Here is a 72089-nt window from a genome sequence, read left to right on the forward strand (position 1 = left end):
TAGTCTTTCCCATTCTGTTGTTTTCCTCTATTTCTTTGCATTGATCGCCTTGTCTTAGGTGAGAGTAAATGCTTTTTAGGAAAGATGAATGGGCCCTCAAAAGTGACAGGAGGTGTAATAGTTTGTGACAAACTTTGTCTGGGTGTGGCATTGACTTCTAGTCTCTTTCCCTCTGATAGGATACATCCTCCCTGGTTGATGGAATTCCTAGGGTGGTATCTATGACATCTGAGTTCCTTTAGGAGGATTAGTCTTTAGGTGGATTCAAGGGAATTTCTTGGAATAAAAATACTCCCTGTATTTACTGCTTTTCAAGAGCCCACAGCTTAAAATAATCTATATATCAAAGCAGTATATTTGGGGGTGAAATGTTCTGCTACCCGTCCATAGCCAGCACCTTCTTGCTGTGTCCCCACAAGGTAGAAAGGGACTGGATAGCTTCTGCAGCCACTTTTACAAGGTCACTAATCCTATTCCCAAGGGCTCCACCCTTATGGCCTAATCACCTCCTAAAGACTCTAGCTCCTGAAAACATCAAAGTAGGCTTGATGGCACAGAAGAGATGAAGATTAAAACAAAACACAATTCTCCCTCCTTTAATAAGTAAGAACAGTTAATAGCCAAGATTATTTTTGCCCTATGGACCAGGCACTGTTTTAAACATTTTATATACATGAATATGGTGAATTCTCAGAGCATCTCTGTGCTAAGTACTATTATTATTCCCATTTACAGATGCCAAAAAGGAGGCATAAACAAGTTAGTGCCTTCCTCTAAAATTACACAGCTAGAGCAAGGCAGACCCAAGATCTGAACCCTTTCTGACTCAGCCTGTCCCCTCCACCCCAGGCTTCTCTCTTTCAAGGCTGGCACCCTGATAAAGGAGACAGATGTGTGCCTGAACATCTCTGCTGTAACAGAGAAAGCACTGCATGACAGAAAGGGCAGGTTATGCTGTTGTGGGAGGTTTATTATCTGGGCCTTGAAGGATGAATAGGAATTGGGATCAATGACAGGTAGGTAATGTGATTTCCTTCATAAGCAGATCCCCTGTCTGATGGCTGGGCTCAATGATCATTATTCCTAATATACTTCACAATTTATAAAACATTTTCCAAAATTTTGTAAGGAAGACAGGATGAATAATATTATCCCATTTTAGAGAGTGGGAAGCAGAGGCTCAGTAAAGAGAATAGACTTGCCCAGGGGCACGTACTAGAGTCAGTAGAAGAGTCAGGACTGGAACCCTTAATACTGACCCCATGGTTCCCATCTCTGCCATCTCAAGAAAATTATTTGCTGCACCTGACCTGTTTTGGCCCCAGTGAGTTTCATGCTAGGTGGTAAGGAGGTCACTATTCTTGAATGAAAACAACTCAGGGTTCCCGGAGGTAGCAGAAGCAGCCTGTCCTACCTGTCCTATCTGGAAGAACTAGAGGCTACCCCATCCACAGAACCAGGCAGGTCTGCCCAGAGGCCTGACTTACCTATTTGCAAGGAGGGAGTTGTTGAGATAAACTAAGATAAACTGGTTCTTGTTATCAAAGACCTCTGCATTTGTGCCTGCACTTGGCTCAGAGAATTTATGGCGGATTTCAGAAATTTTGCTTTCATTCCATTCAATCAAACTGGTTTGTGTGGTGAAGCTATAAGCCAAAACAACACCTTCAAAAGAGGAAAATGTAATTCAAAGACCAGGTTGCTTCAGCTCCATAATGCCAAGTGATTGGTTGGAATGATTTTATACCATGAATAGTCTCCCATTCCTCCTCCCAAGAAATTTCTGTTCCAGCCAAGTCGGTCAGTTTCCTAGTCCCTGAATGTGCTGCAAACATTCTCATCACCGTGAGAATTTACTCTTACTTATAATGTTTTCCCATCCTACAGTCAGCCTCTGCTTTTTCCAGGTCAGGCCTTCCTCTGAAATCCCACTCATGGCATCCTGTCTCTGAAGACTTTCTCTCAGTGCCAGCCCTGAGGTCTCTTTCCCTGCCTTGAGTTCCTGCAATTCTTGCAAAGTCATCCCATTTGGTATTTCCTCTCTCTGCCCAGTATGCTTATCATCTATGTCTGTGTCTGCCATCTCTTCATCTATGCAGGAGATGGGGTTCCAGGGAGGAGGAGCTCAAGTCCATGCTTGATGCCTCTGAGAAATGTCACCTCACTCTGGGCTCTCCATCCTGAATGTGGCCAGGGTAGGGAACTGACTGGATATAGTTTGGTTGATCCCTAGCAGGCTTGTTTTTAAATGGCAATGTCTCTAGCTGCCTAGAGTTCCAATAAGTAAAGAGTTGCTCTAGACTCCTGCTTGGAGGCAGCTGGGATTCAGAATTATCAGATCACCACTAGAATAAACCTTATTGGACAGCTTTTCCACTGATTTCTTTCAACTGATGAGGATTTTGTAGCCCAAAGAGGGACAGTATCTTTGTTCGAATTTTCTCAGAAAGTTATTAACTGAGGCCCCAGGACTCCTTGTCTGGGTCCCGGGGCTCTTTTCCCATCACAATACCTAATCCTTATAAGATATCTGGCTTCCTGACATTGTCTAAGGATAGAGACCTTTATTTCTTCTTTAGTTATCCATTCTTTGGTTATCAATCCTCAGTTAAGGTTTTCTTTCTATAGCCCAAAGAAACTCAGCTTCCTATGATTGAAAGAAAATAATACTCATTGTAACCTCATATGCTCATCCTAGTACCAGCCACTGTGGAAAGCCTAAGATATTTTAGATGCAATTTTTACTTATAAAATACATATGGATGAAACTGTTAGCACAGATATAAAGCAGTAAGTGATCAATGTCCTGTCTGCATTAACTGGTCAAACAAATTACAGAAACAGTTCCTCAGAAAGACTTCCTATAGGAGTCAGCCCTGGGTAACTATGGATAAAAGCCAACTTTGGTTGGCAAATGACAAAGCCAGGATCCAAGGTCATTGTGAGTCAAGGGACTTTCATTGAATTTCCCAAGGATAGAGATCTTGGGAGAGGCAGGGGATGTTTCTGGGGACAGCCACCAATGCCAGCTGCTGCCCTCATCACCATGGCATGTAGACAGCCTTGATTTGTGTCCAGGATGTGCCAAATGAGGGGACATCTCTGTCTTCTTCCATAATTCCTTGTGTCCTTTTACTGATGGATGTGGAATGTCGTAGTAACATCCACTGCAAAACTACTATGGCAAATCAGTTTATAGGTTAGTTGAATAGTGTGTGTCTTTAACACACAGTGCTGCTTTAATAAATGTATCTGTTTCCAGTGTGTGATTATTGTTTCTTCATTCTTCCCTTTCCCTAAAAGATCAAGGTTCCATTTTATACCAAAAAGGTAGTCCAGCACACTCATGTTGGAATAAGGTTTGGCTGTCCCCACCAGTTCATGCTGTATCCATCCCCACGCATGTGACATTAAATATGCATTGTCCTTGAAAGCCTTCCATGTGCTATAACAATAGACACATTGGCCCTGTCTATTAAAAGATGCTCATGACATACCAGTTTGACTATGGTTATTATAATTTAAAATGCCTGTTGGGTAAACAGTTTGAAAAAACAAGGTTGAAGAAACCCAACTCTTCAGGACTTGGGATGCATTTCCTTTCTCTTCCCCCTTTTATCAGTATGTATAAAATATGCTAATTACATTAGAAGACTGTTCTCTCAGAGTCTCTAGGGAGTCTGCTCTGCTCTTTCAGGTCAACAAGGATGGCTTCACATGATCTCTGTTACAGTATTTCCAGTGCGGGTCTTTTGGCCCTCCGCATAGATGTGTTTGGTTTAAGATGTAGGTGTGTCTGGCTAGGTTTCCAACAAGGGCCTGTGGCTTACACTTGTAATCTCCCTGCTCCTCCAGCAGGTAGCACAGTTTCTTGCAAACTGCAGAATTAAGAAGACGTGATAATTATTTTATAACTGAAATGCTTTTCTAATTACTTGACATCCTGACCCACGGAAAAGATGACCCAGAGATCAGATTATTCGGGGTTTTATTTTTCTCTGCAAATGAAAATTTAATGATGCAGAATAGCTTTTCAACCTGTGGGCCACTGACCCCTGAGAAGATGGAGGAGTTATTTCAAGGAGATTTCAATATGTACATAAATATTTTCTTCACAAACACATGAGGAAAATACAAATAGTATCATTTGGGCTCTTCCAACTACTCTGCCTTTTTCACAGCATTTATTTTTGTTATTTTTACTTATTTTAGCATATTTATATATTTGTTTATTGGCTCCAAGGCATGCAGGATCTTAGTTCCCCAACCAGGGATCAAACCTATCTCCCTGCAGTGGAAGCATACTCCTAACCATTGGACCACCAGGGAAATCCGTATTTATTTATTTATTAAAATGTTTGGGTGAGTCAATGATTGAACAAATCTTCTGGAAACTGTATTTTATTTTATTATTTTTCATTATTTTTTGGCCGCACTGTGTGGCATGTGGGATCTTAGCTCTCTGACCAAAGATCAAACATTGGAAGGATGGAGTCTCAACCACTGGACTGCCAGGAAAGCGCCCTTCTGCAGCATTTAGCTTATGGCTTTGCAACTTTTTTTGCAAACCTTAGGTGACGGTTGGTCTGCATATTGGGAGGGCGTGATCATTCTTCAGGCAGTAAATGAAAAATCTGTACTTGGTGTTGGGAGCAAAAGAGGAGACAGGGTGCTGAGTGCGGAAGGAAAGAGAATAGCTTCCCTACAGGTGCTACCCCTGGGGGCCCTGAGCTGCAGGCGATACTTCGGATAGGTTCTCAGTGGACTCAGCTGCTGAAGAGGACTCTGAGGCTCCTGAAGTTTTTGGGTAAAGGCTCCTGTTCCTTATTTCATTTAGGAATGTGGATTAGCACACTCATTAGCACACTATCATGGACCAAGGCACGCCCTGTTAGAGAATACATGTGTTTCCTTTCCCTCGGGGAGTCTGTCAGAGACTGAGAGGCAGAAACCACCCCTGGGAGTCATTTCACACACAGTCTTCATGGTCAGATACTTCCCCCCTGACCTGGGACAGGGGCTGGGGAAGGGCTGATCTGCTGGAGACGGAAATGGCTCCAGGGAGGGAGGGAGTGGAGGAGGCCAAAGCATTTCAGGAGCAACAACAAAGTCTGGGTGAGGAGCAGGAAAGAGCGTGGAGGTGGGGAGACAGGATGCAATGGTCAGTGAGCATGAGGTAAGGAAGGTGTCTGAGGTCCCTGCCCCTCCTCAGGGCACTCAAGGCTGAGTCAGGTCAACAGACTATTTAATGTCATCACCGCTTCCCAGCTGAATGTGTTCTTCAAAGGTCACAGAATTTCAAAGTCTAACACTTGGATGTCATCTCATCTGACCACGGGAGGAATCTCTACCTCAAGATTCTAAATAGCCTCGACTTGAATTCGTGCAGTGACTGAGAACCCACTCCTTCCTGAAGCACTTGTTCCTCTGCGGATGCATTTCATTATCAGGGCTTTCTCCCCCTGACTTTCTGATGCTCTCTCTTCTCAAGGTCTCCCCTGTCCATCACAACATTCTCCCTCCAACCAACCATGACCTACCTGACCCCAGAACTTAACACACTTACACCCACTACTTGAAATTTAGAACTCTAAATTAGGCCTGCTTCTCTGCCTAAGTCTCCAGCTTAGGGTTTCTTATTATATTAATTGCTGTGTGTAGCCGAGATGATTTTTTTTTTCCTGCCAGCTTTCCCCTCAGCCTTATTATTGTTCAGAAACCATAAAACTGAAAACTGCATTTTTATGACTCCATGTGACCTTCAGAATTTTAGACCCGGCTAACTCCTGCTTGGCTATAATATTTTGGCTCATTAATTTCAGAGAAGATATTCCGATTTATAATTTTATTAAGTTTCTGAGGATTCTTAATACTGTGTTTCTAAATATGATGAACTTCTCTCTACCAAATTTTAATTAAGGAGCATATTAAATCCTCAATTAATGCTTTCAGTAATGCATATTTAATATCCAATAACATTTGATCAGGATCCTTTCAGCGAGAAAGGGCCTGGGGCTTTCAGGATCCTTGGTTTTCCCTGACCAGTAGGACAGGCGTATCTTCCCTCCAGCCTTTCTGAGCCCATCACGAGGCCCTGGTCATGAACACAATGAACACCTTCATTGCTACAGTAGCTGCCCCACTGGAGTAAGCAAGAGGCACAGTGGATATTTTCTGAACAAACTAGTCCACAGGGCATGGAGGAACTTCTAAAACGATGTACTTTTAAAATATTTTCTTTCTTCTTTTCAACTCTAATCCGATTCCTGATGCATAGAAATGGCATGCATTAGTGCGGGTACCTGCAAACATATCCTGTAAAGGGCCAAGTGCTAAATATTTCAGGTGATGGCGGGCCCTTTAGCCTTTGTCCCAGCGGCTCAGTTCTGCTCTTAGAGCACAAAAGCAGCTGCAGGCAATCCATAGATGGACTGGTGGCTGTGTTCCAACAGAACTTATTGATGGACAAGGAAATTTGAATTTCATATAATTTTAACATGACATGAAGTACTATGTTAATTTTTCAACCATTAAAAAGTGTAAGAACAATTCTTAGCTCGTGATTTGGCCAATGGCCATAGTTTGCTAACACTTTCTTGAGTAGAAATAGTCCAGACCCGAGGTTAAGGGGGCCCAGGGTCTCATTCTAGCTCTGCCACGAGGTTAGTGAGAGACTTGCGGAAAAGCCACTGCACTCTCTTGGGAACAAGATTTCCACTTATGAAATAAATGTTTGGTCTGAATGCCATCTAAGATCTTTTTCTAAGGATATGTGATTTCTTCCACAGCAGGAACTTGCTCATACGCTGTTTCTAGAGGCCCCAAGAGCCATCTGTTCTCATGTTCTTCTTGTTTCTTAAGCTACCCCTCTCTACCACTGGAAGGCTAATCAGAAGGAGAACAAAAGTTACCAGGCCAGATCAGGAATGTCCTAGGCTCATGGTCTGTATTTTGGGAAACAAGAGGTTCCTTCTGGACTTGGTTGCAACAGAAAAGATTTCTCCGTCTGCTTTCTTTGACTCCATTCTCTTGCAAGTTTCAGAATCTTCATCCTGAAAACCCATCCAGGGAGGGCTGACCCTGGGAGAAGTTCGTAAAATCAGAAGCAAACAACCCAACAGTCCTTCCAAGGGCTGAACTTCAGCTATATTCAAGCCCTCAAGAAGACCCAACTTCCTCCAGCTTCCCACTTTGATTCTCTCTCCCTTCCTCAACCAGGTCTGTCCCTTCATAGTCTGATGGTGATGGTGGTTTAGTCACTCAGTCATGTCCAACTCTTGCAACTCCATGGACTGTATCCCACTAGGCTCCTCTGTCCAGGGAATTTTCCAGGTAAGAATACTGGAGTGGGTTGCCATTTCCTACTCCAGGGGATTTTCCCAACCCAGGGATCCAACCACATCTCCTGTGAATCCTGCATTAGCAGGTGGATTCTTTACCACTAGCGCCACCTAGGAAGGCCCTTCATAGTCTACTTCCTGTGAAAGCCTACCCTCAGGATAAGGACATCATTTGATCATTCATGTTGGAATAAGGACAGTTGTTGAAAACTTGTAACATTGGAGAAAGCTGGAAGAGTTGGGCTTTGACCATTATAAAAGCAAATACTTCATGGGGCCTTACTATTTGCTGAGCTCCGTGTGCACATTTGCACATACATATGTATGTGTGTGTTTTCCCACCTAAGATCCCCATTTTGCAGATGAAATAAAGGCTAAAAGAATATTAGTAACTTGGCCAAGAAGATCACCTATTAAATGGCGATCTGAACCCATGTAGTCTGAGTGTAGAGCTGCCATTCTTCCTGGAATGGTAAGATTTGGGGAATCGATAAGTGGAAGAAGAAAAGTATTTGAAAGAGCTTGCATGAACCACTGTATCATACGTGCTGTGTAGCTGCCACACATCTTGTCTCTGGGGAGGTTGTCTCTCCAGTCACGTGTCTTTCTTTCCTCATTCACAGTTTGCCAAGAGGGAGGGTACTCGTGTACTGGAATCTGGGAGGTGATCTTCCTTAGAGCTGTTGGTTCTGCCTCCTTCTCTTCCTCTCAGGTTACCGTGCCATCTCTTGCAGTAGCATTTCATCCAGATGGCCAAATAATAATTTCCTTATAAAAATAATTGGTTAACTAAAGCTAATATTTATGATTTATACTCAGAATTTTTTCCCTAGTTCTGAACATAGCAAAAACATAACACTTTAAAATGCCACTGAGGCCATCTGTTTGTTTCCTATCAGTTCTTGACGTCATTTGAGTGGTTCGGTTATTTTAGGGTTTCTATAACTGTGATCACACAAGAAGGCATTTCAGAGCGTTTCAGGACCACTGAACAGGGACTGACTTGCAAGGCACTTAGAGGTCATGGACTTTACCCTGGCCTGTTCTCCAAGTACTTTTTTCTGACAGGTAGAGTTCAGCATGCATTTTGGAGCTTCCTGATCAAGTGGTTGAGAGATTGTTTTTATTTTTTTAGTAGGAATTTCTTCCTCCTTCCATATGTCAATGAATTTCTCCAACCAGAAACATCTACCCCTGTGTCCAGGTTCTGCCCTCTGGACCTACACAGAATAAGGTGTGTGACATGAGCCGATATTCCAAAATTTTAAAGCCACGATCATGTCATTTTGGAGGCTTCCTTATTCCAGAAGGAACATCCTCTATTCCTTGAAATGCCTCTCCAACAATCTGGCATTGATAATGCACAATTTCCTAACCTTTCTCCCCGCATTGGCCTTCAGGCTCCTCTTAATATGGGTAACCATAATTCTCAGAAGCACTTTAAGAATGTTCATCTCATCTGATTTTCCCAACCACCCTGTGAATAGGGGGGGGCACCATGATTCCCATTGTACAGGTGAGGAGACTGATACCAAGGTGGATGAACCCAGGTGTTCAGCTTCAATCCCTGGGTTCTTTACAGCCCAGTGAGGCATTGCTCCCTGTCCAGTGCTCTTTTCTTTGCAGCCAAGTATCTGCTCATGCAGAGAACCTGGTAATAGAGGTGCTCAGAGCATTTGTTTTTATTTTATTTTTACTTTTTACTCATTTTAAATGAAATACCTCAGACATACATACTAGAAGAATGTAACCAATACCTTAACGTATGGAGATAAAGTTGGCATGTGCTCTGTGTCAGTGCATGTAACAGTAAGACATATGATCATACGGTTCTCTGGAAGGGAACACCCTCCACACTCAAGGAGACTGCGATGGAGCACAGGAAGACCACAGCAGTAGCTCAGAGGGAGTGTAAAAGACTGTTGCTAGAGGTCAAGTCATAGAAATAGAAAGCCAATCTGCTTTGAAGATGTGAGCAGCGAAGTGCCCTGCTGACCTGGGGGTGAAAAAAAGACCTGGGTAAGGATCCGAAGATTTGCCAGTCGGAGAGGATCAGGCAGTTATTTTTTTTTTTTTTATTAGAGTAGCCTTGCTTTACACTGCTGTGTCAATTTCTACGATTTAGCAAAGTGTCTATTTAGCAAATAGACATTTAGCAAAATGTCTATTTAGGAGGTTTCCCTTTTCTCTGCACCCTCTCCTGCATTTATCATTTGTAGATTTTTTGATGGTGGGCATTTTGACTGGAGTGAGGTAATAACTCACTGTAGTTTTGATTCGCATTTCTCAATGTGAAATGATGTTGAGCATCCTCTCATGTGTTTGTTGGCTGCTTGTATGTCTTCTTTTGAGAAATGTCTACTTAGGTCTTCTACCCATGTTTTGATTGGGTTGTAAGTTTTTTCTTTTTCTTTTTTATATTGAGCTTCATGAGTTGTTTACATATTTTTGGAGATTAATTCCTTGTTAGTTGCTTCATTTGCAAATATTTCTACAATTCTAAGGGCTGTCTTTTTTTCCTTCTTATTGGTTTCCTTTGCTGTGCAAAAGCTTTTAAGTTTATTTAGGTCCCAGGAATACTCCCAACCTCATTCTATGTGGCCACCTGGTACCAAAACTAGACAAAGATAGCACAAAAAGAAAATTACAGGCCAATATCACTAATGAATATAGGCCCAAAAATCCTCAACAAAATACTAGCAAACCAAATTCAACAACACATTAAAATAGTCATTTGCTATGATCGGGTGGGATTTATCCCAGGGATGCAAGGATTCTTCAATATATATAAATCTATCAATATGATGTAAGATGCAGAAATAGCTTTTAACAAAAGGCAACAATCATTTATGATAAAAACTGTCCAGAAAGTGGGCACAGAGGGAAACTACCTCAACATAATAAAGGCCAGATACAACAAACCCACAACAAACATAATTCTCAATGGTGAAAAAAATGAAAGCACTTCCTCTAAGATCACGAACAAGACAGGGACCTCCACTCTTGCTGCCATTATTCAGCATAGTTGTGGAAGTCCTGGCCATGGCAGTCAGAGGAGAAAAAGAAGCAAAAGGAATCCAAATTGGAAAAGAGGAATTAAAACTGTCACTGTTTGCAGATGACATGATACTATACTCAGGCAGTTATTAAAGCAGAGGCAGGTCAGCTCTTGCAGGAAGAAGCAAAGAAGATAGTAGAGTCCAGTAGGCTGATTACCAGCAAGTTGACTTGAGGGTTCCATTGAGGAGGCTTATAGGCACATGGAATTCCCTGGTGGTTCAGCTGGTAAAGAATCTGCCTGCCATGCAGGAGACCCAAGTTCGATCCCTGGGTTGGGAAGATGCCCTGGAGGAGGGCACGCAACCCACTCCAGTATCTTGCCTGGAGAATCCCATGGACAGAGGAGCCTGGCAGGCTACCGTCCAAAGAGTCAGGCACGATTGAAGTGACTTAGCATGCAGGCATGCACAGAGAGCTAGGGCAAGAAAAGTGAAAAGCATCATAGGTGTTGGACTTTTTGTTTGTTGTTGTTTAGTTCCTAAGTCATACCTGATTCTTTTGTGACCACATGGAATTAAAAAGTAGAAGTAAATATAGGGTTGAAGGTCCATGGTGGTGAGTAGCAACACCAGAAGTTGAAGTAAAAAGTCAGAACCAATGGTAGGGAACCTCGAGTGCCAAGCAAAGAAGCTGAAACATCACCCAGTAACAGTGTCAGGACACTTACACAATTTGTGATGGTTTAGGCATCACTAACCTAGTTGACTCATTGGAAAAGACTCTGATGCTGGGAGGGATTGGGGACAGGAGGAGAAGGGGACGACAGAGGATGAGATGGCTGGATGGCATCACTGGCTCAATGGACATGAGTCTGAGTGAACTCCAGGTATTGGTGATGGACAGAGAGGCCTGGCATGCTGCGATTTATGGGATGGCAAAGAGTCAGACACGACTGAGTGACTGAACTGAACTGAACCCTAAATACTTTATCTCAATTATCCCCATATTCTTATCTCCATTTTATGGAAGAGGGAACTGGACACAAAGAGGTTAGGAGACTTGCCCCAAATCTTCCAGCAAGTAAGTGGCAGAGTCAGGCTTTGGACCTCAGCAGGATGGCTAGAGTTTCTGGACTCCTAACCACTATGCCATATGGGATCTGGGGATTGCTGAGTAAAGACTAGTGAAAGACTCATAGTTTGTGTTTGTTTGTTTTTTTTCTTTAATCTCAATGCCTGGCCTCACACTGAGCATTCAGATTCCATGCATGTGAATGACTCTGGGTAAATCTGATGTGCACACATCTGGCTGACAGTCACTGCTCTCAGCATTAGGAACCATTAGGATTTTCTGATTAAGCCCAACAACAATCCCAAGGTTGAATGTTTACATGAAGAAGTGTCACAAGCAAAGCAGTATTTTAGCAGAACTGATCTGGCCATTGTGCCTAGCAGAGACTAAGAAAGTCGAGAAAGCTGAGGTGGGGAGAGAGTGGCAGACTGTTCAGAGGCCAAGTCTCAGGAAAGGAGGGATTGGGCCTGAAGAAGGGAACAGAAATGAAATAAGCCACTGATACTGGAGACCAGCTAGGGCTATGTAAAGAGAGTCACGGATGTCTTCAAGTTGGGAATATTTAAGGAGTGGCTAAGTCCTCAAGACACTGAGAGCACCTTAGTGGTTCACAGGTAGGGTCCCATTCCAAGCCCTGCTCCATCTAGTACGTGCCATGTGACCACAGGGAAGCCAACTAATATTTCTGTACTTTGCTTGGTTCATTTGTAAAATGAAAATAAAAAGAGCACCTCCTTTGTTGGGTGAGACATATATTCCCTAGTGGCTCAGACGGTAAACAGTCTACCTGCAATGCAGGAGACCAGGGTTTAATCCCTGGATTGGGAAGAGTCCCTTTAGAAGGAAATGGCAACCCACTCCAGTATTCTTGCCTGGAGAATCCCATGGACAGAGGAGCCTGGCAGTCTGTGGGGTTGAAAAGAGTCAGATACAACTGAGTGACTTCACTTTCACTTTTCACATATACATTTACACATATACTTCACTTTCACTTTTCACATAGTGTTTAGAGGAGTGTTTTGCTCATGGAATGTGCTCAGTAAATACTATCTTTTATTATCTTTATTGGTAGAAGAGGGAGATGGGTCTGTGGGCAGTGTGAGAGACAATAAACTAAGATTTAGAGATTTTGGCCTTAGATGTGTTAAGATCTCTGATCCTACTACAGGCTACCTTCAGACTAGGGAAAAGAAACCCTGCTTTTTTCAAAATAACAGCAGCTTCATTTTCAATGAAAATGATGCTAATTACTGGGTATTGACCCAAGATGAATTTCTCTTTGATGAACTACATACCGCTCTTCAAAAAACCTAGCCAAATCATCTCAAATACCAGGAAGTGTGGGGTAATGCAGTAAATTGGGGGGAAATGTGTATCAGAAGAAATTATTGCTACAAAAATATTTTCAGTAAGTTTGTTCCCTTCATAAATAGTGTGAATGGAATGCCTGAGCAATCAGCTGAAAGCCCGATCTTCTCTGTGGGCTAATTGCTCGTCTGGTTAGTGCAGAATTTAATTTGTGCTATTGTGCAGGCAAGGCTGAGAGCGTGAAATAAACAATGTGTGTTAATTTCACGTTTTCCAGTCTACTTAGCCAAAGAGAAAGCTTGGGCTCCTCTCAGGCCTCACCCCACCCCCTCCCCAGCTTCTCATCCTGGAACCAGCATACCACAGAGGGGAGGGATATTTGCTAACTATAGGTGTGGGATTCTTGCTGCAAGACCAAAGGCTCGGGAAAGCCAGTTGACCTGGGCGGTGAGGCTGGCCAAGAAACACATAGTGCTCCCTCATCCACTCCACACCTAGCGCTGGTGCTTTTTCTTCTGAGATGAATGGGCATCTGCTAGGACCCAGGCAGCTGGCTCTACAGTCTCATGTTCGAGGATGCCTCTGATCTCCTGTGGCGCCGCTTTCATCAGAGCACACAGAGCTACCCAACTGAATGATATCTGTGCTGAATGGATTAACTGGAGGAGATGGAGGATCCTTCTCTACTGAGGGCAGCAGAGGTAGCTTTATGGAGAAGCAGAACAGATGCCCCCTCTAGGCTGAAACTTGAGGAAGCTTAAGCAGGCCTCCCCTGCCCCTTGCCTCCCTCCTACTCCACTCTAAAAATCAGATAAGTCAGAAGAGCTGGGTTTCTTTCCCTGTGACTGAAGGTGTGAGGCGCAGGAGAAGGGACCTGCTCAGAGTCGGGGTGGCAGTCAGTAGTTTGACCAGTCAAGGACGTAAGCAGAGGCTGCCTGAATTCAAATCCTGTTTCTAGCCAGTTGCATGAGTTACTTACCCCTCTCAATTTCCTCATTAATAAAATGAGGATAAAAATAGCACACACTTCGCAACGATATGAGTATCACAATAGTTAATATATGTGAAATGCTTAAAATAGGACCTGGCAGAATGTAAGTGCTCAGTATATGTTAGTTATTATTAGTGTTAGTTTCAAATATTCTAAATTTCTAGCCTGTTTGTACCGTTTGTATTACATGAATGTTTGGGTGTGTGATCAGATATTCCTATCCCCCCCAGAAAGGGGGAGCTTTGTTGTCTTGCCTTCACTTTTTTATCTGTGCTGCTTGTATTATTAAAATCTACAGGAGGAATTCCCGTATTTGGAAATGCTTGAGGTGCTCTTTTAATTGAGAGAAGAGCATAAAAACTAAAGTCATTGATGGAAATCCTCATGAAGGTAGGAAGTTTGCCTTGACTCTGCCTCCCTAGGGACAGCACAGATGGGCACACAGTGCATTTTGGATGCACAGAGAACCACCAGGGGGTCCAATGAGAAAGGCCAGATTGCAAGGCTACAGAGGCCAAAAGACAGAGTGGAAAAAAAATCTTACCCTTCAGGCCTTCCTTAATCATGGGGATGGCTGACATTTCTTTTCAGGAGAAACCTAGGTCAATCTTATTTTAACTCAGTGGCACGAGGAAGAGGCACCCTACCCTGGCCTAAGAGACATCGCTGTATGAGCTCCCCATGGAAACTTGATAAAGGCTCTGCCCCTGCCTTGGACTGGCTACTGTACCATACACTCCAGATACCAAGCTTGTGTCCCCAGGGAGGCTGCAGTCCATCCTGCTCTTTCCTATGCTACACTAGGCCGGCGAAGGATTGAGGGACTCACTCCAGGTCACACAGCTGGGATGTGACTTCAGGTCTCCGGACTTGAGTCCTCTTCTGTCTCCACTATACTGATCTACCGCTCCAAAAAGTAAGGGGTATTTGTCCTAAACAGCCTGTTCTATTGGCTGCCAGTAATGAAAGGAAAAAAAGCCCATTTTATAATAATATAAGCTGGAGCTGTGTAACCTGAAGATGAAAGAACAAAAACACATTCACAGTGTTGCAATTGTGGACTTGGAGTCTCGGAAAAGCAGTATTATCAATAAAGTGGCCAATAACCATGGAGCGCCTAGTGCATGCAAGTCCTTGGGCTGGAGTCATGGAAGGGGTATGGAGGTGAGAAAGAGGCTGTGCCTGCCTTCTGGGGCATCCAGACTCCGGGAGAAGATAAAGTGAGTATCCACGGAAGAAAACTTTATGTTAGCATGTGGCAGCTATTACCGGAGCTGCACGGACCAGATGTGACTTAGACTTTGAGAGGAGGTTAGAGTCTGTTAATGCCAGGAGGGATTTAAACCAGAGATAAGAGAAGCAGTTAAGAAGTGACCCCAGGAAGTACATCACTGGCTGCCTGACAACAAGAAGAGCTGTATCTCGCTGCAGGGAGGAGCCATAAGGGAAAGCTTTCCACAGCAGGGGAAATTAGGGAGGGGCCTCAGGCAGAAAGAATTTGAATCACTGGAGGACTGGAACAGGGAATCCCAAACAGGAGAAATGTCAAGATCAAAGGCACAAGAAAAGGTAGGACTATCACAAATCTGTCCTCAGTTGTAGTCTAATTGGAAAGGTCATTTGGCTCTGAAGACAGACAGACTTTGACATTCACAGACGGAAAAGATGGTTGTTTAAGTGCTTCATGCAGCAGAAGGAGCAGGGTAGAAAGGAAGCAGGATTAGAATGAATACACTGCCGGGACACGTTTCTCCATGACTCCCCTGCCTAGCCAGCACTCACAGATTAGACAATGAACCATGAGTTGAGCTTTATTGGACGGGTAGAACGAGGGACTGGGAACGTCCTTGACTTGATGGGACCTGCGAAGATCCCCTGGTTAACCGTCTCCTCCTAGCTCAGAACCATCCATGGCCTATGTATGCTGTTACTCCTCGCTTGGGACTTAAGGGTTTCCTGAAAGCTGTGTTGGCAGGAAGAAGGAGGGAATGAGGTGAAATCTACAGTAACCCTTCAACCCCCCAACAATCTTCAAGCAGGCATGGGATGAGAGTTTCTGCTCTTCAAGTTTCCCTTGAAGTTCACTTGCAAATACTTTCATCTAGATACAAATACATCAAAGAAGAAGGTAAGAGGCAGAGAAGGAAAAGATAGCACACAGTGCCTCCAGGAAGCCCTATTTCATCATCCACTCGAGTGAGAAGCTGCCCTGTGAGAATGTGAGAAGCCCAGGAGGGGACTCTCATTAACTGCAGTCCATACTCAGGAGTGGTTCACGCTGTCAGACATCTCTTGGTGCCCGCTTCCTGGAAGTAGTCACCTCTAGAAGAAGTAGGAAGTCTACATTCAAAGACTCTGGGAGAAACATGTGCGACCTCCCTCCCCATTCTATTTCTTCTCTGCCTTGGTAGCTGTGGAGAAAAAAAAAAACAAAAACAGAAGGACACAGAAGTGGAGGGCAGGCGAGTACTCAAGGCGACCTCTCTGACCCCACAATTTTTAGCAGGTTGAAGTGGGTTCTGTCTCCAGCTTTCCTTCCTGAGAAAGCCTAAGAAAGATTTACCTGATGTACCAATCCAAAAAGACCCTCTAGTCAGTTAGTTAGTTCAGAGAAGGCAGTGACATCCCACTCCAGTACTCTTGCCTGGAAAATCCCATGGACGGAGGAGCCTGGTAGGCTGCAATCCACGGAGTTGCTAAGATTCAGATACGACTGAATGACTTCACTTTCACTTTTCACTTTCATGCATTGGAGAAGGAAATGGCAACCCACTCCAGTGTTCTTGCCTGGAGAATCCCAGGGTCAGGGGATCCTGGTGGGCTGCCATCTATGGGGTCGTACAGAGTCAGACACGACTGAGCGACTTAGCAGCAGCAGGAGCAGTCAGTTAGTTAGTTCAGTCGCTCAGTCATGTCCAACTCTTTGTTGACCCCATGGACTGCAGCACGCCAGGCCTCCCTGTCCGTCACCAACTCCTGGAGTTTACTCAAACTCATGTCCCTTGAGTCGGTGATGGACCCTCTAAAGTAAAGTAAATGACAGGTGGCAGGAGGCTGCCTACCACTGCCGTGCCCAAGAGGGTAAACAGAGGAAAAGAGAGAAGAGCAGGTCAGAGAAGGAGGAACACAAACCTCAAGGGTCCAACTGGGCAGGTGCAGTGGCTTGCCTAAAAATGGCACAGCTAGTTATTTTGCCAAATGAATCAACCTGCCTGGCATTTGAAAGCTTCTAACATGTAAAATTGGGTTGGTGGTGTACATTGAAAGAAACTGCTTGAACGTGCCTGAGAATCAGGCAAAGATTTCTTTTCCTTGGGGTTCCTAATACCAACAGAGCCTGAATTGTGACTTCTTATGATGCTTGGACCTCCCTGGACTTTTGAACATCTCCAAATGTAGATGCTGATCTCTGAGATGAAGAGACAAGAAGAACATGGCTCTGCCCTGTGAGGTCACCAACTCACACGGGTGACCCGAGTGACTCATTCCTATGCTGAGCCTCTCCGAGTAGAATTGCCAATTCCCAAGACTTTTCTACCCTTCCAGAACCAGCTCAAGGCCTCTGCTCCATGAAGTTAACTTCAAGTAGCCAACACTAATCCATGCATTTTTTTCCCAAAGGCCCTCTAGTGAAAGCTCCCACTTGAGAAGGGTTCCTAGGCCCTGAGTTACTCATGGTTTTCCTCATTTATGTTCACATCTAATCTATGAAGTGAAGCATTTCTCTATTTACTGATTGGAAAACTAAAACTTGAAGATACTAAGGAATCTGAGCTACAGTCAAGCTGATTCCCGGCTTTGAGCTCTGGACCACTGCTCTCGAGTGCCTCTTCCAGTCTTAGCTATGTGCACTGTGGCTTTAGTATTACAACCCTGCCTTGGGTTATATCTGAGATTTCTGGACTGTGTAGGAATATATACACATCCCTTCTTCAGGGAACTTGCAATCTGGATAGACAGATAAAACATTTGAAAAGATCATTGAAACCCAGGGTACACGTACTCACACTGTATCATAATATCAAGCAATATTTATTGAGCATCTAGTATGTCCCAAGTATGACACTGAGCTCCTAAATGTCTCAAAAGATGCCTCTGCCCCAGTGAAGCTTATAATTCACTGAGAGAGTTGGTCCTTAGCGAAGAAGTTTGCAAATGGCTCAGTTCAGTTTAGTTCAGTACCTCAGTTGTGTCTGACTCTTTGCGACCCCATGAATCGCAGCCCACCAGGCCTTCCTGTCCATCACCAACTCCCGGAGTTCACTCAGACTCACGTCCATCAAGTCAGTGATGCCATCCAGCCATCTCATCCTAGGTCGTCCCCTTTTACTCCTGCCCCCAGTCCCTCCCAGCATCAAAGTCTTTTCCAATGAGTCAACTCTTTGCATGAGGTGGCCAAAGTACTGGAGTTTCAGCTTCAGTATCATTCCTTCCAAAGAAATCCCAGGGCTGATCTCCTTCAGAATGGATTGGTTGGATCTCCTTGAAGTCCAAGGGACTATATATTAATAATTTACAGTGTGATTGTTAGGGAGAGAAGAAGCTGTATGCTGTGAGAGAATAGTGGGGGGCCTGATTTAGGTGGAAGGTCAAAGAAGGCCTCCCTTCCAAAGTGTCATTTTAGCTGAGATTTGAAAGATGGGCCAGAGCGGGTGAAATTTAAAAACTTGGGATCTGGAATGGAATAGTTCCTGGTCAGAACCCTCAGACAGAAAGAAACATGGAACTTTGGAGAAACACACCTACGCAAGGCAGCCAGATGTGTGCCTACAGCTTTCCCATCCTTTTCTGGGCCTCTGGAGCCCCTGGGCCTCACACTCTGAATGCTCAGGGCTTAGCAGATGGCTCCCCTTCTGTCTGCACCCCTGCTTTATTTCTATGATGTTATCCACAGCTTCAGTCTGAGCTTGACCTCTTGCCTTGTTCATTTTCTTCTCTCAGTCATGATGGGGGCTTCTGGACCATTGGACAATGGGACTTATGGTTCATCTCTCTAAAGAGGGGGCTACTGGGGCCAACAGAGACCCTCCGGAGAGCTCTGCTTCTGTTTTTGTCTCCCCTTCTCCAGCCTCTGCGGGAGCTAGGACCTGGGAAGACTGTAAACTGTATACATTATTTCCTTTTTGATTAGGTGAATAAATAACTTGATTGAGATGCGCCTCTTTGGAGGACGATGCTGGCAGGCTTCCAGGAGTGGGAGGCAGCTGGCTCTGAGTACAGAGGAGGTGGCAACAAAGACCTGAAGGACAGATACATCAAGGACAGGCTTAGGATCCCGCCTGGCCCTGGGAAGGACCAGCCAGAAACATTTAGGGAAAGAGGTTTGCCCCTGTCCTGCCCTGTGAGGGAAGGTTCAGGTTTGGGTTGCCTTTGCAAGGACTGGGACATCTGTTCCAGCCCACTGCCCTCCTGAGGGACAAGCTTCAGCTGGGAGGAGTGCAGGGACACAGGCTCTGGGCAGCTGACAACAATCGTGCTTCTCAAGTGGGCACACACAGTAGGTCCCTGTAGGAAAGGTCTCCACACACAGTAGGTCCCTGCTCAGTATCTCCATATGTACAGGGCACAGAGACATTAGTACACGGAGTACATTCACCAGCCTTTGAACCATGCTCCTCTGTACTGCTCTCTAAATTTGAAGTGTGAGCCTAAGTTGAGGTCCTCTGTCTTTCTCCGACCCAGGGGACACCATTCACCATCTGCAAGCCTCCCAAAGTGGCCCTGCCCCACCTGAGAGCTATGACAAGCTGGTTCTAACCACCCATGCTGCCCTGCAGCAAGTGGGGAGTGGTGACATGTTAGATGTTGATTCAGGTACAAGTCCCAAGGCAAGTCCTAGCTATGAGACTCACTACTCTGAAGACAGGGGGATGACAGTCCTGAGTTTGGACACTCAGATCTAAGGCATCTGGAACTAGCTTTTCAGTACAAAATTGGGTTTCCTTGCTTGTTACTGATCTACCACTGGATAGCTGTTCCTTGGGATTAAGTCAAAGTGATTCCAGAAATCTTCTGTTAAAACATCCCTAAGATGGAAAACACATTAGTCCAGTTTCAGTCATTAACACCTTAATTGGGTAGAGAATAGCTGACGACTGTCCTTTAGGACAGATCTTCCTGGGTGGCTCAGTGGTAAAGAATCCTGCAACGCAGCAGATGCAGACATGTGGTCATGAGGATCCCCTGGAAGAGGAAATGGAGACATACTCCAGTAATCTTGCCCAGAAAACCCTATGGACAGAGGACCCTGGCTGGCTACAGGCACTGGAATCACAAAAGAGTCATACACAACTGAGCGATTAAACAGCAGCAACAATCCTTTAGGACCAATGAGATATATGAAGACTTAAAATAATTTACTACCATTTACGGAGCCCACTTTCAGCCCAGGGGAGCACTGGGTCCCTCATATATGACTTCCTCTTCAATTCTCAGGATTTGAACCCAGGTTTGTATGGTGCTGACCACTATTCCATTTCCACTATTCCAGCTGCCTCCATCCCCTTGAAGGGGATATTGGAGAAATGACCCTGTTTGAGGGAGATGCTGGCCCTGGAGATCCTCAGAGAGAGCGCCTCTGGGTACCTGGGCACCAAGATGGAAGGGAAGGTAACAGTGTCCTGATTTGACTGTGGTCAGCCTGGGGTCCATGCCTTCCCTTGTGATCCCACACCGTGTACTCCCAGCTCCTGGGCAGGTCCTCCTCACAGTGGATATTGCTCAGTACCAGTCAGCATGCTTGCTTCCAAGAAGGCTTCCTGGAGTCCCAGGAAAAGCTGAGTACACAGCCAGATTTTGAGCCAAACCCAAGCACATCAGGATGAGGACACTGTCTTTTTGGAGAGGAGAACCTGCCTCTGAGTCGAAATATGTGGAGGGGGTGGTCTTGCTATCTCTGTGCCCACTCCTCATTCCTTCCCAGGGAGTCCCATCAGGCTTCCATGTGGGAGACGACCTCTCCCCCATATGATTCTACTCATTTTTGACCCCAACCGCCAATCTCTACAGGTGCTCCAGCTCCACGTTATGACCTCTTTATGGCTCCAATCAGCTGTTTGTGCTTCATAAATTCCTTCCCATGCTTTGAGGTCCAGTTCAAAGATGTTCTTCTTGATGATGCATAGCCCTACATCTCCCCATTCTATGCCAATCTAGAACAGAAGGGTTGCCCCACTCTTATTAAAGTGTTTATTACCCTGTGATGCATATCTATCTGTCTTCCCTTGAAGAGAGAAAGCCTCTTGAAGGCTGTATCTGTTACATTACACTATCTTACATAGTATCTGGCACTTAGTAGCCCTTTGGGGTAGACGTCTCTGGTCTCTTCTCCACCTTCCAGTCTTGGGTGGCGACACTTTCTATGCACCCTCTCATGTATCACTCACACATGTAGCTTGACGGGGACTGTCTGTTTATTTGTGTGCACCATCAGTAGGCCATAGTGCCAGTAAGAGGGCCCATGACCATCTGGTCCTTTGCTGCTGCTGCTAAGTCGCTTCAGTCGTATCCGACTCTGTGCGACCCCAGAGACGGCAGCCCACCAGGCTCCCCTGTCCCTGGGATTCTCCAGGCAAGAACACTGGAGTGGGTTGCCATTTCCTTCTCCAATGCATGAAAGTGAAAAGTGAAAGTCAAGTCGCTCAGTCGTTTCCGACTCTTCGCAACACCATGGACTGCAGCCTACCATGCTCCTCCACCCATGGGATTTTCCAGGCAAGAGTACTGGAGTGGGGTGCCATCGCCTTCTCCTTTAGCCAATCACAAATGCCCAGCATGTTTCTGACATCAAAGACATGTTGGACACCAACATGTCATATATTGGTGTCCAACATATTGGACACCAATAAATATATGTTGAATGAATGAACAAGTCAGTCTGGGCTTCTGAAGACCAGTTTGGTGGTAGGCTTTCCCTGGGTCCGACACCTCATCCCAGGGAGCAACCTTGTTTTCTTAGCCTAGGCTTCCTGAGAGGCACACTTGATTGCAATCATCCAGTCCCCAAATCATTAAACTGCTCTTATCTCAATTACTATGCTAGGGGGAGTAGTCTTAGATAAGGGGGTCCAGTAGAATATTTTATTTTTTTCCCCAAAGTTCCATGTTCTCCTTTGCTATAGTACAAACAGAACATACACAACTAATGACTTTTTCCTACTATGCATGAGGAGAAAAAAAAAAAACAAACTTCATCCTGTGGTCAGTTTTATACTCTGCAAAACTGGGGAATCTGTGATATCTTAGAAAAAGCTTTCTTCCCAAGGGTTAGAAGACTATACTCTACTATTAAATTGCTGTGACACCTCAGGTAAATTTACCCAACACGCCGAGTTTCCTAGTTTCATGTGCTCATTTCATTTTTTTTTTCTAGTCTGTTTCTAGAGTACTCTTCTAGTCTGTTTAATAATTGTTGCAAAAAATATTTAAAATTTCTTCCACAAGTCCAGATTTAAACATTCATGAAGCTTATTTATATGCTTCATCTTTTTTTCCCCCCATGGTAAATAAGGTAGTGAAATCGTTCTTACTATTTTCAATAGTTGGTCTAGGCAATCTCTAATATTTGGTGTAGCTTTCAATTTCCAAGAAGTTTGAATTCAAAGATTTGTACCCTTTGACCCTTGAACAACATCCTTTTCCCAAGGTGGGGACAAGCATTCCCATGTGTCTTGATCACATGATTCACAGAACATAAGCTAATTCACATGCAGCGACAAGAAAGCAAACCCCAAGGGGCTTATTCTCCAAAGACATGACTCCCTGGTGGAGAAATTTCCCACAGTGGTGGTGGTCTGTATTTTTTTGGCTAGAGTATCTTCCTGTTCCACTGTCAGTCACAGACCAGGGCCCCTGATCTCCTGCAGTGCATCAGTTTGCCTTGACTTGCAGTCCAATGACCCTAGCGCTAGATCTTTCAAGCCTGGCAGAAATCATGGGAGGGGTCAAAGCTGAGAAGTTCTGGGCTTGAAGTTTAGTCACAATTAAAGACACAGCGTAAGTATTTGTAGCAGGGTCACGTCAATTACCATTATAAAGTAGGAAAGCGTGGTTTGTTACACTACTTCTGAAATACAAGGCTTAGTGAGGTGCCATGGCTGGCCCGAGTAACCACCAGAATTCAGTGGTCAGGACATATGGCTACACCCCTCACTGTCAGACAGAAAGCTGCCTTCTTATCCAAAAGTGCCTTTGGGGCTTGGACTTCAGCTGTGTCTGCATAAATATTGTGTCACCAGTGTTCATGGGCTTGGAGTGGAAACCATGTAATTTCATACGGAGAGCACTGTGGGTAAGAAGATAGTGAACTAGAGCTCTAGCTGCAGCCTTAGTTAGAGAATGCCTTCCAGACTGTGGGTCTCATTTTCCTCATCTTTACATAAAAGAATTATATGTAGACACTTTTTTTTTTAATCATTTAGCCTGAGGATCAACTGCATTCACATCATCTGGGCCCTTGTCTATGAAGGTAGATCCCTAGGCTCCTCACAAGACCTATTGAATCAGAATATTAATGGGTGAACATGGAAATAAGCACTAGAAACAAGCTTACCAGGTGATGTTTTTAAGCTTACTAAAGCTCAACAACCCCAGAACCAGATGATCTCTGAGCCTTTGTCAGGAGACATTATCTTAGGATTTTATGAATATAATTACTGCAAGGTCCACAAGGAGCAAAAGCCAGGAACAAAACTACAGTTTTAGCTCTCAATCTTTCATTCTCCACCCATGTGTACCGGTTCTATGTGGAAAGATTTATTTGAAAAATCTGGTACATTCAGAGGGGTACGGTAGTCACAGAGGCATTTTGAGGTTCCCTCCAGGGTGTTCTGGAGCACGAAACTCGAAATGTGGAATGAGAGAGGAAGAAAGCCCTTTCTGTGTTCTGAGGGAGAGAGAGCTGCCCAGAAGCAGCAGCCCCGAAATTATCCTCCAGCTCCCGTGCTATTATAAAGAAAAGCTGACACAGCAGAGCCCAGGGGATGCTGAGCGTCTTCAGAGCACTAATCACCGAGGCAGGCAGGCTAATGCAAGGAGAACAGTTTCACAAACAGCACCTGTCCCGAGCAGTCATCTGCTATTTTTAGAGCTGTTGTAAAGAGCAGGACATTTGTAGAAACTCCAAAAGGGCACCAGGTAGGAAGAAGATGGAGAGGTCGGGGCATATCCTCTCTGGCTGCTTGAATAATGCCCCAGCAGTTGAGTCACTGAAAACTTGGCCAGTCTAATGTTTTGTTTGTTTGTTTGTTTTGCTTTGCTTTGTGGTTGAGGATGAGCTGGGGATGTGGTTGTGAGAAACAAGGTGAGATAAGAAACATCATTCTGATCTATTGGTGGTGTTTTCGATGGCAGAACACATATTGAAACATTCAGATGATTTTGAACCCAGAAACTAGAACGGTCTATTCTCTGTGGTTTATTTTGGAAGAGCTCAAAGTAGGAATAAGTGGGAAATACTTCTATTTCATTAATTTTATCCAGCGGCAAAATTGTCCTCCTGGTTGGAATTAACACACCTTACATTTGTAAATAGGATAAATCACGGGATTTCGTGCTAATGCATGTTGCTTAGGTTAAGTTGGTTAGGATCTAGAGCTTGGAGATTGTGGGAAGAACATCAACTCTTATTTCAAAATAAGAAATATTAGTGAACACTTATTGAGGGCTTAAAGAAACACTCTGAAAGGGGGGTGCATTGACAGTTGGCTAAAGACGTGAACTTCACACAGGAGGGTGGAATGGGTCTTCCGTAGTATGTGCTGACATGGAATGTCCCATCAAAGTGAATACAATCGATCTGTTAAATGTTACGCATGTGTTTGACCTTTCAGGTAGATTTATAACACTTCAGGTCAGAAAATGTCATTTTCTGATCCACCTCCTCTTCTCCCACATGCAATTAGAAAATTTCCCTTTTTCTTTTGTAGCCTCTCCAGGAATATCGGGCTGATCTGTAATGAGATATCTATTCCAATCCTCCTCTACTTTATAGATAAGCAAAGAATCTTCCTGAAGTTTACTTTGCAAGCTCACACAGCTATTCGTTAGAACCCTGGTTTCCTGACTCCAAGTCCAGTGCTTTTTCTACTATTTCAGAGATCCTGAGGAACCTAGAGTTGGAAGTACGTCAAAAGTCATCCAACTTAATCAGTTATCTCCAGTAATTGAATTGACAAACTGAAGATCGCACAGACTTTTTTCTAATAATTGTTTTGAAATGCAAAATTAGATAACAGAGATGTATGTCAAGTTAAGATGATTTTCTTTTGGTTCTGTTTGACAGAAATATAAAACAAACAAGTAAAAATAGCACCTGGCTGCATCTTAATGCATAGTGGTCTTGAGGTGTTTAATTCAGAACCGATGGATGTCGCAAAACTATTTTTATGGGGTAAGCAAATTACGATGGGAACCAAGCTCTGATTTTGCTACATAAATTTTATATATGTTCCTTAATGCATTATAACTAATGCAAACACATTGATACTGTTGGAATAAAAGCCTCAGTGAACTGCAAAATATTAACAGAACTGCAAAATAACAAATTGTGTCCACTCAACTTCCCAATGGTTTCTCCCTACTCCTTGCATCAGGCCCCTCCCCAAAAGCTGCTTCTTGTGTTGAATACCATTTTTTAGAGTCTTGTTCTCAGACAGATGCCATATTCCCATCCTTTAAAGTATTTGCCCATGCAAATGTAATAAATTCTCTGAGGCAATGAGAAGAGGAGAGGCATCTTAGTCCACTTGGGCTTTTAAAATAAAATACCACAGATTGGGAGGTTAGTAAACAACAGGAATTTATTCTTCACAGTTCTGAAGCTTGGAAAGCTCACAATCAAGGCACTGGCAGAATCAGTATCTGGTCAGAGTCTGCTGTATGGTTCATAATGGTCATCTTTGCCCTGCGTCATCACATGACAGAAGGAACACTTTGAGGTCTCCTTTAAAAGGACACTAATCCCATTCCACTGTATAATCATAAGAGATTGATTGAGGTCATACCTGAATGATCTAGTGGTTTTCCCTGCCTTCTTCAACTGGAGTCTGAACTTTACCATAAGGAGTTCATGATCTGAGCCACAGTCAGCTCCCGGTCTTGTTTTGCTGACTATATAGAGCTTCTCTATCTTTGGCTACAAAGAATATAATCAATCTGATTTCAGTATTGACCATCTGGTGATGTCCATGTGTAGAGTCATCTCTTGTGTTTTTGGAAGAGGGTGTTTGCTATGACCCATGTATTCTCTTGGCAAAACTCTATTAGCCTTTTCCCTGCTTCATTCTGTACTCCAAGGCCAAGTTTGCCTGTTACTCCAGTTATCTCTTGACTTTCTACTTTTGCTTTCCAATTCCCTATGATGAAAAGCACATCTTTTTTGGGTTCTAGTTCTAGAAGGTCTTGTACGTCTTCATAGAATCATTCAACTTCAGCCTTTTCCGCATTACTGGTTGGGGCATAGACTTGGATTACTGTGATATTGAATCATTTGCCTTGGAAATGAACAGAAATCATTTGGCTGTTTTTGAGACTGCACCCAAGAACTGCATTTCAGACTCTTTTGTTGACTACGAGGGCTACTCCATTTCTTCTAAGGGATTCTTGTCCACAGAAGTAGATATAATAGTCTTCTGAGTTAAATTCGCCCATTCCAGTCCATTTTAGTTCACTGATTCCTAAAATGTCAATGTTCACTCTTGCCATCTCCTGTTTGACCACTTCCAATTTACCTTGATTCATGGATCTAACATTCCAGGTTCTTATGCAATACTGTTCTTTACAGCATCAGGCTTTACTTATATTACTAGTTGCAACAACAACTGGGCACTGCTTTGCTTTGGCTGTGTCTCTTCATTCTTTCTGGAGTTAGTTCTCCACTCTTCTCCAGTAGCATATAGGGCACCTACTGACCCCAAGCCAGGCTTCAACAGTATGTAAACCGTGACCTTCCAGGTATTAAAGCTGGATTTTGAAAAGGCAGAGGAACTAGAGATCAAATTGCCAACATCCACTGGATCATCAAAAAAGCAAGACATTTCCAGAAAAACATCTACTTCTATTTTATTGACTATGACAAAGCCTTTGACTGTGGGGATCACAACAAACTGTGGAAAATTCTTAAAGAGATGGGAATACCAGACCACCGGACCTGCCTCCTGAGAAATCTGTATGCGGGTCAAGAAGCAACAGTTAAAACCAGACATGCAACAAGGGACTGGTTCCAAATTGGGAAAAGAGTACAACAAGGCTATGCATTGTCACCCTGCTTATTTAACTTCTATGCAGAGTACATCATGAGAAATGCTTGCCTGGATGAAGCACAAGGTGGAATCAAGTTTACTGGGAGAAATATCAATAACTCACATATGCAGATGACACCATCCTTATGGCAGAAAGCAAAGAGGAACTAAAAAGCCTCTTGATGAAGGTGAAAGAGGAGAGTGAAATAGCTGGCTTAAAACTCAACATTAAAAAAACTAAGATCATGGCATCTGGTCCCATTACTTCATTGCAATAGATGAGAAACAATGGAAACAGTGACAGACTTTGTTTTCTTGGGCTCCAAAATCACTGCAGATGGTAACTGCAGCCATGAAATTAAAAGATGCTTGCTCCTTGGAAGAAAAGCTATGACAAACCTAGACAGTATATTAAAAAGCAGAGACATTACTTTGCCAACAAAGGTCTGTCTAGTCAAAGCTATGGTTTTTCCAGTACTCATGTATGGATGTGGAAAAGGCAATGGCAACCCACTCTAGCACTCTGGCCTGGAAAATTCCATGGACAGAGGGGCCTGGTAGGCTGCAGTCCATGGGATCACAAAGAGTAGGACAAGACTGGGCGACTTCACTTTCACTTTTCACTTTCATGCATTGGAGAAGGAAATGGCAACCCATTCCAGTGTTCTTGCCTGGAGAATCCCAGGGATGGCGGAGCCTGGTGGACTGCATCTATGGGGTCGCACAGAGTCAGACACGACTGAAGCGACCTAGCAGCAGCAGCAGCATGTATGGATGTGAGTTCAACTATATGAGAGACTATAAGAGTTGGACTATAAAGAAAGCTAAGTGCCTAAGAATTGATGCTTTTGAACTGTGGTGCTGGAGTAGACTCTTGAGAGCCCCTTGGACTGCAAGGAGATCCAACCAGTCCATCCTAAAGGAAATCAGTCCTAAATATTCATTGGAAGGACTGACGCTGAAGCTGAAGCTGAAGCTCCTTTGGTACCTGATGCGAAAAGCCAGCTCATTGGAAAAGACCCTGATGCTGGGAAAGATTGAAGCAGGAGGAGAAGGGGACGGCAGAGGATGCAATGGTTGGATGGCATCACCAACACGATGGACATGAGTTTGAGCCAGCTCCGGGAGTTGGAGATAGACAGAGAAGCCTGGCTTGCTGCAGTCCATGGGGTCACAAAGAGTCAAACACGACTGTGTGACTGAACTGAACTGATTATAATTTGAAAGCACAAAAAAGCAATGTGCTTAGTGGGAGTAGTGGGGTATGTGCCCATCACTCAAACAGGAGTAAATTCTTTGGAGATAGGTGTTGAACTTTAGATACCATACATCACAAGAAACATAGTAGATGTCCAAAAAGTATCCATCAAATCAAGGCAACTTTTTTAGGATCCTCAGTAGTGAAGCCAGTCATGGTATATGCAGGAGGTTCCTTCTCCAGGCATTTGTCAAATCATACCATGGTATACCACTGATTCCCTCCTTGCAAGGCCAGATTTGATCCAACTTTTTTCAATCTGTTTACTTTTCTCTGGATCCAAGCAATCTCCAGCAATTATTTTAAGGAAGATTCACAGCACTAAATCTTCTATAATCCCTCCCCCAAGGACTCTAGAAGCAAAGAAAACAAGAAGTATGAAAATTGAAATAAACAGCCAAACATCAAAAAGGAAAAAGAAAGAGAAAGAAGTCAGGAAGGTTGGAGCCTTTTGAACTCCATGTTGGCCTCACCCCATCAGTTATATTCTCCCGGCTTATACAGGACACAGCCCAGCCTCCCTACTCCCCACCCCAAGCTGTTATCCTATCCCAAGAAACTGCAGCAAATCTTGGAACAAAGACTGGCAGCAAATGAAATTCCCTGTCTGGACTGAGAATAGAATGCAATTAGCCAGGGAAGATTGTGAAATTTGTTCTTAAATGCTAGAAATATTTTCTCTCCTGACCCTCACCTCCACGACATTCCTCTTCCAGCCAGCTCCAAAGACCCCTTCATACAGAGTCTCTGCAAAGTAAAGCATGACCTTTAGATTGAGCTATGCTCTGTTGCAATACGTTGGAATATGTTCCAACACGTAACTTGAGATCTATTTACTAAACCGTTTGGCACATTCAGCACGTCGTGGGGGAATTGTTGGCGAGGCCTGCAGTGTGTTTTTCACTCTTCCCTGATGCATTACCAGACAGAAGGTCATCCCAGTCTAGCAGAGATGGGTGCTGCACAGGGCTCATTACCTCTCAGCAAGGCAGCCAGATGAGGCTGTGGGATGTTTTTTCTTCATCATTCAAGCTTGAAAGGAAACTGTCAGCCTCCACTTGCTCTTAAAACAATGAAAATTTAGGTGACAGCCCTCTCGTTAGCTCAATGAAAATGAAAGTTTCTAGGCAGAGACTTCCCTCCTTTGTAGTGAGCTAACCAACTCCACCTCAAAGGTCATCATAGAAGTCAAGGCATGGGGATGAATATCAGCTTCTGGGTACAGGGTGGAAACAATAAAACGATACACCTTTTTGATAAGACCAGAAATTTTCAGGATACACAGCTTCTGAGCTTGGGAAAATGGGTAGATTTCAGATAAATCCAGCTTTCCATGGCTCACTTTTGCTGGGAAATACGTACATGTCTAGTTTGTTCTCTTCTGACCTATATGCATTCACATTACCAGAAAACAAATAAGGATATTATTACACTACTAAATGCTCTCGTTAGGAGAAACTCAAGGAAAAGTGCCAAGTATAGATCCTGTTCTCCAGACTTACCATTGCAGAATTTCTATTCTAAGAGGATTTGGTTAATATTTGATGAACCACTTGGATAGCACATAGAATTATGGGAGTCGTAATAATTGCTTACATTTGTAGAGCACTGTCTTCTAGGATATCCATATGCATCATTTTCTCATCTGATCCTTGCAACAGCCAGGTATAATAGTCTGCATGGGTTTTCAGTCTTCCTATTTTTTAAAATAAAATCTTAGGAATATTAGAACTGAAAGGGACCTCATCTATAATTTTGACCAGTTTATGCTAACCAGAAACGCCTGTCAGGGGATTTGTCAGGGGAATTGTCTCCAAAACCTATGTGTGTGCTGCCTCCTAATTCTCCAACTTCTTGCTACTCCTCCCCTCCATCCACACATACAGAGTTTGAATCGGTGAGTAGCGATGAGACCCCAGATACAAATACTTCTTGGAACACACTTTGAAGCTCACATTGATTTCTATCACAGATTTAGACCAGCCCTTTATTTGTCCTGTAGGGAAACTGAGGATTAAAGAGTGATGTGATGAACCCAGAAGCACAGGCAATGGCAGGGTCTGTATTCCAACCCTGGCCTTCCAATGCTTAGTTGAATGGCCTTGCTTTCACACTTTTCTACATCATTCCAAGTTAAGAGGGGACTGCTAACATGGTGCTGTTTATTTTATACCATGTTTTGCTTCTTGATAGCCAAAAAGAAAAATGATTTTAAAAAAATGCACTATCTAAAATGTGCCTGATGTGAGTAAAATTCCCAGAACCACAATTTGTGTTAGAGGCATTTCCATCTGAATGCATGATCCTCACAGATTTTACTCCTCAGTCCGAAGATTTGGCTCAGATCCTCTTGAACAGTGATGACCCTCTTTTTCTCTCTTTTTTTTTTTTTTAAATTTTAAAATCTTTAATTCTTACATGTGTTCCCAAACATGAACCCCCCTCCCACCTCCCTCCCCATAACATCTCTGTGGGTCATCCCCATGCACCAGCCCCAAGCATGCTGTATCCTGCATCAGACATAGACTGGCGATTCAATTCTTACATGATAGTATACATGATAGAATGCCATTCTCCCAAATCATCCCACCCTCTCCCTCTCCCTCTGAGTCCAAAAGTCCGTTATACACAGCTGTGTCTTTTTCCCTGTCTTGCATACAGGGTCGTCATTGCCATCTTTCTAAATTCCATATATATGTGTTAATATACTGTATTGGTGTTTTTCTTTCTGGCTTACTTCACTCTGTATAATTGGCTCCAGTTTCATCCATCTCATCAGAACTGAATCAAATCAATTCTTTTTAACGGCTGAGTAATACTCCATTGTGTATATGTACCACAGCTTTCTTATCCATTCATCTGCTGATGGACATCTAGGTTGTTTCCATGTCCTGGCTATTATCAACAGTGCTGCGATGAACATTGGGGTACATGTGTCTCTTTCAATTCTGGTTTCCTCGGTGTGTATGCCCAGCAGTGGGATTGCTGGGTCATAAGGGAGTTCTATTTGCAATTTTTTAAGGAATCTCCACACTGTTCTCCATAGTGGCTGTACTAGTTTGCATTCCCACCAACAGTGTAGGAGGGTTCCCTTTTCTCCACACCCTCTCCAGCATTTATTGCTTGCAGATTTTTGGATCGCAGCCATTCTGACTGGTGTGAAGTGGTACCTCATTGTGGTTTTGATTTGCATTTCTCTAATAATGAGCGATGTTGAGCATCTTTTCATGTGTTTGTTAGCCATCTGTATGTCTTCTTTGGAGAAATGTCTATTTAGTTCTTTGGCCCATTTTTTGATTGGGTCATTTATTTTTCTGGAATTGAGCTGCATAAGTTGCTTGTATATTTTTGACCTCTTTTTCTCTTGATGACACTTCATTTCAGTTCTCTGCAACTTCCCCATACCTCCAGGAGCATTCCACTGAATTTTGGATCAAATCATCAATAACCTAAAATATGTGGTTAAGCAATGATGAGGAAGAGACAGCATTTTAGGAGGCAAATGAGTTATATTGGTCGAGGAACAAAAGTGTTTCTCTCCCCACTTCTCAGCCCCTCTGTCAAACCTTTCTCTAGTCATCTCACCTGGTGCCCTGACACTCCTGGATGGGAGGGGCTCATTAGAGCCACGGCCCTCAGTTGGTTCCATTCATCAGTGAACAGGATTACTATGTAAAATGGTAGCGCTCTAATTCTGGTGCTTTCTGAGCCCAAGTTCTAAGAAATATAGGCAGGACTTCCTTCTGAGCATGCCTTGCTTTTAGAGTTGTGAGTTAAGCTTTATTCAGGGTCTTATTGAGGACTTTCTTAGACAGTGCTGAGGACCTGCTCCAAAGACACAGGGAGAATCTAGCTTACATAGGCTTTACTGCTAAGGAATACAAACAATCAGGCATAAATCTTGGTGAGATATATTTCATGATGCATGTTGAATAAGCAGATCTAAGGCAGAGTCTAGAGATTTCCTACCCTCAATTCCTGTCTAAAGCCCGAGAAAAAGCCTCATTAGGAAATTCTTATGGAAGAATGCATGGAGTGTTATGCAGTGCTATTCTTAATAAAAGATGCTCTGTCAGAATGATCCAAGTAAGGTTTTACACAACAGTTTTCTATTATGATGATTACATCTACTTGATAGCGGCTTTGTGTAATTAATATATTTCTTTTCCCCCAGAGAATGTGCAACTGGGGCTCTCTTTTCAGTAATAAGGGTCTTCAAACCAATTGTCCCTACACTTTTTTATTGTGCTAAAGTATACATCGCATAAAATTGACCATTTTCACCATCTTCAACTGTATAATTCAGGGGCATCAAGTATACTCACTGTTACCACGTGTCACCACTATCAGTGTCCAGAATTTTTTCATCAATCCAAAACAGAAGCTCTGTGCCCATAAAATAGTAACCTCCCATTTCTTCTCTCTCCCCTTCCTCAGCCCAAGTAACCTTTACTCTATTTTCTGTCTCTGTGATATTTGTCCTTTTGTTTTGGGCTTATTTTACTTAGATAATGTTTTCATGTTTCATCCATGTTGAAGCATATGTATGAATTTCACTCCTTTTTAAGGATGGATAAAATCCCATTAAATCTATTATAGCACATTGTGTTTACCCGTTCATGAGTGGGTGAACTGACCTAGGCACTTTTATCGTGTCATTTGTTGGATCTGGTGCATATTTACCTAACTAGGCTGTGGTGTAGGGATGAGGGAAGAAAATGATGAGCATTGGTGAGTTCTTAGGGAACCTCTTCATAAACTATAGAAATATTACATTCCACATTTTTTTCTGAACTAAAAATGGACATGATTTGACAAATATGTTCATGCAAGGATAACTGAAGAGAATTTTGAAAACATACTTTCCAGAAAACGAAGCAGGTGTGGTCACCATAGCTCCCTTAGCAACTGGAAAAACAAAATGAGGGAAAAGGTGTTCTCCATAAGGGTTTCCCCCTTCTGAAGCAGAGGTTCTAGAACTCTGTTCCCTGACTTTGGCATCTTCTGCGAAAATGAGAGCCTTCTCTTCCTGAAGGTGCTGTGTCTGCACAGTGAGAAGCAAGTACCTGGAACCTCCAGGAGGAATGTCCTAGAAGCTGCCTGTGGCCCAAGATGTCTGAGTCATCTCTTAGCCTCTTAGGCCCTCTGTCCTGCTCTCACTAAACATCAGCACTCAACACAGGATCTGGGACAAAAAGAGACGGACAAAGTCGTGGAAAGCAGCGTGAGACTGAAGTCAGCCCTGTCAGAACGTTTTCAGGGCTTGAGTGGGACTGAAGTTGTGCTGGGATAGAGCTGCTTTGGGGCTCATATAAGGCAATGTGGTGCCGAGATTCATGAAGTCTCTGCTACTCCCTCCGGGCCGTGTCAACTTCTGAGAGGAGTGTTTGGACATCACGGAGTTGGCAGCATAACCAAAAGTTTATGTGAGCTTGGGGCAAGATTAAATCTCCCTCCTCTTGCTTTTCCCTAACTGATGGATTTCATGTTATGTAAGAAGCACACGCTTGACTCTAAAGATGGGAAGCTACTGACGGGTGATGACGAAGCACTCGGGGAGGGGCTGCAAGTTTGTGAAAAGCAAAGGAATTACAGCAAGCACGTTGCAAGTCCATCGCAAGTCCTCTTATTTTTCTTACACTGTGTTCCAAACCCAAACAAACAACAAAAAAAAATTGTATGTGTGCAAAAGCAAACCTTAAACCATTTTGCGAATCCCACCCTAGATTTCACATTTCTCCAGTGAGGCTCACATTCCTTTCTTCAGATTCCAAAAGTAGAGATAATTTGTTCCAAATGTTTCCAAAGCCGACCAGCAGAAGGGCCTAACGATTTTTCCAGAGCTGGAGAAAACTGTGAAATTTTCTACACTCTAATGGAGCATTCGAAGTGAAAAAAAGAAAGAGAGACAAATGAAGGGAAAGGGCAAAGGAATGTTTTGATGATCTATTTGTTTCTTTTGTTACAGTTATGGCTCTTTGACAAGCCGTGAGGAGACACACTGATTGCCAATGTTTTATTTCCTTTGGCAAGGTAGCATTTCTTCTGTATCATGCAGCACGTTATGATGGAGAAATCAGCCATGTTGTTATATATACATATTTCTTGTAAGATGGTGAGCAAGCTCGTTTCAAAAAAACTAAACCTGGGGACACTTGGGGATGATGTGTGTGTGTGTGTGAGAGCACACACACAAGCCTCTACAATGACCCCCTTCCTCCTCCCTAACAAACCTTCAGATGACCATCAGTTTGCAGATGACCATCAATTTGTGGATGACAACTCCCAAAGTAGCTTCCGTTTAGATACTTGTTTGGGCGCAGGGAGCCAAAGCTGATGACTGACAGCTGGGGTAACTTCTAAGGGGGGACAGATTTTACTGGGATTGGAAAGAAAGACTTTTTTCACTTGGTCAGACTGTCACTAGACTGTATTGTCTTCTAATGGTTTAAAATGTGTCTGGAGAAGGCAATGGCAACCCACTCCAGTACTCTTGCCTGGAGAATCCCAGGGACAGCAGAGCCTGGTGGACTGCCATCTATGGGGTCGCACAGAGTTGAACACGACTGACGCGACTTAGCAGCAGCAGCAGCAGCCTTGTCTCTGCTGTGAGAATTTGCCCCCTGTAACTCCCTTAGTGTGTCCAGCACAATGCTCCACTTGTAGTAGATGTCAATTTGGGAAAAGAAATAAATTGAGTGGAACATTTGATACTTTGTTTCATTAAATTTGCAAGGATCTGAAGAAAACTTAGATTAATTCCATTGGCAGAGAGCCAGTTCAGATTCCAAGCCATCATGGTTTGTAACATAATAAGTAATATTTATAACATATTTTAATACCATTACTATTATCAGTGTCATCATTTATTAAGAGCATACAATGTTCTAGGCACAGTAACAAGTGCTTTACACATATAATCTCCCTTAATCTTCATAACAACTCAGCAAATAGGACATGATTATCTCATTCTACAAACGAGGAAACTGAGGCTCAAAGAATTAAATAACTTTAGATTCTAGTGACTGAAGCTGGGTCACATCCAGACTGGTTGATGAGTTTTTGGCTATGAGCTGAGACCTGGAAAGTAAACAGAGCTGATATCATAGCCAGCTCACTCACTGGGGTCAAGCAAGGGACTAGGGAGCCCAGAGCTATGGTTGAGACTCTTCATGTTTGTGTTGCATCAAGACAAACTCTATTTTGGCTTCTAACCACATCCCTAAGCTGGGCCAGCTGGATTTGAAATTGTGCAATTGGTCACAGGCAAAGGAGTGTGGGTGGCTTGGGGAAAATTTATCATTAGGCTTGAAGCTACATTTCAGAGCACATGGTCTTCTAATGGGGAGCTGGGAAAACATTTCTGTACATGACTGATGATAGTGCATGGTTGCCAGGGTCTAGGAGGGATGTACTAGGAATGTCAGCCATGGCTCCAGTCTTTGAGTGATGGAGCATTTACTGGATAAGGCAGAATGCCCATCCACCCCAGGTAGGACATGGGAACATAGGTATGGGCTTCACGAGTGAGCAACATACACCCTTTTCTAGCTCTGTATGCAGATGTGAGTCATGGATGTGATGTGGCCAGAGGGTCTTTTCCTTTCTACTCAGTAAAATTATTTATCACTCACTCTCAGAGCCCTAAGACCCTTCCTTCAAAAACCATTAGAAAGTTCTGTGTTAGAGAAAAAGAGCATTGGATTTGAAATAAGAAGATCATGGCTTGAGTCTTTTGTGGCCACTCACTAGCTAAGAAAAGATCGTCTTTGCCTTCCTGAACTTATTTGATTGTTGAGAAGATCAAATTACATACAACATATCTGTAAACACTGAAGTGCCTCACACATTTTCAAAAAGTATATGAATAATAAACACTGTGATATATCATAAAATCCAAGGAAAGAAAGAAATATAACTTAACTAAGACTGTTGCTGGATATTTCTGTGTCCAAGATTCCATGAGACATTTGGGTGAAATAACTAGAAATGTATATGACATTGCTCTCACCATTAGGTAGCTTATACTATTTCACAGAAGGTAAAACTAGCAAGTTTAATTGGTTTACTGGACAAGCTGGAGTAAGCAGGGTGTAAGAAAGAATCAAGTTAATTTTCTCCCACCACTGGCTTTCTCCAACTTTGATGAGGGCTCAGAGCCCTTAATTTTCCAAATCTTTTTTTTTTTTTAAGTCACTAGATATCAACAAACAGTCTCATTTTCAGGAGTTAGAATATTAGATTAAAAGTAGTGAAAATCTCGGTTCCACTAGAGCTTGGGGAGAAGCTGGGGAACATAATCTTCTCTGCGTCTTTTCCTCATTCCACTCTCCTGACAGAATCCGTTTCTGCACTCCCTGACCCCCTAGACTGGCTGCAATGAGGAAAGAAAATTTGAGGAAAAGAACATAACTTGCAGTATACGTTCCTTCCATCAACCACATTGGACCCTTTTGTGTCAGGTGAACAAACACTGGCTCTTTCTCTCCTGGGCGCTGCTGTGAGTTCTTTGATCTCTTCTGAAGTCTAACTCTGACTTGCTTCTAGGCACCATGATGCTTCCTCTATCTGAACAACTGTGACTCTCCCTGCTGGTGGCAAAGCTCGTGTCAAATCTTTCTGCGTGGCATCCTCATCCTGGCAGACAAAGTTCTTGAGCAGGAGCCCATCAAAAGGGCTCATGCTGAGCCATCTCCTGCAGAATCCACTGGCCTTTTCCTTCTAACCCACAGGAAGCCCCTAGAAGCCAGCACACTCCCCACTCCTTCCTCAGCCATCACAGGCTGCTGCAGTTTTTGGACATCTTGAGAAGGGAATCAGGTGCCGGGCTCTGAGTTGTTTAAAATCCAGGGGATACAAATCAAGCTGGCAGCTTCAGGAAGTCTCTGACCTAGTGGAATATAGGACGATGAGGGGCAGAAGTCACAGATTCCCTGAAGCTTTCTCTATGGAAATCCATTCTCCCAGCCTTTTCTCTCATAAAGCCCCCTCCTATATGGTAGAGGAAGGAACCCTGGCTATCGGCAGTAGAATTAGTGTTTCACCACTATTTCCTTTCCTAGAGCTGCCATGGCAAGGTACTACTGGGTGGCCTAAAATAGCGGAAATCAAGTCTCTTAACAGTTCTGAAGAGTAGAAATCTGAAATCACGGTGTCAGTGAAGTTTGTTCCTTCTGGATGCTCTGAGGGATAGTCTGTCCCAGGCCTCTTTCCTGCCTTCTGGTGGTTTCCAGCATTCCTCAACATTCCAATTTCTGCTTCTGCTTCACATGGCCTTCTTCTCTCTTTGCCTCTGTGTTTCATCTCCTCTCCTTGTAAGAATACCAGCCAATGGATTTAGGGCCCCCCATGGTAAAGAGTCTGCCTGCAATGTGGGAGACCCAGGTTCAATCCCTGGGTTGGGAAGATCCCCTGAAGAAGGGAATGGCTACTCACTCCAGTGTTCTTGTCTGGAGAATTCCACGGACAGAGGAGCCTGGTGGGCTATAGCATATAGGGTTGCAAAGACTCAGACACAACTGAGCAACTAACACTTCAATCTGGTATGGCCTCTTCCTAACTAGATTACATCTTCAAAGAACTTATTCCAAGTAAAGTTACATCCACAGATACCTGGGATTAGGCTTCAACTTATCTCTTTGGAGGCTACAATCCAACCCACAATAGCTACCTTCCTAGAAACTACTGCATAGACATTCAAGCATCCTTCTTTAGAATATATGGAACTCGACTACCTTTGTTCCCAAACTTGGGGCCTTAGTGAAGCAAGACCTAAAATAAAATCTCCTGTAATACCTCCTGTAATATCCTCTTAAATAGATATAAAACCATTTTAAGATAACATAAAAAACTCTAACAAGCAGAAGAAAGTTGCTCTTCCCTCCCTCAGTCAGATTCTAAGGGTGGTGAGGTAATTTTTTCTTTCAGTGTTCACCTAAATTTTTATTTATTTATTTTAAATTTATATATATATATATATATATATAATTTTTAATTTATTTTACTTTACAATACTGTATTGGTTTTGCCATACATTGACATGAATCCACCACGGGTGTAACATGAGTTCCCAAACATGAACCCCCCTCCCACCTCCCACCCCATATCATCTCTCTGGATCATCCCCGTGCACAAGCCCCAAGCATCCTGTATCCTGCATCAAACATAGTCTGGCAATTCGTTTCTTACATGATAGTATACATGTTTCAATGCCATTCTCCCAAATCATCCCACCCTCTCCCTCTCCCTCAGAGTCCAAAAGTCTGCTCTACACATCTGTGTCTCTTTTGCTGTCTCGCATCCAGGGTCATCATTACCATCTTTCTAAATTCCATATATATGTGTTAGTATACTGTATTGGTGTTTTTCTTTCTGGCTTACTTCACTCTGTATAATCAGCTCCAGTTTCATCCACCTCATTAGCTCTTCCTCCCTCAGTCAGATTCTAAGGGTGGTGAGGTAACTTTTTCTTTCAGTGTTCACCTAAGTTTTTAAAAAACTTCATTAATATTTCAAATATACACAAAAATAGAATAATATATTCCCATACCATCACTTACCTTGAACAATTGTCCACTTTCTGGCATTCTCTTTTCATTTATTTCCCCTCAACCACCAAAAACACAAAAGCAAACAAAGTCCTATTTTCCTGGAATATTTTAAAGCAGATACTATATTCCTTATCTTTTAACTTATGAAGCGACCTCATCTGGTCATCAGAGATCAGACCATATTCAGACCTTCCTCTGTACAGACAGTGGATGGTATTAATGGAGTACCATCTCTCTTCATGGAGGGCAGCCTGGTGAGTCTGAAGAAGTTGGCTACTTGTAGAGGCTAAAATCCTTGCACCTTGGAAATCCTAAGGCTACTCTCTCCTCATTTCTAAAACATCTCTGAAGTGAAGAACAACAGTGACATTCCACCATCCGATGTGGTGCAGTTACTTTGTTCTCATCTTGCCAGGCTTCTCCTTGGAAATCAACCCCATGTTTCAAATATATAAGTGTCCAATCAAGACCTGGATGGATGCTGGAGAAAATTCTCTCAAGGGGCTTTCAAGATATCGAAAAGGAGGAAATCAGACAAATATATAACTCAAAGAGAACAAAAAGTCCAACGAAGTATTAAAAATTTGCTACATTGAGCCAAAGACATCACCCAGCTTGACAACCGCTATATGCTGATCTGCAGAGAAGTTTCTGAATTGTGACTTCTACAGTAAATCTACAGCTTAAACTGAAATAAAAGGCAAAACCAATACAGTATTGTAAAGTAAAATAAAGTAAAAAAAAAAAAAAAAAAGTACTGGCAGCAATTTGGCTGACGTGCTTTTAAATGAGGAAAACGACATGAAGGGTCAGGTGTAGAGAGATGCACAGGGTGAGTTTCCCAGTCTCGTTTCTCAAGACTCAGGCCACCTTGGGGAGCAAATGCAGCCATTCAGATCCTGGCTGCAGATGTTCCATTTCAGAGTCCTTTCCTCAAGAATTCATAAAAATGCAGCTGGGGTGAATGGGCTGCAGCCTCCTGCGCTACACAGGGTCTGGCAATTTATCATTCAGCAATGCTGTTCTCCAACTCAATTCAGTTTTTCTCTCTTTGTTAATAATAGAGTGTTTAGGGTGGTTTGTGGTTTCAGGTTATCTTCTTCCCCAGCCAAATTATACTCCCAAATGTATCAATATCTTCTGGGGAATCATATTCATTGACAGAGGAAATTATTTGCCTTCTCAGAGGATCAAGCGAAGTGGTCTGGAACTAAGAGATGAAAATATTTAGATAGAGAGGGGAAAAAATCCTTATTTGTCATAGTGACTGCATCCTGCCATAGACGCAGTAACTGAACCTCTCTAATAGTAAATATATTGGAGTCTCTGCAGTAGGAAAGAGGTAGTTGGGAATGAGGTCCAATGCAGGGAGGGACTATCTGAAATGAATTTTTAACACACTTTCTTAAAGTCCAGTGCATACTGTAATGCCATTTATTTTGTATTGACAGTGTAATTCATATCCTATAATACATATAGGAAATAACGGAGAATCTGTCCCAGCATTGGTCTTGAGAAAAATCATGGAGTCGGTAAATCACAAACACTTCAGCCATGAATCTATGGAAGACACACAAGGGGCTCCACACCAAGCTAGGGACAATGGGAAGTTCAAAGGGGAATAAACTCCTGCTTTGCTTCTAAATGAGCTTATGGGACTTGAACCCCATCGGTCCTTAATGCACCCCATTAAAAAAGAAAAGAAAAATCTGCAAGCAATAAATGCTGGAGAGGGTGTGGAGAAAAGGGAACCCTCCTACACTGTTGGTGGGAATGCAAACTAGTACAGCCACTATGGAGAACAGTGTGGAGATTCCTTAAAAAATTGCAAATAGAACTCCCTTATGACCCAGCAATCCCACTGCTGGGCATACACACCGAGGAAACCAGAATTGAAAGAGACACATGTACCCCAATGTTCATCGCAGCACTGTTGATAATAGCCAGGACATGGAAACAACCTAGATGTCCATCAGCAGATGAATGGATAAGAAAGCTGTGGTACATATACACAATGGAGTATTACTCAGCCGTTAAAAAGAATTGATTTGATTCAGTTCTGATGAGATGGATGAAACTGGAGCCGATTATACAGAGTGAAGTAAGCCAGAAAGAAAAACACCAATACAGTATACTAACACATATATATGGAATTTAGAAAGATGGCAATGACGACCCTGTATGCAAGACAGGAAAAAAGATGCAGCTGTCTATAACGGACTATTGGACTCAGAGGGAGAGGGAGAGGGTGGGATGATTTGGGAGAATGGCATTCTATCATGTATACTATCATGTAAGAATTGAATCGCTAGTCTATGTCTGACGCAGGATACAGCATGCTTGGGGCTGGTACATGGGGATGACCCACAGAGATGTTATGGGGAGGGAGGTGGGAGGGGGGTTCATGTTTGGGAACACATGTAAGAATTAAAGATTTTAAAATTAAAAAAATAATAATAATAAAAAAAAAAAAAAAGAAAGAAAGAAAAGAGTAACGCTTGATTGACTGTGCTTATTCTGGGCAACAGGATCTCAACTCCATTCATCAATTTACTAAGTGTTTCCTGGGTACCAGGCACTGAGCTACACACTAGGACACCCAGCACTGACAGCTATTCACAGCAATATTTGAAATGGTTCTTTAACTTGATAAAAGTGACTGTTGAGATTGACTGAGCCCAGTTTTAAATTAAGCACTATATATAGTTTATTGCAGCTAGTGGTATGTGATGCTCTGGAAAGATATAAAACAAGTCCTGCAGTTACTCTGTTTCTTCTTACAAAAACTAATTATTTAAGATCAAGAGAATATTCCTGTTATTTCTGTATTTATTTTTTGTATCCTCTTCCCTTTCTTCTGTCACTTGAGGCCCGGTCAATGCTGAATTGCGTGCTTCAGGATTTGTATGTAATCAGTGATACAACAGAAGAGCTAATATGAAAATCGAATCATAGTCATTGCCCTTTATTATTGATGTAAGTCTGCATATTAGGAACCTCCAAAACAATTGCATTTTACTTTGCCTATTGGATGAGAATTTGTTGTTGTTGTTGTTAATCCTTTACTTAAGCCATTTTAAGCTCCAGCCCCTAGAACTAGGGCATAGAGTGAATATTTGGGGTGTGGCATGTAGTAGTTGGACTTCCCAGGCAGCGTTAGTGGTGAAAAACCTTGCCAATGTGGGAGACTTGACATGCAGGTTCAATCCCTGGGTCAGGAAGATACCCTGGAAGAGGGCATGGCAACCCACTTCAGTATTCTTGCCTGGAGAATCCCATGGACAGAGGAGCCTGGCCAGCTACAGTCCATGGGGTCACAAAGAGTCGGACACGACTGAAGCAACTTAGCACACACACACCCATGTAGTAGCCCCATCTTCTGTGTCCTTGAGGACTTTCTCCATTTATCACTCTTTTTTTTTTTTAACTTCTTGAAATTTCTTTTACCATAGGGGCAGTTACCAAATACCCATTACACCAACTAAAGAATAAGAAATAAAGTCTTTAAGCATTTTGGTCACAATATCACATAAATGTACTTACCTCTGTGTATCTATCTTGGTCCTTTAGAAACTGTCTTTAGGATGTTCATTTTCGATGGCCTCTCATATCTTTTATCTGTAAAGGAAGTTAAAAAAATGAACACCTCCACCTCAAGAGGTCATTGTGAGGAGTAGAAGGGTTAACACCTATGGAATGCTGATTGCATGCCTGTGGCAGAGTTAGCCTTTGGTAAATGGTGAAATCTGCACACGAGGGACCAGGTGCTTCTCCCCTGCACTCTGAGGGGTCTGCTCCAAGAACCCTGCACCCTGCCCTCCCCCTCCCTCTGCCTCTCTCTCTTCCCGCACAGGGCTCGCCTCCTGTCTTCACATTCTAGTGCTCCCATAGAACTACATAGCTTTTATTTTTCCATTTATTTGTTTACTCACAAGATTTATTGATATATGCTTGATATCAAATAGATGACACTTATTTGAAGTATACAGTTTGATAAGGTTTGACAAGCACATATACCCTGGAAACTGCCACCACAATCAAGATGTAAATCCACCCATCACCCCCAAATTTATCTTATGCCCCTTTATAATCACCCCTTCCCCTTCCCTCCGCTCCAGGCAACCACTGATTTGTTTTCATCACTATGGATTAATTTGCATTCTAAAGAGTTTTACGTAATGAAATTATACCATGTGGATCCTTTTCTTTTTGGTGTTTTTTTTTTTTTTTGGTTGGTTGGTTTATTTTTGTATAACTTCTTCACTCAGCACAATTATTTTGAGATTCATCCACATTGCCATACGTATAAATTAGATGTCCTTCTGAGGATAACATGTTGAAGATAGATTCATTAATTACAGTAAAGGAAGGAGGCATAAAAGTGATTATATTCAGATATAAGAGCTTAAAACCTCTTGTATTCTGAGTATAAGCATCAACATTGCCCAACTGGTATCATTTATTTAAGCCAGGAGAATTGGTGTCAGGAAAGATGACCCTCAGCAATCAAGAAAGGATCAAGTTATTGTTTGGATTCCCGATTGAAGAAGACATGGAAATACAGAATATACTTTGCAGAAATTTCTTCCAAAAGTAACTCGAATTATTTCAAATTTTGTATTCTAAAGCAGTCATCCTGAACTATCTGGAAAATTTGCTTCACAAGAATCCTCCCAGGGTCCTAACCAGCCAAGGTTGTACTGTGGGGCTTCTTCTTCCAGCCAGGAGAGGAAAAGTCTCTCCCTGAATGATTGAATAAATGGCTCCTTTCAGAGGAAGGTGCTAAACTCTCCTGGATCCCTGGCCAGAACAGGTAGATGAAGCTGTGGGCTTCCACAGCATCTTTGCAAGCTTAATGGGGCGATAACGAGGAGAAAATGGCTTAATCTGTGTTTTGGCCTCCTTCTTGCCAAGCTGGTTGGAATGAGAGAGGCTGTAACTTTGGAAAACCTAGTTGTAAAATCATTTTTTTAGCATGGCTGTTTTTGGCAAGGATGGAGAGACCCTAAAGGAGTAAATGCCTGCCAGTTTCAGCTTTGAAAATGGACCAATTAATTAGAAACGTGAGGGTAGCATAATAGATACAACATATACCACCTGGACAGCCTGCTTTTGTGTTGTACGGAAAACAAATTTAAAAGAAGCAAACCCTAAAGAAAACAAAAATGTGTTTGCACTATAAAAATTTCCTCTGGGCAGTAGCATAACTGAATATGAAGGTGAGGAAGAGACCCCTGAAAAATAGAACTTTCAAGAGGAAGCAGCAGGGAACCTGTATTAACAGTGGTTTTCCTTAACTAATAATTCTGCATCGGGCAAAGGGTGGGGCCAGATGAGCTCTCAGGGCCCTTTCTCACTCTGAGATTTGAAGATGCTGATATTTATAATGCAATATTCCCAACCTATAAATCGACTGCTCTCGGAAGGTATGCCTTATAATGTCTCTTTTATTTCATCAGTTCTCCCCCTGGATTTTTACTCCATCTCTCTGTTACCTCTGTGCCAACAGAGCAGAAAGAATGCATTCATAGATCCCTGAGTAACATCTGGAGGATGTGCGCTGGCCTCCAGCCCTGGACAGATGTTCTGGGACTGTTCCGTTGGCCCCATATTTCACAAGGAAATGCAACAATAACCACCTATGATGGTTTCCAGTTTCCCCACCACCAAAACTAAACCCAGAGCCTGGAATTCAGAGTCCCTCATCAGCTGGCCTCCACCTTGCCTCACTGTCCAAATACAGGAGGCTCAAGGCTTGATGGCTCTAAATAAGTCTACTGACCAGCAAGAATTTACTGAGCCTATAATATGTACTTAACTTTGGTTCAGGCATTAAAGGGACTCCAGGGGAAGGAGGGATACATTTCCATGCCCAGGTCTTTTGTAGTCCAGTTTTTTAGAAGTATGCATACAAAAACAGAGAAATAAATAATAATAATAAGCCATTTACTAAGTTGTATGTGTCCAATTCTAAGTGGTATAAGAGTTCAGAAAAGATTCTGAAAGAACTGAAATACTCAAGAAACTATGAAGGGCTACAAGGGGCACTTGAAATGAGCATTAAAGGATGGGAATGAATTGGAATGAGGATTTGGGAGAACGGGCAGTCTAGTGGGAGCACTTTTTACAAAGTGACCCAAGTCAATTATTAAGTTAATTTGGGTATATACTGGTAGTCTCCAAAGTCAGAAATGAGAGAGTGTTCTATTTCCCTACTAACGCGCTTGCAGGTCCTAATTCACAAGGTAGTCATGGTCTTCTGTGGAGTGCTCAATTCTGTCCTGCACACACTAGCAGGCAGGTATGGAAACAAACATGTAATTGCGCTGTAAGCATCACGGGCCCTGTCCCTCTGCTCTTGTGTGAAAACATGGACTGAAACAAATGCGGCAGTACTCTGGTGGCAGGGGTCCGGTAACTTTGCAGTCTGGTAAGCAAAAATACAAGACCCACTTGAATTCCAAATCCTGGGGACGCCATTCCAAAGTGAAAAGAAAATTGTTCTCGCTAGATTATTGTGCAAGGGCAGGACTACCTATAAAACAGTGCAAAAAAAAAAAAAAAAATCCCACATTTATAGTTGTCAATGAAAATAGTGGTTTCTCACATCCATTATTCTAATTAACAAATCCACTGGTCATAACTGAAAATAAAGTAAGCTGAAGACCTGCCCCAGGTGACCCTGGAGCTATGACTTCGATCAGCCTTTCAGATGCTAACTCGCTGCCTCTGGAGTGTGCATTACTGATTAAGGAAATGCAAATGTTACAACCTCCTCTAGGGTACAGATTAAAATTAACACCCACTTACCCAATATGTTTTCTATGCTAATAAATTTTGAAGTAAATTACAGATAATTTAAATAGATGGCAAACAATAAGGAATGGAGTTTGGACAGGGAAGGATTCTCAGCTGACCAATAGATGTTGAGGAAAAAAGGAAAAAGTGAGTTGTATAGGCAGGTTTTTGGCAGATTGGTGAATCGTTGCATTGCAGGTTGAGTAGGTTTGATGGGATAGCCTATGGATTGGGTGACCACATCATTTATTGTCCAAAGAGGGGGCCCTTTGGAGAGTAAAGAGGGACACTGCTAATGATAACGCTAAGACAACAGAGATAAACTGGTACTGTCCTAGGCACACCAAGACATATGGCTGACTTAGCTATGGTCATTGAATTAAAGCGTGAAGGAGACAGGGTGAAAGCTGCATTGTGTGAAGACTCATCTGTCAGACACCTCTGCTGTGGCTCACCTGAGCACAGCAAAGTTTCCTTTGAGTGACTTGGGAGGGGAGAGGGGCTACCTGGGAAAGAAACTCCCCCTGCCTATACTTGATCAATCATCTCAGACTTATTTATCTGTAGCTAATGTTGTGCCCTACTTTCTCAGAGCAGCATTTCAGGAACATGTTCTATTTCTCCAAACTTTGGTTTGTCCAGAGCAATTAAACAGTAGTAAGGAAACTACCTCCCTCACTATTTTTCTTATCTGACCTTGGGCAGTTACATCTTGGCCCTGAGACTCAGATTAGCAGGTATTTTTTGAGAAACTACTCTGTGCTGGTGAAGGGCTTTTCCACGTGCTATCTCAGTCCTCCTAGCTGCTCTCAGAAGTGTGTAGGAGAGAACAGGACCTGTTTCATCCATAAATGAAGGTACAAGTATCTGCTTTATTTTTATCCCAGAGTTTGTCAAAGTAAAATGAGGTAAGAATTCCCTGAAAGTCATAGAACTGGCTACCCTGGTTATGAGGATAGACTGTTTTCACCAAAGTTCAAATGAGAGTCCTCAAGATTCAGCTTAGAATGACTGATGGAAGTATTAGCAAAGGAAGTAACTCAAGGTATTTGTGAGCTCTGGGTCTTAAAGCAACTAGGTAGTAAAAACCAGAATACAATTTTCTTCATCTTTTGGAGGGACCGATTCTGAACTGAAAGTGTCCTTCCTCGGTGATAACTGGGAGAGTGATGACATACAAGCTGCAACCGTAAACACTATGTTGTTTGAAGGGTGTTCTGTGATGCAGGGCCTCCCCGATAGCTAGCTCAGTCGGTAAAGAATCCTCCTGCAATGCAGGAGATCCTGGTTCGATTCCTGGGTCAGGAAGATCCACTGGAGAAGGGATAGGCTACCCACTCCAGTATTCCTGAGCTTCTAGTCTGTGGTGCACGGTAAAGCACACTGCTGTGGGAGTCAGAAACCATAGGCTCTTGCCCAGGCTCTGGCCCTTCATGCACTCCACATTGAGAAAATCATAGCTTGGATCTGGGTAATGCCAACCCTCACAGCTAGGGTTCCAGGGAGTGGTCTATGCTTGAACACACATAGTCAATACAGGACTAAGTCTTAGGCAGGATAGTCCCACAACAACCTTTGATGCGGATGCTAGAGAGCACGAGGATAGCTGTTCAAAGTCATCCTCCCTGTCTTCAGCCCAGAGATCCCCCGAGACAGAGCCCCTAGGTATGGTTACTTCTTAAACAGACAAATGACCAAGACTACTATCATTTTTTCAACATAGAGCCTCAGTCAACCCTCACATTTACTCAATCTCTGAACATCGATTCATGCACATCTACCACTTCCCAGGCACTGTTAGGGACTGAGAATCAGATGGAAAGCAAAGAGCATCCAGTAGTCTTCGTATAGTTTACAATCCAGTGAAGGATAAAACACAGTTGATCCTCATTATTCACTGATTCCATACTTGCAAATTTGCCTACTTGCTAAAATGTATTTGTTAAACCAAAATCAATACTTGCGACACTTTCGAACAGAGCTGCACACAGCAGTGAAAAATTCAAGTCTCCAGACGTGCACTTTCCCACTGAGTTTGAATAAGATGATGCACTGCCTTCTTGTTTTAGCTCTCATATCATAAGGGGTCTCGTCATTTCTTTGATGTTTCCTTTTTCTTTTTTGCACTTTTGTGCTTTTTATTGGTGAACTTGCTGTTTTAAATGGCCTCAGTCATTGTGCTGAGGGGGCTTCCCTTATAGTTTAGTCAGTAAAGAATCTGCCTGCAATGCAGGAGACCCAGGTTCAATTCCTAGGTCAGAAAGATCCCCTGGAGAAAGGAATGGCAACCCACTCCAGTATTCTTGCCTGGAGAATCCCATGGACAGAGGAGCCTGCCGGGCTACAGACCATGGGATCACAAAGAGTCGGACACGACTTAACGACTAAACCACCAACCGCCACAGAGCTGAAGTTCTGTCTCGCATTCCAAGGTGCAGGAAGGCTGTCATGTAACTCATGGAGAAAATACGTGCACCACAGAAGTTCCATTTAGGCCAGAGTTATGGTGCTGAGTTCTATATTCATTGGTCTTGAGTTCTATATTAATTAATCAACAATGTATATTAAATAAGCTTTCTTTAAACAGAAACATATATAAAATAAGATTACGTATCTATTTGTTGTCCAAAATCTTGTGATCGGAGCACAGAAACCTAAGCCTGTATTCTCCCTAGAAGCAGCAGTTCAGTATACATTAATTCAGTGCTCATGTAAACCTTTTAGGACAAAACCATTGCAAATAACAAGAACTGACTCTTACCCAAAGCATTGAAAAAGAAGGAAAAAAACGAATGCAGTGGTGAAGAGTTGCTGGTGCTGTGAGTTTAGGGTGACCAGGTGACATTTTGCCAGACAAAGAGGGAATTAAGTTGAGATCTGAAAAATAACAAGGAGGAAACCAGGAGAAGAGTGTTCTGAGTTACAGACACGTGGGGCAGACTGCCTTGAAAGGACAGAGAAATAGCTGGTCTCATGGTTGGGGTGGAGGGTAAAGGAAAGTGTGGTTAAAAATCAAGCTCAGAGAAATAAATGAAAGTCAGCTTATGCTCAACTCTGTAGAGTTTTAATTTGAGAGCAAAGGGACATGATAAGATTTCCATCCTGAGACCACTTTGGCTGAAACATGGCAGATACTTCTGAGAGCAGAGTGAATGTGAGGAACCCAAGAGAAAATTACTGCTAATGTCCTATAGAAGATAGGGGCTTCCCAGTGGCTCAGCTGGTAAAGAATCTGCCTGCAATGCAGGAGACCTGAGTTGATCCTTGGGTTGGGAAGATCCCCTGGAGAAGGAAACGGCTACCCACTCCAGTATTCTGGCCTGAAGAATTCCGTGGACTGTATGGTCCATGGTGTCACAAAAAGTCAGATGTGACTGAGCGACTTTCACTTATAGGAGACGGTGCTTATTTGCACCGGAGTGCTATTGATTAAGATGGAGAGAAGCAATTCTTCATGACATACTTAGGAGGCTAACTGGACTGGGCTTGGTGAGAACAGAATACAGAAGACTGTCAAGAATTGATCCCAGCTGCAAAGAGCTTCCCATGACAATACATTCCAGTGAGTGGTGATTCTCTGATGACCAAGCTTTGTCCTTGAGAGAAGTATAGCACTTCTGGACCCACTTCTAGATATTGGCCCAGTTCTGGAGCAGGAACTCCTCCATCTACCAACCTTTGTGTGGAACCGCAGGCCACTAAATCATCCCATAATCAGTCTTTTTTCAAGCCCTGACTCACAAGTCCTCCAGCATTTCCCCTGATCTCTGAAACCCTGATGGCTTACCAGTTCTGGCAGTAGCTAGAGGCCAGAAAGTTGGACACAGAAGGTCTGGGCAGCACAGGTAGTAAGCCCAGTGGTGGGGCAACATTGCCACACCAATGTGAAAGAGCCCTACTGGGTATTCTCCTTCAGCGCTGCCGAGAAACTTTGTCTTTGGTTCCTTTTGCTTTTTCTCATAAATGAATCTCTGACCCAACTCCAAGGGAAGCCACCTGAAGCTACCTTCCTTTATCAGCATCTCTCTCCCTGCTTTGACATCATGTTTGAAATGAGACTCACAGAGGAGATAAGTCTTTTTCATTTGGGTTACATTCTGCCTGTCAGTATATTGGTCCAAAGGGCCATCAATGATGCCAGGGACTATGGGGGTGTGATGGTGGTTCCCTTACTGATTGGAACACTCCGTGGCTTTTCCCGTTCCTCCTGTGTCACCTGACTCCTTCTGTCTTTGGTGACCCCCACTCTGCGGCAGTGACGCATGGAGTGTTTGCAGCACAGAGCAGAACACAATTCAGCATCACTTCTATCCAATTAAAATGTTTTACTATCTTTCCTTTTTATCTTGCCTTTGTAATTGGATTCCCAGTTTCTCAATTTTCATGGCAGCAAAGGGAGGGGGAAAATGATAGCAAGTATCTGATAAAAATAAAATGCTATGATTTAATTTCTGCTGGAAGGATTCTCTTGCTCCTTTATGAAGCCTTTGAAAGGGTTCCAAGTCTCTGACCCAGTCAGACTGTGGCCCTGAGATTCCTTCTGGGCATTGAAAGGGTCTCTCAAATTCTAGGTGTCCTGAGGTCAGAAAAATCTAAAATCACTGTCTATACAAACTGCAGGGAGGATCCAGAAAGGACAATTTGTGAGGAGATGTCAGACTTGGGTTTGTGTGACAGTAATATCTAATTACACAGGACCTCAGGCATCCTGAAACCGTAGTCCCCAAGGCGGGGTAGGAGTGACTTATAAGGGTGTCTTCTCCTAAGAAAGCAAAGGTTCATCATGGGATTTGTGCAAGAAAGGCTACAGTTTGTGGCCCAGTATGTTTTTTTCTCATAGATACAGAGAACAAACTGGTGGTTGTCAAGGGGGTGGGTTATGTGAAGATGGAGAAAATAGGTAAGAGAGATTAAGAGATACAAACTTCCAGTTATAAAATAAATAAGTCATGAGATGTAGTATACAGCATAGGGAATATAGTCAATACCACTGTAATGTACTTTGTATAGTGACAGATGGCAGCTAGACTTGTTGTGATCATCACTATGTTGTACACCTGAAATTAACACAAATATTGTAAGTCAATTACACTTCAATTTTAAAAATTTAAAATAAACAAAACTTTTTCACACATTCATGTATATACCACCTAGACTTAGAAATACAATATTACATACATAGCTGAAGACTCCTGTCATCCCCTCTCAATTCTATTCCACTCCTATCCTTCAAAGAAGTATCTTTTTTTTTCACTGGAATATAGTTGGGCTTCCCTGGTGGCTCAGAGGTTAAAGCATCTGCCTCCAATGCGGGAGACCTGGGTTCCATCCCTGGGTTGGGAAGATCCCCTGGAGAAGGAAATGGCAACCCACTCCAGTATTCTTGCCTGGAGAATCCCATGGATGGAGGAGCCTGGTAGGCTACAGTCCACGGGGTCGCAAAGAGTCGGACATGACTGAGCGACTTCACCTCACCTTATAGTTGCTTTACAATGTTGAATTAATTTCTGCTGTATAGCAAAGTGAATCAGCCACACATACACACATACACCCTCTTGCTTGGATTTCTCTCCCATTTAGGTCACCAAAGAGCATTGAGTAGAGTCCCCGGGCTCTACAGTGACTTCTCATTAGATGTCTATTTTATACGTAGAAGTGTACATACCCCAGTCCCAGTCTCCGTATCCATCCCACCTTTCTTCCCCCCTCGTGTCCATAAATTTGTTCTTTATATCTGTGTCTCTATTTCTGCCATGGAAATAAGTTCATCTATATCATTTTTGTAGATTCCACATGTATGTGTTAATATGATCTTCGTTTTTCTCCTTCTGTGTGATGATCTCTAGGCCCATCTGTGCGTCTCTGCAAATGACCAAATTTCATTTCTTTTTATGGCTGAGTAATAGTCCATTGTATATATGTGCCACGCCTTCTCTATTCATCCCTCTGTTGATGGATAAATATCCAATGTAATGTAAATAGTGCTGCAATGAACATTCAGGTGCATGTATCTTTTTGAATTATGGTTGGTTTTCTCTGGGTATGTGCCTAGGAATTGAATTGCTGGATCATATGGTAATTCTATTTTTGGTTTTTTAAGGAACCTCCACATTGTTCTCCATAATGGCCTAGTATGTTTCATAAACTGTAAAATCCCAGTGTTTTCCTTGGGATGAAAAGGGTCAATGTATGTAAAATGTATAAATGTATGTTATTATTATTCTCCGTAGAATTTGGCAGAGTCTTCTACACATATTCTTTAATAAATAAGTATATATTGATCAACCATTAAACTAGGTATTATTTAACTCACATGCAATCCAACAACTCTCTAACACCACCCTGATATTCAGCAATTCAATTTAATTCAGATACTAACTTCCTAGAGTTATCATGGACTCAAGCAGTTGAGGGCTCAGTTTCACAAGACTGCCCCTACTTCAGACACCAGCCGCAAGTCCTGGGTATCTCCAAGCACTTCTGGTTACGAATCTGGGACTTCCCACAATCCTCAGGCTTTGATAATTCACTAGAACAACTTGCAAAAGTCAGAAAACGTCTATGTTTACAATTACTAGTTTATTATAAAGGATACAAACATCCAGATGAAGAGCTTCATCGGGTGAGGTCTAGAAGAATCCCGACAAGCACATATTTTGGATATGAGGGGAAAGTCAAATCCTAGAAATGATGTCAAAAGAATGAGGCCAGTAAGAAGTTCTCCTCTGTGAAAACCCAGCGATATTGAGAAATAGAGAAAGTTATTTGGCCAGGAAGTGACTGCAACAAGACTAACTTCAAAGAACAAACTGCATCTACTCTGTGCTTCTTCCTACAAGGTTGAATTGGCTCTTGCCTTTATTCATTCGTTTAGAAATATGTTGTTGAGAATTTATGCCAGAAATTCTGATATGCCAGAGAAGGGGAGATTAGAAAAGACAGAATCTCTGCACTCTGTTGACGATATTTCGGGCATCTGATGAACAGGCATTTAGGAGGGAGCCCTGGGTCACGTCACATCATGTACACAATGCCCTCTGCTTCTCCACAAAAGCTCAACTCTGTTTCCTCTTTGTTATTATCCTGCTGTTCTCAGGCAGACTTCCCCAACCAACTGTCTCTTTTGAACTTAGTTTCTGAGATTGACCCATATGAATCATCTAGCTCTTTTATTTGCAATGTTCTATGTCATTTCATTGTAGGACTATTCCAGTTTATTTACTCAATCTCTTCTTAAACCTGTGAGTTAGACCTGCGAGTTATTTCCAGGCTTATACTATGCAATGGAGAAGGCGATGGCACCCCACTCCAGTACTCTTGCCTGGAAAACCCCATGGATGGAGGAGCCTGGTAGGCTGCAGTCCATGGGGTCGTGAAGAGTTGGACACGACTGAGCCACTTCACTTTCACTTTTTACTTTCATGCATTGGAGAAAGAAATGGCAGCCCATTCCAGTGTTCTTGCCTGGAGAATCCCAGGGACGGGGGAGCCTGGTGGGCTGCCATCTATGGGGTTGCACAGAGTCGGATACGACGGAAGCAACTTAGCAGCAGCAGACTATGCAATAATTCATATATAGGCATCATTTTAATCTTGCTATGAGTGTCAATCTAGGAAAAATACAAGGAGAATTGTAAGAATATAAGAAACATGCATCTTCAATTTTACTTGGTAATGACAAGCTCTTCTCTAAATTGGGGGATAACAATTTACATGCTCATTCTCAATAATAGAAAGTTTCCATTGATATGCCGGCACTTGGAATCGTCAGACTTAAAAATTCTTGCAAATATTATGTGAGAAACTTCATCTTGCTACAGTTTACTTTGTACTTCTCTGATAATGAGTTGAATTTCTATTTACACATTTATTGTGAATTATATTTCCTCCAATCCCTTCATTCTTCTCTTTCTCTGAACTTAGTTCCCTCATTATAAAATAATGGTATTGTACCAAATCAGTCCCAGCGTCACTTCCAGCTCAAACACCTCATGGCTGTGATTATTATCATGGTCACCACTATTCCTCATAAAACTCCAATTCTGTTTTCATCCTCAGCAGCTCTGATTCTCAACTGTTTCAGCTGTAACAGAAGAATGTTAGACTCAACAAACTCATTTTCAATATCAAAATGCTACAATTCTATAGCCAGTCTAGGAGAGGGATAGGACAGAAGGTAACAATTTGCCACAATGTATAAAGAAGTTGAGGCCCAGAGAGGCTGAGGGGCTTGCAGAAAGTAAATCTTGCTGTGCTGCTGCTAAGTCGCTTCAGTCGTGTCCAACTCTGTGTGAATCCATAGACGGCAGCCCACCAGGCTCCCCCGTCCCTGGGATTCTCCAGGCAAGAACACTGGAGTGGGTTGCCATTTCCTTCTCCAATGCATGAAAGTGAAAAGTAAAAGTAAAGTGGCTCAGTCGTGTCCAACTCTTCGCGACCCCATGGACTGCAACCTACCAGGCTCCTCCATCCATGGGATTTTCCAGGCAAGAGTACTGGAGTGGGGTGCCACCGCCTTCTCCAAAATCATGCTGTAGGAAGTAAAAAAGCCAAGGCGGATAGCCCAGGCTGAAGAAATCAAACTGAAGCATCCATTTCCTGTATCATTCAGTCTCATGATTTCTTTGCTTTCAGGCCAGTTATGTAGCTAGTCACTAGTCACAGGATACTTTTAGCCCCTTGCTTTGGCTTCAGCAGTAATTAACTGGAATGCTTGTATATCAGAGGTTTTGACTGGCATCAGGCTTCTGCTGACCTCTGTTGTTGACTCAACAGAAAGGGTTGGACTTAAGATGTAATCCATGCTAGACTGAGGTACTTTATGGTGGGGTCTCACTATGTTTTGAACAGTTTCTCTATGCTCCTCTTGCTTTCTTGTCTTTAAAAGGTGCTTCATGTTCCCTGTCCATTTGGACAAAGGACATATTTGGAAGGACTGTCAGTCCACTGGGACACTCCCCTTGATAAAAAACACATGATTCAGCCTGAGGAAGATATAAAATAGGAACAGAACCGCATAGTAAGGAGTGCACACATAACTTCCAAGACGGATCTGTTACTCTGCCATCATTTGAGAACTTTGCAGTATACTGGGACCATTGACCATGTTGCAGGGATAGAAACCAATTCTAGTGTTTTTAAAAGACTGCTAACAATCCCCTTTTACCCTGTTCTGTGTTTGATTGGCTGGCCACATTCCAGCCTCCTCCTAGGGTGGATGGGAATATATCCGTAGGCCCCCTCGACAATAGACTGACATACTTGTTACAGAACACAGCAAAGGTCAAGCAGGGACAGACAGCAACAGTTGTCCATGAGTTGCACTGGGCATTTCAATGTTGATACACTATGCAGTGAATGCAGTGAGGGTGGGGACAATGTACAAGCAAAACCTCTTTTAGTTACAGTGGTCTCTTCTCCTGGGCATTTCCCCAAACATTTCCCTTGAATTATCCAAGGTGCTGTCACCTCTAGATTGTAAAAAATTAAAAGGCAAGAAGTGGAACATAGAAGAAGATTAAGAGAACTAACTAGGTATAACTTAGCTAAATGAAAATGCCAGGGGACCCAAAGCCAGCCCTCTGTAGATATTTTATGTGCTTAGGTAATTTGACAAAAAGCAACATCTAAATCCATCGATGGTAAGAAAAAAATGACTGCTTAAAGTAGTATAAGAAATCAGAAGTACTAAAAATAAGCAATATTATCAACTGTTTATTGAGCATCTACTGTATATCCAACTCTATGCACAAAAGAAGATTTAAGACAAAAGTAAAATAAATTACAGCTCTTGCCCTAAGGAAAAACAGAGCTAAAAAGACAAAACACATGCCCTTGGACAGAGTCTGGGGAGGAGACAAATGCCAAGAGCTCAGAGCAGGGAGACAGCCCTATGACCTGAGGTGACCATAGTAGCCAGAGAAATGTGTAAGAAACAGATTTAGAGAATTTTCTCCAAATAGAGGAAATGGTGATAAAACCAACCTGGATAAAGCCCCAGAATCACATGTGTCACTGAAATGCACGGAACAGTGGCTATTTCTGATTTCCTTGATTTCCACCACCTGTCCCCTGTGATTCAGAGAGGGCTGATTATAAACAAACACATTCACAGCTCAAGGTCACAGGGAGGGCTTTTTCATCACTGTGAGGGGAATTCCTCAGAAAGAGGCCACGGTTCAGTCTCCTGATGGCCGGACCAGCCCCGCTTTGTGTGCTTGGTAATTAGGAGACTCAGTATAATTCCCAATATCTGGGCTACAATCGATAGTGAGAACACGAGGGGCGTGCAGCTGGACTGGTTTATTTGATGGGTTACACATTAGATACGTAATTGATGTGGCTTCTCAGGACACAGCAATGCCGCTGATGCCCACCACTTCACTAAGCTTAATGGTTCATCTTTTGATTTCTGCCTCACTCCCAGCACAGTGTTATTTAAATAAGACCCTGTTAGGAGATTTATTTATCACAAAGAAAAGATTTATCTGGGTGGGGGGTGGGAGGGGGGAATCTCTCAAGACGCAACAGTTTCCTTTTCAGAGGTACCACAGTAAAGGAGACAATAGCAATATTTTTACTGTATAGGTCTATACAATTATAGGATGGAAGAAAGCAAGGAGCAAAAAATATAAATTTCACACTTAGTGACCTAGTAATTTGTCAGTCATTTTTTCTGCATTAAACCTAATGCATCCTCTGGGACTGGGGCAGAGGATTCCAGAGAAATTGTACTCTTAGCCTGGCTAAGCTCTGAATTCCACACCGTCTCTTTAATTCTTCCTTCTTGAGGTTTTTCTCCATGGGTCTAACTGTCTTTGTCTTCTCAGTTCCTATCAATTTCTATTGAGAGTTTTCTTTGATCTTTTATTTTGATACCAATTGCTGGAAAAAAATTCTTCTTTTCACCTAGCAAATGATCATATTATATTTCTTTATTGAAAGTAAAGGGTCTACTGTGAAGTGTCAGAAACTGTCGACACTGATCAGTTTAATTCTGCCAACCATGGAAAGAGGCAAATCCCATCTTCCCTGAGTCTCCAGTCCATGTAATCTCCATTTTCCCCACAATATACTTTTCCCACTGCATTTATACACCTTTCATTCACCAGTCCCACTGTGTTTCCAGCCAAGTAGTGGGTCCTCCAGGAGCTTACAATCTACATGAGAAAATGAAACACATGTTGAACATGGAACTGGAAAGGGCAGTATGGGAGGAGGATGTGCTGGGGAATAAGAAGGGGAGTAGGTGTGGCAACTGTAGCCAAGAGTGGGAAGAACTGTGATGGAAAGGAGCAGATATACAGTGGAGCATGAGGAGCTTGAATGGGATCAAAGCACGGGATCATCAGGGAGACAGATGTGAGGTAAATATAAGGAAACCTTCTCACTCCATTAAACAGAGTCATCTGGCAAAAGAAGGTGATGTATTGATATGTGAGGAACTCACTGACAGGCTGTGACGGACTCACTGCCCTGGCCAGGGCATAAGACGGGCCCATCCAAGCCCAAGCTCTCTGGTGTGACAAGTGGACACTGTAGGAGTCTGTAGGAAGTACACATTGGTGAGGACCGTCATCACCAGAGAAGACTTCAAAGAAAAAAAAACTGAGTTAGGGCCTCTGTGAGAGCTGAACTGGCCAAAAAGACACAGGAAGATACTCCTAGAGAAGGAAAAATACACACTCAACCTGCCCTCACACCCCTGCACACACCCATTATTTCTTATAATTTTCTGTCCAAAGAACAAGCTTTCTTACTTTAAGTCAAGAGAAAATAGTTCACAACATTCTCATTCATCCCTCTAAGAGAAGGAACAGGTACAAGAAGTAGACCAAATGTTAAAGTTGATGCCTTTATTTTTTGCTCTTTTGTCTTTTCATTCTTCCTATTTTTCAGTCGTTCAAAAGTTCACTGAGGATCGAGGCACTGGGGCTAAGTGCTGGGATGCAATAACCTGCAAAGACAGTTGTAGTCTTTGCCATCATAGAGCTTACAGTCTATCTGGAGAGACAGATATTAGCCAAGTCATGTTCGGATATATGTTTACAAATGACACCAGAGAAAAAATACTGTGAGCACCCAGAGCAGGTAAGAGAGAGCCCAGAGCTGGGCTTCAGTGGTGACAGACAGGCTTCCCTAACGGAGGGATAGGTGGAGTGCGAGCTGAGATTGAGGGTGGAGACAAGGTGAAAGGGGTGGCAGTGAAGAGGGTCAAGGGGTAAGGCATGGGGGAATAAGTTATTCCAGGAAGAGAAAACAGCATAAACAAAAGCAAGAGAAAAGACTACGTATACAAGGAACTGAAAGAAAACTCTAGGGAACTCCAATAATTGTGTGCATTGGGAACAGTAGAAAGCTCAGTTTATAGTTAGCAACCAGGGATACCAGGAAGGAATGAGGGTAAACTGATGAAATAAGGGAACCTGGGATCTCTGTAAATATTATATTTCTTTGGGAATATGAGAAGGTTAGTGTTCATTTTATAGGTCAATTTTGTTACAGAAGATACTTATGATTGGTGTCCGCATGACCTATTTTATTGTAGCATAATTTTCCTGCAGACCCAGGCAGAATTAAGAGATTAAAATTGCAATTGTCTCATAATTATCCATACATGAATTATCCCTGGTGACCTCGGCCATGAATGGTTTTCCATTCTTTCATATTATTAAGCTGTATGTAGAAGAGCATATATATTCTAGGTGTAGAGGAATCCTGGGCCTGGGTACCAAGAAAATGATACATTTGAGAGTCTGTGTGTGTCAGGCTTGGGTAAAGGATGTGACTAGTGGTTTTCTGCTTGCCACCTTCCAAGATTAAATACCGATCCCTGGACTTCCCAATCTTTTATAGTAGTCTACCTGTAGCTGCTTAGGTTGACTTATTCTTAAATCTTAAGAGATTTATGTTAAACAGACAGATTAAATGAGTTGCTAATTGTTTTCTCCTTTCTGAGATTAAAAAGATTTTCAATGGGATGAATGGGGCTCTGCCAAGAAAGTCATAGCAGCTGGAGATGATAAAAATTATTTGTGCTCAATTGGTCTCCCTCCATTATGAAAAAGAGGCAAAACTCTTAGCTTTATCTCTAAAATACCATAGATGAGTAAGGTGATTTTTTGAAAGGGTTAGGGTTGAGGTAAGCTATAAAGTGAATGAATAATTATTCTCTTTAGCATCAATACTAGGTAAAAATGAAGACAAATTGCCTATGCTATAACCAGAAGAAGCCGCTGATTCAAGCTTATCTAAGGTATTGATGTTCTCTAGGTCATCAGCCCAACATGCTAGCATTCTATTTACCTAATCAATAGGCCTCAAAAATCCCCAGTGGATCAATCAACAGAGCTTCTAGGCATCAGGATTAGGCTGAGTTTTGAGGAAACCTGAGAAATAGGCAAGGACTGGATGGATTGGTTTCTGAGCTGGTAGCAAAGATATCTGTAATTCATTCCAGCACTCAGCACTCAGGCATCTTGAGTAATATCTGCTGTGTGGCCAGCACTAGAGAAAAGCCATGCCAAAGATAGTTTTGATGTGTGTACATTCCCAGTTCAGTGCATCAGACAAATGCAGGCATGTTGTCAGATCGCAGAGAGATACCATACCTGAATCCTGTCTAGTGAAGTGCCATCTGCGTGGTGGTGGCACTTGGTGGGGTCAATTTGTCAACGCCTTGGTAAAGCAACTGCTTTGGTAAAAAGACGATTTCTATGGAAATGGCCAGAGGTGGTGAAATCAGGAAGGGGATGAAATTTTCAGAAATCAATGTGTCATGCGACCCACCAAGTCATCTCTGTCCATGTGCTCTACTTGGGTTTGCTGTTCTACAAAAAGTTATCACAACCTCCCAATTACCTCTGGTTTGTCTCTCTCAAAACTCCAAAGGATTTTCAGCTGAGTGTGCTGGGAAGTATCAACTGCAAATATTCACTTAAGAAAGCTGGTGATTGATCGCTCCCACAGTGCTTCTTCCTGTTTTTTATGTACACTATCTTAAATGGATCGTGTATTAATGGAACTGAAGAAAGACCATATAATGGAAGAAACACTTGCGGCTGACCTGCCTTTGAGACATGGAGTGGAGACAGGGCCTCCTTTCCTCCCAGCTCTGTGGTCTGGAGCAGAGAAGCTCCTGGATTTCTATATTAACCTCTTTGAATCCAAATGCTCTGGCCTATACAAGATCAGGCCCCTTCCTTGCAGGGGGACAAAGTACAGAAAGCCCAGGGCCTGGAACACAGTAGGTCTTCAATGAACGACAGCTTTTATGATGCTGACAGTGATCCAAATCTCACACAGGAGTAAGAGACCATCTTTCTTTCTTTCTTTTTTTTTTTTTAGCTGCCAGGGTTGGATAGAGAGGGGAGGAATTTTTGGATACGAATAAAAACTCCTAAGCCAAGCTCACAAAGCCAGGACCTCCAGAAGGTTTACCTGGCTTCAGACAGAATACCTGGGCCCCAAACCTCTAAGCATTATTGTCTGAATGCTCCTACTCCATCCCATGGTTCTAGTGGGCTGACCAATGAGTTGGCCAGGCTGGGCTGCCAGGGAACAGTACAACCAACAGAGCAAAAACAAAGGAGACCCAAGACAGGTAAACACCAGCCAGGGTGCTAGCGAGGAGCTGACTGCAGGCGCCAGAGTGGATGAGAAGGTGGAGACTGCCTATAGCTGGGACAGGGAGCAGTCCAGGACTGTTGTGAGCACCCAACAGTTGTGATGGCTTTGACGGAAGGCGGTAAGGGCTCTGTGGACATGTCAGGGGACTCCGTGGACTCTGTGCTTAGTATGCTGTGACCTTCAGCACTCAAAATGCCCAGAAAAATAGAATGAGGAGGTCCTTGCCTGTGTCACTTCTCTTTCCCAAGTCTCCGTTTAAAAAGATGTACAGTAGGAATGATACTGGTGGATTTTATAGCTTTTATCAGGACTAAATGAGTCTGGAACAACTTTGTTTCCTATTATAGGTGACTATTATGACTACAATTATTATATTCTTAGTAATCATCACTGTATAGCATGGCTGGTTAAACAGAAAAGTCCATTCAACAGACTTTTATCCCATTTACAGAAATTCTCTAGAGTGTGATAGTATACCACTTATGGATATGGAAAGCGATCAGATTTGAGATCAGAAAGCTGGCTGTCCCCAAGGCTGTAGCCAGAGGAAAGAAAATGTCTGGGTGCAAAGGAACTGAGAGAGGAATTGAGAGCAGTTAAGTGAGGGGTCTGGATTCAAGGTCTTCAAACCTGGCTGGCTGCACTAGAATTAGCCCAGGAACTTGAACAAAATTACAGACCTACTGAAAGAGAATCTCCACATGGTGTCTGGGGCAAATGTTTTTTAAAGTTCCCTAAATGACTGAGATGATTAGCCATCCAAATTTAGAAAGCAGAGGTCAGGGCCGGTCCTGGGGACAGGTGTCAAAAGCCATCCGCCTGGCAGGAGAGGGCCTGGGGCCTGGCCATCACCTGGGCCATGACAGCACACCAAGCCCTGGAATGCAGAGAGAGGACAATGGGGAAGCCCTCACCGGTCCATGGATTTTGGTTATTTGCTCAGTTCTAGAAATGCAGGGGCTATAGTTCAGGCTGTTGGGGAGGCTGGGTCTGCAGGTGTGAGGAAAGGGAATGCTGCAGTCAGGAGCCAGAGGAGCAGCTGGGGGTCAGGCCAGGATGGACAGGTTGACTCTCCTCTCAATCTCAGAACTTCTTTCCTGAGGAAGTGGCTTGGGACACAGTATTTTTCGGCTTCTCTCAGGACACGGTAAGAAAACAGAGCTAAACGGGGGAATGTGCTGGAATTAGAAGAGGAAGGGAAATTAAGAGTGTGGATCTGGGTTCTCCCCTCCTTCACCTCCACCTCCTCTGCAGCTATGGATTCACTGGGGGAGTAAGGAGAAGCTGCTGGTGCCCTGAGGAGGGGCTGCTGGGGCCATGTTCTCAGGCTGCCAAAGAAGGGACCAGCTTGGGGGCTGACAGGATCCCTGGGGAAGAAGCCAATTTTACACCTTGGTGAAAGGCTAGGACCCTGCCACATCTCACGAGATTTCTAGAAAGTAGAAAGCCCCCCAGCTCACAGATACAGCTTTAGTAATCACAACACACACACACCCACACACACGTCTCCTTGGAGATAAAGCAAAGTTGGTGAATCAGCACAGGTGAGCAGGTGAGGGCCATGTAATTCCTCAGTCAAGGTAGTTGATTGTGCATATCTTCAGTTTAAGAAAAAATTAAAAATAACTTCTCTGAAGGAGAGAGAGACGCACACACAGAGAAAGATTAGTTGTCTATCCTTTGTGCCAGTGATGTGCCAAAGTGAGGATTCCACATCAGAGTCCCCAAGTTTTCCCAGAGGGACTGAGCTGGAACGCATGATTTGGTCTCCCAGGCCAAAGCCTCACAGCTCCCACAGGCCACTCTGGCCGGGCTGTTCCTTCTCGGAGGCAGTGCCTGTCTGGGCCTGGGTTCCAAAGAAGCTGGGAATACTGGTGAGAATTCTCAGAGGCCCAGCGACCCACCAGATGAACATAATAAAACACTGTCACAAAACCTGACTTTGTTGAAGCAACCCTTCTTTCTTCCAGTAACCCATAATTAAATGTATAAAGTATGCCCAAGACATCAGAAAGGAGAAAAAGCTGTGAACTTCGAATACCAAGTCCTAACCCAATGACTAACACTTCTAGTTGGGAGACCTGGGGCAAGTTAGCAAACATCTGAAAAACAGACACAAAGGATGCCTTCCCCAGCCTCCTGGAGATTTGGGGGGAGTCAGATGCGATAATGCGCCGGAAGCCACTTCTTAGTGTCTTACGTGCAGGTGCATCAGCAATGTGGCATAAACGTTGTGCTGCTGCACTGATCCTTCTGTGACCCCTCCCAAGACCCTCCTGCACACAGATGGTCACAGCGAGATCTACAGAAAAGAGCTGAGTTGGAAGGGGAGTTGACCAGGACTCCAGGCATGAGCTAAAGGAAGGCCCTCTTACAGGGCTGAACTGAGCTGAAAGGGGTGAGCGGGCAGAGATGAAGATACCTGGAAAGGTTGGTCAGAGTCAGACTGTGAATCTGAGACAGGAGGCCCTGCTTCTGAAGGTACCACCCCAGCAGTGGCCCCAGCTCCGACCCCCCGGCCTTTCTGGCCCTCTACACCAGCCAGTTAACATCTAACCCTTTGGAGTGGGTCCACGTGGGGTGGAAGCCCCAAAGCCCAGGACCCCTTCCCTGGGGGAGATGAGCAGAGGGCCTCCTGGATGGGCTGGGGTGCACACCTCCATGCCCTGGGCTCTGCGGGTTGTGCCTCTGTGATCAGGTGCTTATCTCCAGGTGTTCGCCTGAAGGGAGGTCATGAAAAATCAACACCAATCAGGGCAGTTTCCTTGGAAGCTGAAATTATCTCTCAGGCATCTTAGAGCAGGTGCAGGGCTATTTTGGGCCAGCAATCACTGTGTGTAGAGGAGGGAGCATCGCCTCTTCTTACAAAGCAGCAGCCTAGAGAGAGCCAATTACGGCCGGCAAGCGCTTCCAGCTCCTTCTGTCTATGCCGCCGAATGTGGCAGAACGTCCGGGCACGGGTTCCTGCCACGACCACCGGTGAGGGCTCCTCTCCAACGGATGAAAAGATAGGGGCTCAGCTTCCTGGTCTGAAAAAGAATGTCTCCCACCTGCAGGAGAAAGTTCACATCTTTCAGTGTGGAATTCAAGGCCCCCCCTCTCTCCAAATGCACACGCTGTCTCTATTCAGAATCTTTACTCAGATTCCTCCCATGCTCTTCTCCAACCCAGACCCTCTACGCCTGTCGGAGATGGAGGGTGCATTTTCGTTTTAACTCAGATATACTGAATCTGCCTCTGGACTTCCTCCACCACAGTGTTCCCTTTCCTGGACTCCCCTTCATCATCAAAGTGCCCTTCCTCCTGGAGAGCCAACCTATCCCATGGAGCTCTCTCCTTTCTCTGTCCTCCCCTGGTTGGAACCACAGGACCTGATTGTGCACCTGTGTGCACTCTTCAAGTAACGGTGAAGAATTCCTGGCTGTATTACACCACCCCCTAAGAACCAGAAAGTGGCTCTGGGGTCTCCTACTTCTTCGTTTCCCCACAGCATCTGGGACGAAAGTGTCAGCACTGAATAACCACTCATTCAGTTCCTATCTCTCCCAGTTCCTCAACTTCCTGCAGAAACTGCCTCATCTCCCCTCACCTCTCAAAATCTCCTCAAACCTCTCAGATCATCAAAGCCAGTTAGATTCACATGCAACACCCAGAGTTTAGGAATCAGTGTTTCTTAAAAGCTTCTGACAGGCTTGCTTTGTGTCTCTAAGCAGTCCATTTCAGAAGACAGGGCTGTGTTTTAGGTGTCTGTCCCAGGCCTCATTCTCCTGCCAGCTAATAGGATGGGGTGGCGTGGGGTGGGGGTGCTCTGTATGGGTTCTGTTTGCCTAATGGCCCTTAATCTGGCGGTCTGGTTTCCAAGGAAGGGAAACACTTGCATTATAAATGGATTTATTAAAATACTCGCCCATCGTTCTTGTCTTTTAGAAGCCCACGATCTAAAAATATGCCACAGAGAGAAAGGGCACACAGACAATGAAAAGACAAGAACTGGGAGCAGACAGTATCTAAAAATATCAGAGTTCTGAACAGAAAAGGGCGGTTTTACAGTGTCACGTGTTGAAAGCTTGTCCAAAGCAGCACACATCTCCCCCTGCCTTCTCCCTGCCACCTCTAGTTTCTTCATTTCTTTTTCTCTATTCACTTCCTGCCTTTGAATATTTAAACCTAAAAAATGTCAAAACAGAATGCAACGGCCAGCAAGCACCACACCCGTCACTGCGCGCTCTTCCTCTCTGAAGAACACACAGTGTCAGCCCTGTCCGGTCACTGAGACCAGAGGCCTCATCTTCCTTTGGGAGCACTTCATGTCCTCTCAATCCAGGACCGATGAAGTTGCCCTGGACTGTCGTGACTGTGCGTGTGGTTTCCATCCCTTATTAGACAACAAACCCCTTTAGAGAAGGGGTTATGTCTCATTTACCCCCAGCAGCCACAGGACACAGTACTGCCCAGTTTTCAGCAAAAGGAAGTATTTTTGCTAAAGGAATGAGCGAACGATTAGCTGAAACCATGATTCTCCCTGGGCCTTGACAGCCTGTGGACACGCTGATATTAATAACCACATTTTGGTCCCACACAGCTCCCCCCTCCACAGTCAGACAGTCTGTCACACACTGACTCCATCTGAATCAGGAACGAAGGAGGGGGTACCTCGACAGTTCTGTCTCGTGGAATCTCAGACAGACCCTAATATGAGAAACAGATGGGACAGGTTAAAACGTCTGGGTTTGGCAGAAGCTTCTTTGTTGGATGTAGAAGCTCTAAAGCAACCAGGGGCCCAGGACTCTGTGCCTGGACCCAAGGGGCCATCTCAGGAGTGAAAACCAGGCAAGCCAAGCGTGGCCCTGCAGCCCTCCCCACCCCACCCCCATTCAGGACCGCTCTGTCTCTCCCAGATTCCTAGTGTGGGATTTTGTCTAAAGAGAGTCTTCCAATCAGCAGAAAATAAACTGCTAGGTTACAAGAAAGTTTCCTAATTACTGCTCCCTGGAGCAAAATGAACTACTCACACCCACCTTCACCCCAGGAGCACCCCTTGACCGCTGTCCCCAGAATCGCTTCAGGCTGCTGGGTACCAGGCAGTAGAGCCGGAGCTGGGAGGCTGTGGCTACCAGTTGCCCTTCCCTGACCCGTGAAACCACAGCAAGTTGTCTTTCCTCCTGCCTCCTCCCCTGTCCTCGGAGCTTTCAGGCCCTCCTGCACCGCCCCCTTCCCAAAACTTCTCATAAGCATCCCTCGTTATCACGAGTGAATAACTGAATGTGAGAGTGGGCATCCACCCCACGTCCCTGGTCTCAGGTGAAGAAATCCCCTGTGATGACAGACAGTGACTTGCCCAGTCACACTGTCAGACAGTGTCTGAGGAGACTCATCCTTCTTCCAGTCTTTGCATATTTAACAAGTTTAAAAGATCACTGTGAGAGAAACCAGGGACATCAGAGAATTCTGAGCATCAGCCATTCCAGGTAGAGTCAAATTCTGCCCAAAGCAGGGAGAACGTGGCTCCAGGTGCACTCAGCTGTGGGTAATCACCCACTCTGCCTGTGTGCACAGCCAGGCCTGCAGAAACTTGTTTGTTTTCTTTTTCTCCCTGACAAATTGCTGATAGTTTCAGCCAAATGGGACTTGGACTCCAAGAAAACTATTTGCCTCGCGTTTTCCCCAGTTTACCTGCCTCAGGTATTATGTGAGAGGGCCGTGCTGGAGCTGATGTCCAACTGCGGTGCTTGCTGTGTGGCACCAGCTTGACAGCATCCATGTGAATGGAATCCAGCCAGGCCTGGCACTTCTCTGCCTCTCACAGCAAGTCCTGTCTCTCCGGCCTGCCCCCTCTCCTCCCACCCCTCCCCCCCAATCAAGAGTGTTGTATTTCCCAAACCCCGTTTCACAGCGACGTTGTTTTATAGGGCCCCTCCAAAATACCTTGAATAGTCCCTTTTTTATCGCTTCCATTTTCTGAAAACTCCAGCTGCTCCTCTGAAACCATCCAAATCTAATTAACCGCCTAAGCTGGAGTTAGGGACAGTGGCTCACTTTCGGGTCCTTAGCATACCCATTCAGGCCTTCTTTCAATATGGGCACAAAACCAGGAATTTCTAATAATTGTATCTATGGGCCTGGAAGGGGAAAAAAAAAGAAAAGAAAGAAAGGAAAAAAGCTGCTAATAAGTAGGTCTGTGAAAGCCGGGAGATCAGCACCTCGCCTGAACTTGGCAGCCAAGGCCCGAGAAACTTGGAGACAATGCCATGGGGGATCGGAACAGCTTAGCCTCCTGACTCAAATTTTGTGAGAACCGACCCGACTGTGAATAGAGATCCCAGCCTCAGTGCTAAATGGTCCCAGCTCAGACTCATTGAAATGTCTTCTCACAGAATTGGAAAAGAAGAGGGCCAGGAAAGTTTGCAGAATGCCAATAAGGCTGTGCTGAGAAGGGGAAGATGGGGGAAATTCAGAAGTTTGCTCCTGAATGACATGGATTAAGACAAAAGCAGTGCACTGGGTCTCTGCCAGGTGGCACTGCCAGGAGGGGACCCTGCTGCCTGGGGAGCTGCCAGGGAGGGGAGCTCCCTGGGCATGGACCACTTCCTGGGATGTCACTCTGGAGCTGGGGTCCCTGGGATGTCACCCCACTGCTCCTTTAGTGGAAAAGGCATGGAGGGAGCAAGGGCTCCAATGTGCTCCTGAGTCCCGGCTGCTGCCTCCCATGAGAAACTCCCTTCCTCACCATCAAAACTCAGTCCCCTCACTTTGCCTAGAGAGGTCATGGAAAAATCAGTATTTGTGCCCATTTTTTCCAGACCCATTTCAAACACCAATATCCCCTAAAGCCTACCCCAGTCCTCACCACAGCTCCCACTGGCCAGCCCATCCTCCCATTTTACTTCTTGTCTAGCTTCGGGGGGAGCGGGGGGTCTGGGGCCGCCCCGTATACTTCTGGTATATCCCACCACTCCTTACGCTTAGGACAAAATTAATAAACAGTATTTGAATAGCCACATGGTTGACCTAGGCCAAGCCTGGAATTCAATCTGCTCTTAACAGCAATTCAAGATTTTATCAGATTATTCTTAGAGGCGCTTCCCAGTGGTTGGTTGGTTTACTTATTTTGATCATTGTGGGAGTAAAAATGAAAGAAGAGCAAGAGAGTTGCTTTTTGATAGCAGTATGTGGAGGTGGACAAATTATAAGAAAAATTAATTTATGCATGAACGTATACAGAGATGTCGTATTCCCACACACGTGTCTACAAATGTATATGTCTATTTATACATATATGGAATGGGAGTAAATTACAATAAGAGAGAAAGCAGTTTTCTTCTGGAAAGTAGTCAATGGTCTCTCACTATAAAGAAGAACTGCAGGTTTTTATAAGGGGCATAGATCAGACAGTGCACAATACAGCAAGCACGTGTTCTGTTCACTTTTATTTTCAGTGTTGTCTCGAGTTGTTTTTCCAGGAGTAGGAACGGATTGTTTCTTAGGAATAAGAATTCACTCACAGGGCCTCACTAGCAAGGTCTTACTGAGAAGAAATAAAGCACCATCTCCAGTCACATCTTTACTTTTGCTGATGGTAATCTGAAGCCCCATTGTAGCCCAGATATGAAGAGGGGCAGAGCTGGAACAGAGTGAATTTCAAGACACAGAGTCCTCTCCAAATGAAACTGTAAATAAGTCAGGGTCATCTCTGATTGGATGAGGTGTATGGAGGTCCTCCCTTCTTCCCCTTCCCTCATGGTCTTCCCTTTCCTCCCCTCAAACCCTGGCAGCCTCAGGGGTTCTCATGGGCTTCCTAGCTCAGAGCACTGTGCAAAGCTTAGCTTTCCTCCAGGGCGCAGGCTTCACACAGAGAGTTAGAAATTCTAGGTGTTGGTCCCAATTCTGTTCTTTTCTAGCTCTTGGGAGCTTATCACCTTGGAGTAACCGCATTCATTTTGCATAGAAAATGGTCACTACAAACACATCTTACTTCACGTGCCAAACAATGTGCATCCCTGCTCTTGAGGATCTTAAAGGACGCCAAACACAAAATGGAAGATGTGACCGTGAGTCTTCTTGGTCTTAATGGTCTTCATTATTCAGAGAGAACATGGAGGCTCTGAGACTTTGAGCATCGGGCCCAGATCACCTGTAGTTCCTGCCTCAGTGGTCTTCCTCCATCTCACATGGTGACACCCCTGGTGAAGAGGAGATATCTGTCCTTTGGTGGTTATGGTCTCTAGAGCCAGAAGGGTAAGGTTCAAGTCATAGCTCCCTCACCTGGCTTCTAATAAGCACTAGACATGTTTGCTGTTATTATTACTATTACTTTTATTGCTGCTTTTAATTGTTTTTCCAAGACTGTGAATGGACTCTCTCTTATGCAAGCTGTACACATGAATTGTCCAATTAGCCAGTTTAGGGCTACAGATGGAACTAGATTATCCCATAAGCAGAAAAAATGCATGTACCCAAGCAAAACAAATGCACCAAAGACAAAGCCTGCTTCAATGAACTTAGCTTTGTGATCAGAAAATTCCACCAAAATAGGGGTAGAGAATCGTAACTATATCATTTAGTGTTTCCTTTCCAAAGGACTTACCATGAAGCAGAGTATGCCCTGGAGGAGAGAGCAGAGCACAGCTGCCTCCCTTGTCAGGAGTCTGAACCCGGGACCTGGGCTTCCTCAGCCGAGCCCCTCTGGCTCCCTGCACTCAGTCGCCGTGGCAGTCACCACAGTCACATTATCCTTTCTGGGCTTATTCTTCCCAGGGGCCACTCTCTTGACCTCCTTCCGCATTTGTTCTCCTCCCCTTCATCAGGCATGTTGAGGAGTGGGAAGCGGGGATGGGAATTAGCTGCTGAAAAGGTTTGTGATGAGGCCAGACTCAGCTTTGTCCATCTAGGTACTACCAAATGGGGAAGCCATTTTTGATCATCATAGGGACAAGGCATTCATGTAACTCATGCCAAGGACCCCTCTGACACCACACCATCGACAGCAAAGACAGCTGACATATACAAGGTGGATGTCAGCAAGCTGTGAACTAGGGAGCTGTCTGTCACTTTTCTACCTTTTTCTTCAGGATCATTTTTTTTCCTATAGCACCTTCCTCTCGTCCCCTCCCCAGAAGTTGCCCATGAGCTGGCCTCTGGCTGTCCAGGGTAACTAGCTGGCTGCAGGCTTATGCCCAGGACATATTTCCACTTCACAGAAACTGAGGCTGAATCTTCATCTCCTACTTTCCCGCCTCCACCGCACATACATACCTGGTGTATCTCCCTCATTATTGAGAAAATTGGCTCAGCTGGTACCTAGTGGAATATTTATCAATACAAAAGCATTTGTGGCTACTGAGAGCTTCCATCTGCTTCATCAGAGGGGTCTATGCACTTCAGAATGGAAAGAGAGGAACAGAGATCACCTGCAAAGGTAGAAGGTCAGGCCAAGTGCCGGGGCAGTGGGAGGGCAATTGAAGGACAAAGGCTGGGCCTTGCTGATAGCCTTTCAAATCGCATAGCACGCTGAGGCCCTGAGTGGGGAGTAAAGGAGTAAAGGAGTAAAACCTGTCAGAATCACAGTTCCATTTGGCAGAGGGGCAGGGAACTGGTCAACCAGCTGCATGTAAACAATAAAAGGCATTTCTTTGGAAATTTTTACTTGTCTTTTATATCTTGGATTCATAGCTTTGGGGTTTTCAGTTTTGAATTGAGGAACGTTAGAACTATGAGAGACTCAGGAGATACTGTAATGCACTCTCCATGTTTTACAGATGCAAAAACAACCCAGGAGAGGAAAACGACTTGACTGAGGTCCCAGAGCAAGGCGGTAGCTATGTGTCTGGGGAAAATTCCCAAGATTTCACATATACAAGATAAAACAAAGTTTTCTATAGGATATAGGGAGAATGAGGCCCTTTCCTTCAATATATTCTTCTTTTTGATTTTGGGGTCTCAGAAACCAGCTGAACCTAGCATGGGATGTGCGTGTGAAAAGTTAGCATCCTTGGCTGAGGGTGATCTGGCAGGAGCACCTGTCACCCCACAGGTCTTCAGGGTTGATTCAGTTCATCTGCTTGCCTAGGTAGTGTCCCTTCCCTTCCTCCCTCAGTGCTTTGTGTGTGTCCCTCCCAAAACTGCATGCTCCGTCAAAGAGGCTGACTTTCCCTGGTAAGAGAAGGACAGTTCTTCGGTTAAGGGTAGACGAGTAACTGTGCTCCCTGGCTAGAAACTCCAGACAAGTTCTTGAAGTCCTTTTGTAGGAGAACATAGGTAGTCAGGCTTCTAAGGCTACAGACACATCCAAATGACGTGCTGCATGTGGCAGTCTACCTTTCCTTCAAAAAACTTTTAATAAATAATAATAATAATAAAAGATTTACCTTCTTTTCATTTTAAATGACAAACTGACCAATCAGGGAGCAAGCAGGCTGGAACATCATGTCACCACTCTGTGGTTTGACATTTTAGTGACCCTGTGGCCTTGCAAAGGTCACCCTCCCAGTGGTGTGCTAGAGCTGGCTCATACCAAGTCAAGTATGTTCATCTTTCTCCAGCTTCACATCGGCAGCTTGAAGTTGGCCATGGTAAAAGTATTTACACGAAGGAAACCAGCAAATCAGAGCTTTCTTTCCCCACCCCTCCACTGAATGGGTTCATCAGCTTTCTCTCTTCCCAGGGCCACTGCTTGCCCTGCTATGAGAGGCTGTCCTCTGTGCTCAGGTGCTTTCGTCGTGTCCAACTCTTTGCCACTCCATGGGCTGCAGCCTCCAGCTCCTCTGTCCATCGGATTCTCCAGGCAAGAATACTGGAGTGGGTTGCCATTCCCTTCTCCAGCTATCACAGGCTATCTGGGCTCAACTTACTTCTGGCTCCCTGTTGAAGAATTGTAATCAGAGCAAAGTGGCAGATCTTTGTCTAGAGAAAGACACTAAAGGCTTGATGTTCTTTCTGATTAATCAGTGGCAAATCTTAAGCTCACTGATTGACACCTCAGATCAGAAATACCTAGATGGCTGTGATCCTTTATGTCCTCTTGGCACAGAGTCTAAATGGCTCTGTGCACTGCCATTTTTCACTCATATGGGGGGTATCCAGGAGTTCGGGGACACAGACACATCCTTCCAGCAAATTGAACTTGGGAGGGATGGAGAGACACACTCTGCCTTAACCCTAACTCTTAACTTGAATAAAAGGCCCTGAAGAATTTTTGCAGATCTTGTATGCAGTGTTAATGAGCAAGGCCTCCCAAAAGAGTACTATCTCCACACTTATAGTTATCCATTGCCTTTAATTGTGTACTTTGGCTTGTTGCTGTTGAGTTTTGTTTTCACTGGAAGTGTGGGAGGGAAAAGATAATACTTAAAATAGTAGAATACTTAAGATACTTAAGATAGCCTCCTTGCTTAGTGGGAGCTGAGAAATCTTGGTCCCTTAGAGTCATTGTTAGCTTTTATCTGGGTTTCAGCCATGAGGAGTCTGACTGAGATGGAGTTGATTGTGGAGCTGATTGTGTCTATGGTGAGACTGAAGGGAGGATCCATAGCATATTGCCTGTCACATTAGGCACATAACTTTTATAATGTTTCCCTTGTTAGGCAGTTGGAAGTTGGGTTTATTATCTCCACTTAAGAATACATGAAACTGAGCAAATGTTGAACCTAAGATAGTTTTGGGCCTCCTATACATCAGTGCGGGAGACCTGGGTTCGATCCCTTGGTTGGGAAGATCCCCTGGAGGAGGGCATGGCAACCCACTCCAGTATTCTTGCCTGAAGAATCCCATGGACAGAGGAGCTTGGCAGGCTACAGTCTATGGGGTTGCAAAGAGTTGGACACAACTAAGCAACTAAGCACGCACATTAGGAAAACATAAGACTTTATACCAAAGAGATATCATACATTTAATGCTGAAATCTCAAGAATC

The sequence above is a fragment of the Budorcas taxicolor genome, chromosome 22, assembly GCF_023091745.1.
Source record: "Budorcas taxicolor isolate Tak-1 chromosome 22, Takin1.1, whole genome shotgun sequence".
NCBI classification, from domain to species: Eukaryota; Metazoa; Chordata; class Mammalia; order Artiodactyla; family Bovidae; genus Budorcas; species Budorcas taxicolor.